This window comes from Gossypium hirsutum, chromosome A02, assembly GCF_007990345.1.
Source record: "Gossypium hirsutum isolate 1008001.06 chromosome A02, Gossypium_hirsutum_v2.1, whole genome shotgun sequence".
In the NCBI taxonomy this organism is placed as follows: domain Eukaryota; kingdom Viridiplantae; phylum Streptophyta; class Magnoliopsida; order Malvales; family Malvaceae; genus Gossypium; species Gossypium hirsutum.
In genome coordinates, this window is record NC_053425.1 from 10,342,295 (window position 1) to 10,406,608 (window position 64,314).

The 64,314-nt window shown below is 31.5% G+C and overlaps 6 protein-coding genes across 21 annotated transcripts in view; 1 reads left to right on the forward strand and 5 right to left on the reverse strand.

Moving 5' to 3' along the window:
• Positions 1–25,394: 25,394 nt before the first annotated feature.
• Positions 25,395–27,914, reverse strand: LOC121215882 (probable arabinosyltransferase ARAD1). Its single transcript, XM_041090673.1, has 3 exons — positions 27,038–27,914; positions 26,399–26,652; positions 25,395–26,191 (listed from the first exon to the last, which is right to left on the reverse strand). Exons 1-3 carry the CDS (start codon positions 27,666–27,668, stop codon positions 25,640–25,642), a joined length of 1,437 nt encoding a protein of 478 aa, XP_040946607.1. The 5' UTR covers positions 27,669–27,914; the 3' UTR covers positions 25,395–25,639.
• A 5,464-nt stretch (positions 27,915–33,378) lies between these two features.
• On the reverse strand, positions 33,379–34,449 carry LOC107944163 (protein DMP2). Its single transcript, XM_016877991.2, has one exon. The coding sequence runs from the start codon at positions 34,208–34,210 to the stop codon at positions 33,563–33,565; it is 648 nt and encodes a 215-aa protein (XP_016733480.2). The 5' UTR covers positions 34,211–34,449; the 3' UTR covers positions 33,379–33,562.
• A 1,234-nt stretch (positions 34,450–35,683) lies between these two features.
• On the reverse strand, positions 35,684–36,667 carry LOC107944164 (protein EPIDERMAL PATTERNING FACTOR 2). The gene is made up of 3 exons (XM_016877992.2): positions 36,295–36,667; positions 36,156–36,214; positions 35,684–36,078 (listed from the first exon to the last, which is right to left on the reverse strand). The coding sequence occupies exons 1-3, from the start codon at positions 36,398–36,400 to the stop codon at positions 35,896–35,898; spliced, it is 348 nt and encodes a 115-aa protein (XP_016733481.1). The 5' UTR covers positions 36,401–36,667; the 3' UTR covers positions 35,684–35,895.
• A 1,410-nt stretch (positions 36,668–38,077) lies between these two features.
• LOC107944165 (NAC domain-containing protein 17) lies at positions 38,078–41,376 on the reverse strand. Of its 4 annotated transcripts, XM_016877996.2 has the most exons (6): positions 40,941–41,374; positions 40,102–40,379; positions 39,310–40,008; positions 39,136–39,219; positions 38,934–39,063; positions 38,078–38,578 (listed from the first exon to the last, which is right to left on the reverse strand). In XM_016877996.2, the coding sequence occupies exons 1-6, from the start codon at positions 41,137–41,139 to the stop codon at positions 38,235–38,237; spliced, it is 1,734 nt and encodes a 577-aa protein (XP_016733485.1). In that variant the 5' UTR covers positions 41,140–41,374; the 3' UTR covers positions 38,078–38,234. The 4 variants fall into 4 exon arrangements, with proteins under 4 accessions (XP_016733485.1, XP_016733484.1, XP_016733483.1 ...); XM_016877995.2 differs by having other exon boundaries at positions 38,934–39,219; positions 40,941–41,376; XM_041090688.1 differs by having other exon boundaries at positions 38,530–38,847; positions 38,934–39,219.
• Positions 41,377–49,378: 8,002 nt separating this feature from the next.
• On the reverse strand, positions 49,379–56,762 carry LOC107944162 (tRNA pseudouridine(38/39) synthase). 2 transcript variants are annotated; one of them, XM_041090693.1, is made up of 15 exons: positions 56,581–56,762; positions 56,416–56,475; positions 55,782–55,899; positions 54,570–54,642; positions 53,850–53,895; positions 53,524–53,634; positions 53,330–53,417; positions 52,291–52,387; positions 52,019–52,079; positions 51,781–51,911; positions 51,522–51,639; positions 51,121–51,244; positions 50,816–50,923; positions 50,641–50,715; positions 49,379–49,835 (listed from the first exon to the last, which is right to left on the reverse strand). In XM_041090693.1, exons 1-13 carry the CDS (start codon positions 56,662–56,664, stop codon positions 50,847–50,849), a joined length of 1,188 nt encoding a protein of 395 aa, XP_040946627.1. In that variant the 5' UTR covers positions 56,665–56,762; the 3' UTR covers positions 49,379–49,835; positions 50,641–50,715; positions 50,816–50,846. The 2 variants fall into 2 exon arrangements, with proteins under 2 accessions (XP_040946627.1, XP_040946633.1); XM_041090699.1 differs by having other exon boundaries at positions 55,824–55,899; positions 56,581–56,751.
• Positions 56,763–61,348: 4,586 nt separating this feature from the next.
• Positions 61,349–64,314, forward strand: part of LOC107910478 (MA3 DOMAIN-CONTAINING TRANSLATION REGULATORY FACTOR 2) — a 4,480-nt gene continuing 1,514 nt past the window's right edge. For 4 of the 12 annotated variants that reach the window (XR_005911862.1, XR_005911864.1, XM_016838331.2 and 1 more), the window contains exons 1-5: positions 61,356–61,504; positions 62,013–62,070; positions 62,271–62,673; positions 63,002–63,096; positions 63,253–64,314. The exon at positions 63,253–64,314 is cut by the window's right edge and continues 777 nt beyond it. Coding sequence is in view for 10 of the 12 variants with exons in the window: in XM_016838331.2 (XP_016693820.2) it covers positions 62,484–62,673; positions 63,002–63,096; positions 63,253–64,314 (1,347 nt within the window). In the remaining 2 variants the exon portion in view is untranslated. Of the gene's footprint in view, positions 61,505–62,008; positions 62,071–62,262; positions 62,674–63,001; positions 63,097–63,252 lie in introns of all 12 variants that reach the window. The other 8 variants (XM_041090734.1, XM_041090732.1, XM_041090727.1 and 5 more) reach the window with 8 other exon arrangements.

Consider the following 64,314-nt stretch of genomic DNA (forward strand, 5'->3'; position numbering starts at 1 on the left):
TAGATGTATAGTATTGTATTTATTCTTGTTTTACATGTAAATGTACTGTAATAACCAGTAATATTCCGTAATCCTATTCCAGCGACGGGATGGGGTTAGGGGTGCTACAAGTTATTTGGCTAAGTGGCAAAGCCTGAGAGCTAGAGTTTTGTGGAAATATAAGAGAAAGTGATGAAGAATTTATAGGCAAAGACCACAACATCCACAGGTGCTAAATTTTTATTATTTTTTTAACATTAATTTTATTATGGGTTCTTATAATATCTACTCTTTTTTATATAATGCCTAAAATTACCCGTAGTCCCTCCCTAACCTTTAAATAGGAGGATAATGCGCTTCAGCGTACTCAAACCCACGAGTTCCTATAAATAGGAGGATAATGCGCTTTCAATGATTTAATGAAAGATAATATATGAAGTTGTATATTTGTAAACAGAAAATTATTCCACTTGAGGATAAGCATTTTACAAGCTTTGTAATGCACTATGAATAGGAGTGTTTTGGCTTTTGGATATAAATTTATCCAAATACTTCTCATTTGTTCCTTCTCCACAATTATTTTTTTAAGGAAATTAATAACATAATTTTATTTCATATTAATAAGTTTCAAGCAGAATTTTAGGGGCATGTAAAAAATTTAATTGATTCTCATATAATATTTATTTTACAATTAAATAAATTTGTACTAATCAAATGATTTTTTAAAGTTTTTATTTATTACTTAACCTTGAGCCTACAAATTAATAAATTTATTCTTATTATTTAATATGGTTTGTATGTTTAATTTTAATTTTATAAATAGTTTATATTGGTTATGTAAATTATATATTGATATTAAATTATTTAAATATAAGTTAAACTTACTCCTTTACTTTTTAACACCTACTCCAAAAACAGACATTTTAATTTATTATAACACTAATTTATTATAACACTTTTTTATAGTAATGTCGTACGCTTAAATTAATAAGGGTGAATACATAGATCTTATATACCATCAGCTAATAATAAAATAACACATTGTCATTGGTGTAAAAAAAATATAGAATGATTTAAAAATAAATATAAATAACTTTATTTTTTAAAAAAATATTAATTATAATTATTAAACATAAATAAATATAAAAATATCAATATGAAACTCAAACCCTAAACTTCAAATCTGAATCTCAAAAACTGAAACCAAAAAATCTAAAGAGAAATAAAATAATTACAATTAATAATTAATTTCAATTTCTTTAATAATTTTTTATTTTACATTGTATCATGAAAATTATACACCAATTATACATTAAATATTAATCTAATTAATAAAAATCACATTTTTTCATGACCCATTAACCTAAAAAGGCCCATTTCCAAATAAAATTACGGAAATGGGTCAATTAAAAAATTATTTACGGAAAAGGGCCAGTTCTGGCAAAACGCACCTACGTGGCCGCGTTTTAGGGGGAAAATTTTAGCAAAGCGCTCCCCCCAGGGGCGCGCTTTGTTGGCAGCAACTGCAATTTTTTTTAAAATTTTTTTGACCGTTGGGGGGTCCAACGGTAAAAAAAAACTATAAAAACCCCCTTCTTATATTTCACACTTAATTTCTTCAAAATTTAGCCGAAAATCTCTAAAAATTCTCCCTAAAACTCTCAAATTTCTAATTAAATTTCTCAAAGATCTTTATAATTAGTTATTTACTTCATTTTTAAAATTAATATTATTTTTTTATAATTTCAAAAATATCTGATCGTGTTAGCAATGGCCGGAGAATTAATCCATCTCGATCATAAACATATCTCCGTCGAACAAATGAAAATGGTAACGATTTATTTTAAATATTTAATATTATTTAATATTTTTTCATTTATGTAATTTTAATTAATTTTAATTTTTGAATATTATTTAATATTTTTTTCATTTATGTATTTTTAATTAATTTTTATTTTATAATTTTTTATAACAGTCTGTAGATCGGGTATTACAATGTTATATTCGTAATATGTCTGGTCCACCATCACCGTTGATAGAAAATTACTTAAGGGAAGTGGGTTTTTGGCACGCAGCCACTATAGGCCGGGGGTGCAAGTTGGACCTGAAACTCATCAGCGCGTTGTGTACTATCACTTTGGAGGACATCCAATTACAATTAAAATTGTCGGTGGATGGGTTCGCACTCATCGGGTCCGTTCAATTTGCTGATTGGGGAGCCATATGTTACGATCTTTTGGGTGCAATTCTGGATAATATTTACGGAGGTCGAATTGAGATAGGCTGGTTACAAGACACATTTCTGGAGCTAGGTAATGATCCAACTGAAATTGACAGAATACGATATGCTCGGGCATACATCCTTGAGATGATTGGAGGTTATCTGATGCCGAATTTGTCAAGAAACCTCGTACATCTGAGGTGGCTGCTGAAACTCGTTGATTTTAGAGCAACTAGCGAACTTAGTTGGGAGTCTGCCGTGTTGGCAATATTGTACCGGGAGATGTAGGGGGCGACGCGACCAAATAAAGCCAACATCAGAGGTTGCCTATCACTACTACAATTATGGGCTCGGTTTCGCTTTCCATTTTTATGTTCTCGAGTGAACCACCCATACGTTGCCACTCATAACGAGGTAAAATTTTTATTTGATTTTACAATTATTCCATAGATTTAAAACAAAATTATATGCTGAAAATTTATTTAATTAGGTGGAACCTGTAACGGCCTAATTTTCAGTGGTGTCGGAAACGATGATTTGAGATCACTAAATCTGACAAGTAAGATTGAACAAGATAGTAATTTAATATTTATGAGTCAAGTAATAATTTAGAAGAATTTGTGAATTGGTGAATTTTGTGAATTAAAAGAATTTATTAGGTCAAACGGGTCAAAAACGAGGTTTTGAGACCTCAAATTTGGAAACTGAGATATTTATGGAGTGTTATTAAGTTAGTATTAAAGTTTGGTTGAGAAATTTTAACGTTTGGGGTAGTCAATTAAATAAAAAAGACTAAATTGTAACAAATGCAAAACTTGCTAGAATGATTAAATAGCTCAAGTGTTAAAAGAAATAGGATTTAAAGGGCAATTAAGACTAAAAGTGAATAGGCTGGACGGCGAGGGCAAGAAAATCAGTAGAAAAATAAGGGAAATAAGGGAAAAATTGGAAATTTTATAATTTTAACATATAAAATAAGGACAAAATTGAAAAATCTAGAGATCTCTTCATATTTTCTCAGCCAAAACGCCATAGGAAGTCTGGAGAAAGCTGGTTTTTCATATTTTTACATCATATCAAGAATCCAAAGAAGAACGAAGAAAAGAAAAACTTGCAAAATAGTCCCTAAATTTCAATATCTTCTACAAATTAGCCAGGTAAGTTCATATTATTGAATTTACATGTTTATTTGTGAATGATTGAAAGATATAATGTGTTATATGAATTTGTTGTGGGATTGTGAAAATTATGTTAAAATAAAATAATAAAGGTTGAAATTCAAATTAGAAAAAATTCAGGACTGAGTACGTTCGTATCGTGACATGTGATGAATTGACAGATAAGACCATGGTTGATCCATGGCAAAGTGTGAAACGTAAGGTATAGTATTAACCATACTGGGTTGTGAAACGTAGGTATGATATCATCCATACTGAGTTGTGAAATGTAGGTATGGTATTAACCATATTGAGTTGTGAAACGTAGGTATGATATTATCCATACTGAGTTAAGAAACGTAGGTATGGCATTTCCCATACCGAATTGTGAAATGTAGGTATGGTATTTCAATGAGGAAACCATACTGAGTTGTGAATTGTGGCACTGAGCAACAACGTACTCAATTTCGTAAGATGTTTCCTAATTTGATAATAAGTAATATATGAGGTGTGAACTAAAATAAAAAGGGACCGTGTAGTTGCTAATGTTGAGCTCAACTATGTGAAGTATTATAACAATGGTTGTGGATGGCAAGGAATTTTAGTAAATTTTTTGTTGCTGTTTGGAAATATTATGTTTGGTAAGCATCACTTTCAACTCTATGAATTTACTAAGCTTCTATAAGCTTACTTATGTGTGTTTGATGTCTTTATGTAGATTGAATTGAAGTGAAGTTGGTAGATCGGATCATCACAACAAGGCACACTATCCTAATCAATTGCGGTAGCTTTTGTTTTATGTTTAAAGATTTATATGGCATGTATAGAGTTTAAATGAAATGAAGTAAAGATGTTATAAACTAGTTAACAATATTTTGCACTAAAATAGTTTTTGGTTAGTAGCAGTAGTTCGATTTTGAAAATTCACCATAAATTTGGAAATTGAATTAGAGATTGAATAAGATATGAAATTAAAGCGTATTGAATCTAGTTTCACATAGAAGAAACAGGGTAAGCAAAAGACTTTCATATTATGAGATACTTCAATTTTTGAAAGACAAGGATAGAGTGATTTCGAACTCCCTGTTTTGAATTTGGAAAAATCATTAAAAATTGTAAAAAAAATAATTATAGGTTATAATTTATATTCTTAAAATCCTTAATGAGTCTAGTTTCAAAAGAAGCAAATGGGAATATCACTCGAATTCCTTACTATGAGATAATTAATTTTTAGTAAAAAAAGGTCGAAACTATCAAACAGTAGAACAGCGGTAAATTTGAAGAATAAACTGTACTTTTTGGCTAATTCATAAATTATGAAAATTTTATGGTAGAAATATATATAAGTCTAGTTTCAAATTATTTTTACGGATCTTAATTTAGAATTGTTTAGCTTAAGATATAAATAATTTAGTGACTATGACTCGAGTGGACAGCTTTGATGTGAATATAAGTAAATAATAGATTTTATGTGTAACTATTCCGTAAACTTCGGTAACATCTTGTAACCATATTCCGGCGACGGATGTGGGTTAGGGGTGTTACAGAACCATCCGGCTAGTTATATTAGAATACCTACTGCTCTTGAAGATATATGGCTTCTATTAGACCAACGGTCGGAAGCACAAGTAAGTATTAAATAATATATATACATAAAATAGTCGTTTCATATTTAGTACTTAGTATTTAGTATTTAGTATTTAGTATTTAGTATTATGTATATAACTAATATTTTTATCTTGTTCATATAGTTTCAATGGACACTATACAAGGACTCGATAATATGGGCAGTAATTCCGGAAGAATTCTTTCAAGATCTGAACATTTGGCATGTTAAGGTCCCATTGGTAAACTATTCTATTGTCGAGATACACCAAACGGATAGAGTGTTGCGAAAATTTGAATTCCGACAACTGATTCCGAAGGAACCTGAGGTGCTCGATGAGCAGCACAAAATCGACTTACGGCTAACGAATACGAATTGGCCGTTATTATAGTCGGAATATATCGAAATTTGAGAAAATCTGTACAATCATATACCTGATCGCGAAACAATCATCATCCCAAAGTTAGCGTGCACCCCGGATTACATGCCATGGTTTAGGATCCATGGTAAGTCATATTTACTATTGGAAGAGCAAAGGCGTCGATAAATCCGTATGGAAAGGAAATAACGGGGCCCTTTAAATCCAAGGAAAAGGGATGATGGGATGAGCCCATCAACAGCGCCCACACAATCACCAAGCCTATCAATAGTGCCCACACAATCATTGGGCCCGGTCCATCAACAATACCCATACAATCACCGGGCCCAATACCTCAATCGACGACATCCACATCACGGCCCTTTCAGATTATGCCAGGTGCGTATCCTAGCCCTTATATGTATCATAACCCTTATATGTATCATAACCCTTATATGTTTCCTTTTCCCAGTCTTATGGTAGGTTAGAATGTATGGCCCAGTGCATCTCCTTTCTCGATGACTCTGACAACTCAACCGATGATATATAGGCCATCGTCGCCGGAGGGATCGCACAAGGCACCTTTGGTGAGCTTATCTCATTACTATTACCCATCATCTTATGGGATTCAAACACCTCCGTCGTGGTTGATGCAAACACCTCCACATCCTTTTTATCTACCAAAGTGGGTCATCCTCTCAACACCCACAACCTGAGCAACCCCAACCCCCGCTGAAGTAACCACAACCTCTATCAGAGCAACCAAGGAGGAATCCAGCACGTAATTGTCATCCACTCCTATGTAGCACTGATTTCGACTGGCATATACATTAATTTTTTAATATATTTTTAGATACAGTTTCTATATTGTGTCATTTAATAAAAAAAGTAGTTGTTTATAATATTTTGACAGTAAAATAATTTTCTATTTTTAATAAAATATAAGTTCTTTTGAATAAGGTGGCATAGAAATAATCCAACATCATTTCATTACAGCAATTATCAACTATTTCAGTTTGGACATGATCGAATTGTATGACCTGGGTTTCTACACTATCCACACAAATTCCATTGGTTCGTTCTTTCTCGGATATCCATATTATTACGTATTCTACTCGAGTAAGGTTGATTTTTCAATTTGCGACGTAATTCTCTATCCGGTAATAGCTTAACTGGAACAAGCGATACAGACAGCCACTAACGTTCATCTGCGACTGATGAGAATACGTGTCTCCACACATTGTACATGTTTTCTATTTTTTACACTTAGTCGACATATCTCATAAGATCTAAACGGAGATTCTGACAAACTGCAATTGCATGAGCGTATAGATACTGAAATGAGTCAAACGTCTCGCAGTCGTAAGTCTTATTTATCAGGTGTACACAGTATTATCCGCCTGTAATACATTGGCTCGGTCTGTTAAACTCCGTCAGACGAAACCATAGATTGTCGGGATCATGACACACTGTGTGTATGGTGTTGGCCCACACCTTCGCCTTGTTACTTTCTTGCAATACCTTCCGGGACCATACATGGCCTCCCTGCATTTTGCATTTATAACTCGCTGCTCGTTTTGGAAAAAGTTCCGCCAAACAAAAATATGTCTCTCGTACAACCGAGGTTATCGGCAAATGATACGTTCCTTTTAGAACAGAATTTATGTATTCAGCCAGGTTTGTGGTCATATGACCATATCGTAGGCCGCTGTCGTATGCTTGTGTCCACTATTTGAAAGGTATGTTACAGAGGTAGTCTACACCTTGATCGTTAACTGAACATAAATTCCCCAACATCTCATGAAAACGATCATTATTGATCTCGTACCCTGCCAATGTAAGTTGATAGCGAAGATTACATACCAATATTCCATTTAGAATAAATTGAATGTTACAACTGAAAGTATATTAATAGAGATTAAATACCCATGTTGGTTACTTGCTTTCGTTCAGCCGTAGATTGATATTGTCGTAGTAGTTGGACGCAATGTGCCTTAGACAATACCGACAGTGTGTACGATCCCATAGGCTTCCATGTCACTCAATTGCAGCTAGTATTCTAGTGCCCCTATTCGATATAACGTAGATATCAAGTTGGGGGCATACATGCCTCCTTAACTTAGAAAGAAAGAAATCTCAGTCATTAGCTGACTCCGCCTGGTGTTATTGCAGACGCAATTGGAAAGATTCTCCCGGCGTCATCCCATGCCACAGCTAGCAATAGCCGATGGATATATCTACCAACATAAATGTACCGTCAATTTGTATCAATGGCTTGCAATACACAAATGCATCTCGACATTGCTTAAAGCTCCAGAACAGACGTTTGAACACTTGGAATCCATGGAGCAATCGATTGTTGTAGCACGCAGGGACCATTTCAAGGTCTGTTATACAACTTGGAGCGTACCTCTCCAGCACCTGACACCATTGGCAAACCTCATTAGATGAAGCATCCCACCAACTATGCATCTTTTCTAGCGTCTTTTGTTTAGCTATCCTATCTTGCGGTAAGAGGGCGTGTACCTCAATGGGCTACAAATACTGGCAATTATGCATGACATAGAAGTCTTGGGATCCGCCTTCAACATCGGTAGTATTAAGGTAGTTATCATGCCTGAATCCATCTTGGGATGATCTTGTGAAACACTTATCAACAAAGTGCATTAAATAATGCAACATTAAGTAATAACATTATTATTCAAAACCCTAAACACCCAGTAATACTATACCGGCAACACAGGTATATGGACCTTTGTATTTTTTTCATCTCCACAAGCCTGTCTTTTTTCTAAGAGAAGCCATGATTTTCTATGAACATGTACCGTCTTACACTACACACTTAGCCTCGAACTTCTCAAATTTAGATTTAACCACATTGTAGTTAACCTCATGATTGATGCTATATTGTTTCAAAGCACCAAGAAAACTATCATTACTGGAAAACTCCTTACCAACTTCCAAATCACCTGAATCGAATGACGAACTTGTATGATCACGGGTTCTGTATAGTAGCTTTGGAAACTCTAATGCATCATCTGTCGATATGTAGACATTATGCATGTGGGTTGGAAGCGAGTACGCCCTGAATCGTGGATCTTCTTCTTCTTCATCTAAACCCCTTTCAACGTCTTCAGGTTCGAATGGAATAGGCTCTGGTTCAAAAAATAAAGCAACTTCTGTACCATCGGGGCTGGGCTCTCGAGGTGGATCCATATCGGACTCATCATCCAACCCACCATGATCTGCAACGTTTGAGGTCCCCTCGCCGATGGACGTCGTAGGGAGTACATCGTCCCTTCTTGTAGACGTTTCATAACTTCCCCAATCATATGTGAATTGCCAACCACTAAAAGTTGATGTCATTCTCCAATACGTATTTCCAGCATTGAACATCGACCCACCGATGTGCATGTCCCATCCACTAACCAAATGTCGTGTAAGAGTTGTGTTTTCCATACTGCCACCAAACAAGGGCACTTCCGTGTTCTGCCTCTCAATAACGGAGTGTCGGCTAAGGGTCATGTATTCCTCTCAAACAGAAATTGATGTTGAAGTCACAAATGTTTCATTTGGCGATGAAAATTGAACATATATCTCAAGATAGGGTGATCCACTAGCGAAATGCGTCTGCACTTGTAATAGCCTGATTTAGGCTTAGTCGGAACAGTGGTTTCGGGACCACAAATCCGACGAAAAAAAAAATGTAATGGCTTGAATTTTCAGAGGTGTCGGAACGGTGATTCGAGATCACTAAATTCGACAAATGGGTAGAAAATATTATTACTTTAGTAAGTATAAGTTAAATATGAAGTTAGGAAAATTTTTGAAATAGTGAATAGTGCACTAGAAATAAATATTAAAATAATTAGAATCGAAATGAGGTATCAAGACCTCGGGGATTTTAAACTGAGCCATAAATATTTTTATAAATATTTATGGAGTGTTAAAAAGTTAGTATTAAAGTTTCGTTAAGAAATTTTAAAGTTCCAATAATTAATTGAACTAAAAGGACTAAATTGTAACAAATGCAAAATTTTGGGAAATGATTAAATAGCTTAAATGATAAAAGGAAGAGGGCTTAAAAGGCAAATAGACCCAAGGTCTATTTGGGCTGGACGGCAGAGGCATGAAATCAGCAAGAAAGTAAGGAGAATTAAGGGCAAAATTGGAAAATTGCAAAATTTGCTTAATAAAGTTAGGACCCAAGTGGAATTATCTAGATTTCTCTTCATTTTTCTGAATTCTCATCAGCTAAAACACCATGGAAGGGCTTCTTCAAGCTGGTTCTTCATATTTTTATTACAAGTAAGTTCAATTCTTGACTATCTCTTGAAATTTTTGTATTTTTATGACTTTTACAACTAGGCCCACTTGTTAAATCCATTAGTTTTTGATTTTATGAAAGAAGTTAAAAGTTGATATGAATATGTGCTGGAAGTATATGATGATTTAGCATGAAATTAGAGCTTTAAATTGTTCATATGCTGATTTTATTGAAAGAATTGAATAGAAAGTGAATGTTTGGGACCTAATAGTAAAAGAGTTTGAAGATAGAGTTATATGTGGAAATTCTGAATTTCAATAGTTGTGTAACAACTTATAATGTCTAGTAAAGTACTAATTGAGAAAATTAGATTAATTGAGGGGTTAATTGAGAAAGGACCGAATTGTATAAACTGTGAAATTTGGGGCAAAATGGAAATCAACATTTTGCACTAAAGCAGTTTTGGACAGCAGCAGTAGTGTAACTTTGAAAAATCACCAAAATTTGTATAGATTGAATTAGAGGATGAATAAAATATGAAACTAAAGCTTATTGAGTCTAGTTTCTTATAAAAGAAATGATGTGAGCAATGGAATTGTAAATCATGAGATATAATAGATTTTGTGAGACAAGGTCAGAATGAATTCGGGTTCCCCTGTTCTGACTTTGGAAAATCATTAAAAATTGTACAAAAATGATTATGAGTTATAGTTTATATGGTTAGAATCCTTAATGAGTCTATTTTTAGAAGAAACAAGCTAAAACATCATCCGAATTCTGTACAATGAGATAATTAATTTTTAGTGAAGAGTGGTCGGAACTATCAGACAGCGAAACAGGGGAAACTTTAAAGAATAAACTGTACTATTTGGCTGAACCAAAAATTATGAAAATTTTATAGTATGAAGATATGTGAGTCTAGTTTCAGGGAAAATTAACGGATCTTAATTTGGAGCTCTGTAGCTCCAGATAAAAATAATTTAGTGACTCTGACTCGGATAAACAGCTTTGAATATACATGTTAGTGAATATTGAAATTATGGTTAATGTTGTTTAAGTGTGTTATACACATTAAGGATGTGGAATGGAGAGGAGGAGGAGGAAAATTGGGAAATATATGAATGATTCGTGTATAAATGGTCATATGTTTGATTATAACTCATAAACGATGAAATATGAATGATGCTTATTTTTGTGCATTATTGATCATGGTTTAAGCTCATGTGTGAAAATAAAGTTTCATAGTATGTGTGTATGGTATATTCAGTATATGACTTGGCATGAAATAATACCATGAATGGTTTATGAATTAACACATGTTGGTAAGCCTGATATATGAATAAATGATCAAATTGAGCGGAACGCCGGATTTGAGTACTTCTGATCAAGTGACAAAGTGATAAGTGGTAGCTTTAGCTACACTTATCTGATCAAGTGACAAGTGGAAAGTGATAAGTAATAGCTTCGGCTATACTTATCTGATCAAGTGACAAAGTGATAAGTGATAGCTTCGGCTACACTTACCTGATCAAGTGACAAGTGAAAAGTGATAAGTGATAGCTTCGGCTATACTTATCTGATCAAGAGACAAAGTGATAAGTGGCTACACTTATCTGATCAAGAAACAAAGTGATAAGTGGCTACACTTATCTGATCAAGAAACAAAGTGATAAGTGGCTACACTTATCTGATCAAGAAACAAAGTGATAAGTGGCTACACTTATCTGATCAAGAAACAAAGTGATAGGTGGCTACACTTATCTGATCAGGGACAAGTGATAAGTGATCATACGTAAGACCATAGTTATACTATGGCAAAGTGAAAGTGAAGTACTCAATTTTCCGTGACCGTTCCCTAATTTGATTAAGGATGGTAAGTGACAAATGGGCCCAAAAGAATTAAAGTAAATGGATAAGTGGTAGTGTATTTATATCAGGACGATGTTGTTATTCAAACTAAAGTGATATTTTCATTGCTAAATTGAGAATTTCATAAATGTGTTATTGAATGGTATAATCAATAAACATTGAGTTAAATGGTAAATACGTATTAGTTTTGAATTTGATGTCATTGAATTGTACGTGAATTAAATGGAAATTGCTAGTGATATGATTTAAATTATGAGCATGAGAAATTGCGAATTGAATGAAATGGAAATGAAGCATTAAATTGCATGAGTATGTATCGGGTCTCGCAGGCCCTAATTATTATGATTATAATATTTTGAGGATATATTGTGAAAAGTTATAGAAACATGTTAATTATTTTGAAAGTTTTAATTTTGATGAAATTTTATAACTCGGTTAAATACGTTTACAAGTGTATGTGTTTTGGTAATGCCTCGTACCCTATTCCGGTGTTGGATACGGGTAAGGGGTGTTACATTTAGTGGTATCAGAGCTACGGTTTAGTCGGTTCTCGGACCAAACGTAGCATATGTGAGCCTAGCTATACATGCCACGTTATTACTCTTGATGATGTGATATCTCCGGGCTCTAACGAAATTGCTTTGTTAAGACAGAGATGATTTTCAATCGAGCTATTTTTGATAATGCTAAAAATGATATTGAGATAAATGAAATATGCTCACGTTATGTTGGAATTTGGAAAGGTAAGTATAAAAATTTGTGATATGGATGTGTTCATGTATGAAAAGAGATGACTATAAGTTAAAAAAAAAAGTTTATGTTGTGACAAGCTCATCCAAGTATGTTGGTGATTATATAATGCTATGTGCTCAACATATTTGATTAAGTGAATATGATAAGCAAATTTACTTAAATAGATGGAACGTGTGTATGTACATCTGCTTGAATAAGTGAAATTAGTATGTTCATATGATAGAATCTTATGTTTAATTGTTAAATTAAAGATAATAAGATATTTTGTTTTATGTCTAAACCATGAATATTATAATAGTATGAAAAATTGAATTGGAAGTCAAATTGAGTAGAATGCAGGAATGAGTACTTTCGTTCAGTGATATGTGATGAATTGACGGAAAAGACCATGGTTTGACCATGGCAACATGTGAACATGTGATTATGTGATTTCGTGTAAGACCATAGTTGGGCTATGGCATCGGTATGTGATTTGTGATTACGTGTAAGACCATAGTTGGACTATGGCATCGAGAAAACGAAGTACACAATTCCGTAAGACGTTCTCTAATTTGGCAAATGTCGGTAAGTAAAATAGAAGCCAAGTATTGGAATTTAAATAGATATTAACGTTGAGCTTGAGTAAGTAAATTCGTTGTGTGAAATTGTGAGTGACAGAAAACATTTGTAATAAATAGATGTGTTAATTTGCTTGGAATGAATTACGTGGTTATGATGGTATTACATTGATGATGAATACAAAATCATATATATATATGTATCTATGAGAGCAAGTTGAAAGATTTATGACTTCACCATCACCCCCTTATCAGTATTGTTCTATGACGAAAATTATCTTGATGAGACAGATATATTTTTCAACTGAGTTAATTCTAATAGTATAGAAATAAATACTAAAATGTTTGAGTGAAAATGTATTGATTATGAGTTGAAACTCATAAAGGTATGGATCAAAGAATAAAACATTTTTTTATTGATGAATGTTATAATTATACAAGCATATGAGTTATGATATTTGGATTATGATGCTATATAGAAATTTTGATTGTGAATTAGTGATTTGAGTTAGAATTTTGTGTTGAGAATAAAAGTGATTAAAAGCAAATGTTTATTAAATGCTTTGAGAATGTGAACTTAGTAATGAATTGGCTATTTGTGATGGTATGTGTTATGCGCATTTATGTGTAAGATAAATTTGAGGCTTTACTACACTCACCCCCATATTAGTGAAATGTTACAATGAAATTTGTGAGATTTTTGTTGAATAAGCTTACGAGTGTAGTGTTACAGAAGTTCGTGTACGGGAGAATAATAATGTGGTCGGAAAAGTGAATGAATTAGAAAATGAGGACAATATAAAAAGAGAGAAATATTTGATAGTTCTGAAAACTACTCAGGTTATCAAAATGGATATCATTCTATATGGATTGTAATTTTTCGATACTTTGTGTAGCTTCAGATGCTGAAATATCGCTATCCTGATTTTCTTATAAATCTATGTGATTATCTGTAAAAGATATGAAAATCCAAAATCATGTGTGAATTTGAAATATACTGTGGAAGTAAATCATTAACCTACCATCTGGTAAGATTTTCGGGGACGAAAATCCCTAAAGGGGGGGAGAGTTGTAATAGCCCGATTTAGGCTTAGTCGGAACAGTGGTTTCGGGACCACAAATCCGACGAAAAAAAAATGTAATGGCTTGAATTTTCAGAGGTGTCGGAACGGTGATTCGAGATCACTAAATTCGACAAATGGGTAGAAAATATTATTACTTTAGTAAGTATAAGTTAAATATGAAGTTAGGAAAATTTTGAAATAGTGAATAGTGCACTAGAAATAAATATTAAAATAATTAGAATCGAAATGAGGTATCAAGACCTCGGGGATTTTAAACTGAGCCATAAATATTTTTATAAATATTTATGGAGTGTTAAAAAGTTAGTATTAAAGTTTCGTTAAGAAATTTTAAAGTTCCAATAATTAATTGAACTAAAAGGACTAAATTGTAACAAATGCAAAATTTTGGGAAATGATTAAATAGCTTAAATGATAAAAGGAAGAGGGCTTAAAAGGCAAATAGACCCAAGGTCTATTTGGGCTGGACGGCAGAGGCATGAAATCAGCAAGAAAGTAAGGAGAATTAAGGGCAAAATTGGAAAATTGCAAAATTTGCTTAATAAAGTTAGGACCCAAGTGGAATTATCTAGATTTCTCTTCATTTTTCTGAATTCTCATCAGCTAAAACACCATGGAAGGGCTTCTTCAAGCTGGTTCTTCATATTTTTATTACAAGTAAGTTCAATTCTTGACTATCTCTTGAAATTTTTGTATTTTTATGACTTTTACAACTAGGCCCACTTGTTAAATCCATTAGTTTTTGATTTTATGAAAGAAGTTAAAAGTTGATATGAATATGTGCTGGAAGTATATGATGATTTAGCATGAAATTAGAGCTTTAAATTGTTCATATGCTGATTTTATTGAAAGAATTGAATAGAAAGTGAATGTTTGGGACCTAATAGTAAAAGAGTTTGAAGATAGAGTTATATGTGGAAATTCTGAATTTCAATAGTTGTGTAACAACTTATAATGTCTAGTAAAGTACTAATTGAGAAAATTAGATTAATTGAGGGGTTAATTGAGAAAGGACCGAATTGTATAAACTGTGAAATTTGGGGCAAAATGGAAATCAACATTTTGCACTAAAGCAGTTTTGGACAGCAGCAGTAGTGTAACTTTGAAAAATCACCAAAATTTGTATAGATTGAATTAGAGGATGAATAAAATATGAAACTAAAGCTTATTGAGTCTAGTTTCTTATAAAAGAAATGATGTGAGCAATGGAATTGTAAATCATGAGATATAATAGATTTTGTGAGACAAGGTCAGAATGAATTCGGGTTCCCCTGTTCTGACTTTGGAAAATCATTAAAAATTGTACAAAAATGATTATGAGTTATAGTTTATATGGTTAGAATCCTTAATGAGTCTATTTTTAGAAGAAACAAGCTAAAACATCATCCGAATTCTGTACAATGAGATAATTAATTTTTAGTGAAGAGTGGTCGGAACTATCAGACAGCGAAACAGGGGAAACTTTAAAGAATAAACTGTACTATTTGGCTGAACCAAAAATTATGAAAATTTTATGGTATGAAGATATGTGAGTCTAGTTTCAGGGAAAATTAACGGATCTTAATTTGGAGCTCTGTAGCTCCAGATAAAAATAATTTAGTGACTCTGACTCGGATAAACAGCTTTGAATATACATGTTAGTGAATATTGAAATTATGGTTAATGTTGTTTAAGTGTGTTATACACATTAAGGATGTGGAATGGAGAGGAGGAGGAGGAAAATTGGGAAATATATGAATGATTCGTGTATAAATGGTCATATGTTTGATTATAACTCATAAACGATGAAATATGAATGATGCTTATTTTTGTGCATTATTGATCATGGTTTAAGCTCATGTGTGAAAATAAAGTTTCATAGTATGTGTGTATGGTATATTCAGTATATGACTTGGCATGAAATAATACCATGAATGGTTTATGAATTAACACATGTTGGTAAGCCTGATATATGAATAAATGATCAAATTGAGCGGAACGCCGGATTTGAGTACTTCTGATCAAGTGACAAAGTGATAAGTGGTAGCTTTAGCTACACTTATCTGATCAAGTGACAAGTGGAAAGTGATAAGTAATAGCTTCGGCTATACTTATCTGATCAAGTGACAAAGTGATAAGTGATAGCTTCGGCTACACTTACCTGATCAAGTGACAAGTGAAAAGTGATAAGTGATAGCTTCGGCTATACTTATCTGATCAAGAGACAAAGTGATAAGTGGCTACACTTATCTGATCAAGAAACAAAGTGATAAGTGGCTACACTTATCTGATCAAGAAACAAAGTGATAAGTGGCTACACTTATCTGATCAAGAAACAAAGTGATAAGTGGCTACACTTATCTGATCAAGAAACAAAGTGATAGGTGGCTACACTTATCTGATCAGGGACAAGTGATAAGTGATCATACGTAAGACCATAGTTATACTATGGCAAAGTGAAAGTGAAGTACTCAATTTTCCGTGACCGTTCCCTAATTTGATTAAGGATGGTAAGTGACAAATGGGCCCAAAAGAATTAAAGTAAATGGATAAGTGGTAGTGTATTTATATCAGGACGATGTTGTTATTCAAACTAAAGTGATATTTTCATTGCTAAATTGAGAATTTCATAAATGTGTTATTGAATGGTATAATCAATAAACATTGAGTTAAATGGTAAATACGTATTAGTTTTGAATTTGATGTCATTGAATTGTACGTGAATTAAATGGAAATTGCTAGTGATATGATTTAAATTATGAGCATGAGAAATTGCGAATTGAATGAAATGGAAATGAAGCATTAAATTGCATGAGTATGTATCGGGTCTCGCAGGCCCTAATTATTATGATTATAATATTTTGAGGATATATTGTGAAAAGTTATAGAAACATGTTAATTATTTTGAAAGTTTTAATTTTGATGAAATTTTATAACTCGGTTAAATACGTTTACAAGTGTATGTGTTTTGGTAATGCCTCGTACCCTATTCCGGTGTTGGATACGGGTAAGGGGTGTTACAGCACTATCGCCTCAAAGCTACGAACACCTTTGATATCAAATGCATCATATGTCACGGGATCAATCGAAGCACAAAATCGATACTTAATAGAAGAAACCCTACTTGGAGTCGTTCTGAAGATTTTGCGCCTAATTCTTTTACAAAATTTTATAAAATCCATATTCTAGTTAAAAACCATTCGCACTGTGTTCTCCGATAAAAAAATAACATCGTTCTCGGTATCACGAACTTCACCATCATAGTAAATAACAGCACTAATACATTTACTCATCTTTAATTTATATTCTGCTTAGCCTCTCTAATTTTTCTTGTTGTAACTTATGCAACCTGAGAATGATATTTGCCTCATTTATAGCCTAAGGTCAAGCATGAACTACTGCAGAAAAAGAGCGTCTAAATGAGAGGTTTTTTCAGAAATTTTGCTGACAGTGCATCCTACTTGAAGCAGGTTTTACACTATTTGTTCAGAAACATCTTCTCAAAATTATTTTTTTAGGAACTACTGTAGAAAAAGAGCGTCCACGTGGGAGATTTTTTTGTAATTTTGTTGACAGTGCATCCTTCTTGAAGTGTTTTTGACACTATTAGTTCAGAAACGTCTTCTCAAATTATTTTTTCAGGGTAAAAATTGTAACACCCTTAACCCCGTCCCGTTACCAGAATAGGATTATAGAGTATTATAAACAAGTATAAATGCAATATATCCATCTAAATATAATTTTAATGGGTTCACAGTACTTTTTACAAGTGTAATTAAAACAAACCGGGATTCGATCCTAAAGCTTAGTAATTTTTTTTGTGAAATTTTAAATTTTCTTCTTTTGAACAGTACCACACACCCGTGTGGCTAATTTAACATGCCCGTGTGGCATGGGACACGCCCGTGTCCTCAACCTGTGCAACACTGACTTTTAAACACAGCCATGACACACGTCCGTGTGGCCTGCCAGTGTACTAAACTGACTTTAAGACACAGCCGTGGCAACCAAGGTACACGTCCTTGTGACAAACTATGTGAACTCAAAATGAACCTTGTATTTTAAAAATTTACCAATCCTGTAAATTTCAATCTATAACCAATACAAATACCAATATTAAACCAATCCAAACGTATTTTATATATTATCTAATACTTAACTTTAAACACTTATCATGTATCATTATCAATTATCAATTTACTTATTTCACTATTACAATCACAATCCAATATAACACACTTAAGACATCCTAAGTACATGTCATTACCGATAATTAACATGCTTTACCTTTTTGAGTTCGGGATTGGCTTATGATGCTGATTCGACGACCTGTCTTTAACCTAACCTGCGCACGAAAACAAACCGTACGCTGAGTATGAACTCAGTGGTATTTCTATAAACCGATACTTAAGTCAATAATAAATCATATATCAATGAACCTTGAGAATTCAATCTATTACTCCTAATAGTTCAATCATTTGTTTTTGATATATAATGCTAAGATCTTGTTAATCACTTTCGATCAAATGTATACAGTTTCAATGTTTATTCATTATCCATTGATTTTTCATATTTATTCAGTAATAACCTGTGTTCAGTATCATTCAGACATTCAGTAGCAATCCATTATTCAGTAACAATTAGTTTTTCAGTACTTTTATTTACAATTCATTTGAGTAATAATATTATTCACCTTTCATTCAATATTCTGTACCATCTCAAATCAATAACAGTCAATATTCTTTGGTAACAACCAATTGATCTTTATCGTTCAGTACCAGTCAGTCAACAGTAATAATCGGTGTAATGGCCTAAATTCAAGGTTATCGGAACAATGGTTTCGTAACCATAGATCCGATTTAAAGAGAAATTTATTTCAATATTTTTTCTTGAAAATTGATATGATAGGAAAATCGTATGAAAATATTGATAGAAAAATTTTACCAATTTAGTGATTAGATAGAAAAAAGAAATTATTGAAGAAATTGGATAAAAACAAGGTATCGAGACCTCTATCTCGTAAAACCGAGTCAAAAATAATTTTATAAATATTTATGAAATGTTATTAATGTGGTATTAAAATTTCATTAGGAAATTTTAATGTTTGGGTAGTCAATTAAATGAAAAGGACTAAATTGTAATAGGTGTAAAAGTTGCTAGAGTGATTAAATAGCTTAAGAGTCTAATGAGAAAGGATTTAAAAGGCAATTAGACCCAAATTTTATTTGGGCTGGACAGCAAGGGTATGAAATCAGCAGAAAAATTGATAAATTAAGGGTAAAATTGGAATATTGCAAAATTAACTAAATAAATATAGGACTAAATAGGAAATATCTAGATTTCTCTTCATTTCTCTTCAATTCCAGCAGCTAAAAAAGCCATAGGAGGGTTCTCTAAGCTGATATTTCATAATTTTTGCACCAAGTGAGTTAATCCTTGTCTTTTTCTTGTAATTTTTGTGTTTCTAAGACTTTTACAACTAGGTCCGAATATTAAATTCATTAGTTTTTTATTTCATGGATGAAATTGAAAGTCACCATGGTTGAGTGCTATAATTTTATGATGAAATAGAATTAAATTAAAGCTTTAATTTGTTTATGAGATGATTTTATTAGGTAATTTCAATAGAAATTGATTTTTAGGACCTAATTGTGAAAATGCTTGGAATTATAGTCTATTGCTGAAATTATGATTCCTAAAGGTTGTAAACTAGTTTAAGGTGATAGAATAAAATGTTAATTGAGAAAAATCAGCTCAATTGAGAGGCTAATTGAGTAGGGACGAAATTATCATTTATTAAAAGCTTAGGGGAAAAATGGTAATAAACAGCTTGCACAAAAATAGTTTGGACAGCAGCAGTATACTAACTTTGAAAACTCACCATAAATTGTAGAAATCGAATTAGAAGATGAAAAAAATATGGAATTAAATCTTATTGAATCTAGTTTCTCATAGAAGAAATAGTGTAACCAATGGATTTGTAAATTTTGATATATAATGAATTTTGTGAGACAATGTCAGAATGAATTCGGGGAACTGACTTTGAAAAATCATAAAAAATTTAATAAAAACAATTATGGGCTTAAATTTATATGTCTAGAATCCTTAATGAGTCTATTTTTAAGAGAAACAAACGAGAACATTATTTGAATTCTTTATGAAGAGATAATTATTTTTTAGTGAAGAAGAGTCAGAACTGTCGACAGCAGAATAGGGGTGAATTTAAATAATAAACTGTACTCATTGGCTAAACTAAAAATTCTTAAAATTTTATGGTAAAAAGATATATGAGTCTAGTTTCAGGTAAAATTAACGGATCTTAATTTGGAGTTCCGTAGCTCAAGTTATAAATAATTTAGTGACTATGACTCAAGTAGACAGCTTTGAATGAACTATAAATAATAGTTGAATTATAGAGAATGTTGCAGATGAACATGAAATGTATTAAATTGATAATTAAATTTATTTATTTAGATCCGGAAGATTCAAATACGAAGCTAGATCGAGGAAAGGAAAAAGTTCGAGATTAGTAGATTTTTATTGTTTACAAACAAGTATCAAGGTAAGTTCATGTAACTTAAATTATATTCTTAAATGCTTGAGATTGTATGTTATTTATGTGAAAATGATTTGAATGTTCATTGTATGAAAATTTATGAAACATTGATATATTTGATAAAATGGGAAGAAATCCCGGTTGAATGAAAGGAAAATTCGATGGATCTCTGAAAAGGAATTGACGGTAAAAAGGATCTAGCCCGGACGGGTGATCCTATCTTGATATAGCCCTCCCGAAGAATATGTGTAAAATGGATTTAGCCCGGACGGGTAATCTGAATTAGGGTCTGAATTTAGCCTGGACTGGTAATTCAGATCCAAGCTCATTAGAGTAATTGTCGTTGCAGGGGATTTAGCCTGGACTGGTAATCCCGACAATACTCTATGAGTTTATATTGCAGGGGATTTAGCCTGGACTGGTAATCCCACTGCAAGGTTGAGGTTCGCGGGAGTGTGCTCTCTGAAATGGATATGTGCGCACATGAATATGAATTGACAGACCCGGAATTGTACAATAAATGTGTACCTCTGAAAATCCATCGAAATTTCGATAAATTCAACGGGATAAATATAGAAATATAACAAGGAAATGGAAATCATGGTATTGACGAGCTCATCAATCATGGTATATATATTATTGATACATGGAAATTATTGTACTAACTTGAATGTTGAGTTTGTGCATGTTAGGGTAATAATGCATTGAATGGATATATGAATGTTTATTATATTGTATTGAAAATATTAGGTAAGTATAATTCTTGTTACATGAGCTTACTAAGCACAAAGTGCTTACCCCGTTTCCTTTTTTCCTGTTTTGTAGTGTTAAGAGCTCGGAGGTCGGATTTGGTCAGAGACACATCACACTGTCAACCTCAGGATTTCGGTATATAAAGAAACTTTATTTTGGAAATCAATGGCATGTATAAGCTAACAAAGTAAATGTTAACGTGAAATGAATGTAAAGTTAGCCATTAGTATGGTTAACAAACCTGGTTTTAGATATGTGATGACGTTATCTTATAAATATGCATGAATTTATCTTGAAAATATGTTGAATTGATTTGGTTGATGTGGATTGGTCTCGATTTAATATTGCAGGGAAGGTTAGATATTTATAAAGGGCTATATTGAATATAAAAAAAATTAATTCGTAGACTCCGGTAATGCCTCGTACCCTATTCCGGAAATGAATACGGTTAGGGGTATTACAATCGGTTAATCAGTAATATTCATTTATTCAGTATCAGTCGTTTATTCTGTAACAGTCAATTATTCAGTAGCAGGCAGTCTTTAATACTTTTCATTACCCCTATTAACATGACTCGGACCTGGACGGATACACGGATCCAACACACACACCAGGAATAGTATACAGTGTTTCATCGGCCGAAGCCAAAATACACTGTAAGGGTAACAGTAACAGTAACAGTAGCGGTACACAAAGTACCTCATCGAAACAAATCCAGAACAGTAACAGTTACAGTCAGGTACGGAGTACCTCTTCGGAACGAATCCGGAACAGTCACAGTAGTCGACACATATAGTGTCTCATCGACACACAGCCGGAATATCCCTGAACACTTCCAATTCTATGGCATGCCAATAATATCCGACTAGCCCGACACTGTTAATAGGGTATTCAGTAAGCTTTCAAATTTTCAATTTCATTCGTAATTTAATTTCAATTCAATTTATTACATTTTTCCATATCAATTTACATGCAATTCAATTGCAATACAATATACATTTTGATTCATTTCAATAATCATAAAACACAAAAATACTTACCTTAATTACTTACCATAACATTCAATCAAAATATAATAATTAACAATTAAATTTCACTTTTCAATGCATCACCCTATACATTAAATAATAAATTCAACAATTAAATATTAAGTTCGGATTATAGAAACACAAATCGTAGTTTCCAAGCTAACTCCCGTTGTTTTTGTCTTGTCCTTGCTTAGCCGAGATGTCCCGAGACAACGTTAGCTATTAAACTTCCAAGCTTCAAAATCTCTATTTCCTCTTTTTCCTTTCTTTCCTTTCTTTTTCTCCTTCTTTCTCCCCTGTTTCGTTTCTTCTCTATTTCTTTCGATTCTTTTTCTTTTTCTTTTACTTTGTTTTGTTTTATATATACATAATAATAATAATAACTTAATAATAACTTATATAATAAGTAAATATACATGTATTTTACAAATGTACATATACTAATATTACAAATGTCCCTATACATACCATACATTTGTCAACTTTTTATTTATTTATCATATAATATCAATTTAATAATAATAAATACATTAATATTTACTTAAATAATAAGTAAATACATAAATATATTACAAATGTGTGTATTATATTTATTACACTTGTACTTTATTTTTTCCATACACTTGGCACTCTTTTTGGCTTATTTACTTATTTAGTCCCTTCAATTTTCTTTATTCTATAATTAAACTTTCACACTATATTCAATTTAATCCTTTTATCCAATTATCCTTAATTTAAGCTAATTCACTTAATTAAACTCTAATTAATCACTCAATTAACTTCGTAAATATTTTTAATAAATATTTACGAATTCATTTTTTAGAAACAAAGACCCGAAAATATAATTTTCCGGTAACGGTAAAATTCAGGTCATTACAAAAATAGTCAATTTTGTTAAAAAATAAACACAATATTATTTTAAAAAAACTAAACCCTAATTTAATTAATTTATTTAAACACCATAAACCCTAGTTTAATTTATTTAAAACCCTAACTTTATTTATTTAAAACTCTAGAACCCTAATTTACTTAATTCATTTAAAAATCATAAACCCTAATTTAAATAATTTTTATAAAATAACACTAAATACTGATTAATTTTAAAATTTTACTAAAAACCCTAGGGGCTAAACATGGAAATATCCCTAAATATAAAAATACAGAGCAAAGCGCGTCCCAGGGAGAGCACTTTGTGCCACATCAGCAAAACGGGTCCATGTAGGAGCGATTTGCTAACGTGGCACAAAGCGCTCCCCCAAAAGTGTGTTTTGCTAGAAATTTTCCCCTAAAACGCTGCCACATAATCGTGTTTTGCCAAAACTAGTCATATTCCATAAATAATGCTTTAGTTGGCCAATTTCTGTAATTTTATTTGGAAATGGGCCTTTTTGAGTAAATTGGTCTTTTTTTTCACTGTAATTTTGAACGAAACTTTTCAGAAAGAAATTTTGTAAAACAAACTTTTCAACCACCACAAACGCAGTACCAACAACTAAGGCGGTGATAAATTTCTACTTCAATATGCTTCCTTTACTTGGGAATATCATAAATAATAAACATAAATTACATAAATATATGCCTATGTTGTTGGTCTTCCTATAAAATTTAAATTTAGTAGTTATATTTTAAATTTTAAAAATTTCCCTTTTGTTTTTTTAATTTAAAAATTTTAATCTAATTATTATTAATTTCTGTCAAAATTTATAAACGTATTATATTTATTTTATATCAATCATATACTATGTTATATGAAAACAGTATAATCAAAACTCTAAATTGACAAATTTTAAAAAAAATACTTACAATTTTAATAATTGAACTGAAATTTTTATATAAAAAAAACTTAATCTTTGAACTTTTTAAATATAAAGACAAAATATCAAATTTTATCAAAACATAAGTACTATAGCATATTTTAACCCTCTTTTTCATCATTTTTGGCTGTGATTAACGGAGAAGCTTGTGGAGGCAAGCTAACATAAATTTTGAGTGTCATATTTATACCACGACCAAAACTATCTATTATTACAACATTTAAAATTATCTATAATTTTATCTTATCTCTTGGAGGATAAAAACATTTTAAAATGTTCCAACCCATATTCTCACGAATCGAAAATAATATTGATGCAAAAATAACATTAATAGTCTATTTGTTTACATGTAAAAAATTTTAGGAAAAATATTTTTTGTATTTTCTTGTGTTTGTATAACAACAAACAGTTTGATTAACGTAAAATAAGGCATTTTTCCTGTAAAATGAATTACCCTATTGAAAAGTGTAAGTCATTCTCCGAAAAAAAAGCTACTCTATAAGTAATTTTATTTTTATGTAAATATTAAATTAAATCATGCTTAATATTGTTATATTAATAATAATTTTTATTTTTATTTTTAAAAATATTTAAAATTATTAAAATATTAATATAAGATATTATATTTTTTAATATTATTTAACATACCTATCCAATTATTTATATTTAATCATATAATAAATTATTAATATAATTAATATGATTTATTATTTTAATAAATTGTTTAATATTTTATTTTTACTTTAATAATAAATTCTAAAAATAATAATTTTAATAACATTCTTAACATATTATTGAAAATGTTCAATATTAATATTTTAATAATAAATATTTATTACAATTATAAATATATTAATAATAAATATTTTGTAGTATAAAAGTTAAAATATATTATAAATATATGTACTCTTCACAATTTTACAATTTAGTCTTTGTATTATTATTTTCAAAAATTTAGTGCCTCTACTTTTCAGATTTAAAAATCAAGTTTAATTGTTGATATTATTTTTCTTTTTTGTTAATTTTGTTAATGTCACATTTTTAAATAAACAAAAAACTCACTTGATAGTCATGTAACTAAAAAATAACATTGTAATTAACATGAATTTAACAAAATATTTTTAATATATACAAAGTCAATGTAAAATATAAATTTATATATATAATAAACTCAATTAAACAATGAAAAGGTAAGAAAATCTCAAATGTATGTTTAATTGAAAATAGTTTTTATGAAATATTTTTAAGAAATATATCAAAACAACCGAAAATATTTTACACAGATTCATCCAAGCATCAGAAAATATTAACTTGTACAGGAAAGCAAATTATTTTCTGAAAGCTATTTTCAGTGAAATAAACATGCACTAACTAAAATATTGATTTTGTAGTTCTCTCTACGTGGAGGTTGAATGTAAAAATAAAAAATTTGAGATAGATGTATTAGAAAACAATTACATTGGAACCGTGTAGCTTTTAACTTTTCATTGTGTCAATAACTACATTAATATGCATACTCTTAATGACGACTAATGACAAAAACTAAAACTACATTGCATTTATCATTTATGCAAGCTGATAAAAGAATCAAGTGCATGTAAGCTGAACAAAAAATGAATCAAGTACACGTAAAAACATGAAAAGAGTCTTAATCTTACATTTAGGTGCAATGGCAACGTAAAGGAATTGATGTATTCGCCGGTTTTCTTTTCTCTCGAACAATGGCTTCCTTAATCGCTGGTAATTTTTGATGAACCTTTCTCCAAATGTGGTTTACGGCACCATCGGGAGGGATTGGTCCGATACCATCAGGATGGCCATTATCATACACAAACACAGGCTGAACCTTAGCCATGGTTTGACGGAATTCGTTCTTAAGTTTTTCAGAAATGCTTCTAAGATGAGAAACAAGCCAATTCGGTCTCAATGCATCACTCACTGCTACGAAAACTGAGAATGTAGAGTAATCCACCATCCCTTCAAAGGGAAGCTCAACATTGTCACTGATAATCACAGGTATACAAAGGCTTTGGATTGCATCGAAAAGTCGGCATGAAGTGGGAGTATCACCGGCTGGGTGCAAGCAGAACTCAGATGATCTCATCCCCTTAATTGACTGCTCTCTTCCAGTGGCATTTGGGAACCCTTCTTCCATGATTACTCCTGGTTCATTAACCAACAAGTCCCATAATTTTTCTCGAACCAAGCCACCCTGAAAATTTTAATAACATCACCAACACAGTAAGAGTTTGAGATAAAGCCCGACATGTACCCCTCAACAACTCAAAAAATGAAGCTCAAAGTTGAATTGCATCCATTCAAGAGAGAAAATAATGTCATCGATCCTTCATTTATAGGATGATATACTGGCAAACCACATAGTGCAGCTAGATTCAAAGTTGAGTTGTTTGATACTAACCCGGTGCCTATGTTTAGCTCCCTTAAAATAAAGGAGGGTGTGTCGTTTCTGGTTTTCCGATAGCTGCAACCTAGGAAGCAGATGGGTATATGGAACAATCACATCTTTAAGCAGTGAAACTTGGGTGTGACGTATCGTGTCTGATGAGGTTCCACCGGATGATTTTGTATCAAGCCTATACCACCCACCAAAATCCACAACCAGTAGAGCAGCAGGGGCTATCTCCTCTCTGAAATGCCACATTGCAACAGGGTCTGTCAAAGAATACTTCAAGGTTTAACATAACCTGACAACCCAGAAACTAAATCATAAGCTGTAAAGTATGCAAATTAAGTTCCCACTTCCTTTTTTCTTTTGGCACTGATGGTAAAATATCAATAAATGCAGTATATTCTTAAAAGAACAGCTGATACCAAGGGCTTGACATATTTAAGTATACATGATCCTAAGACAATAGTTTCAAGGTGAAGAGTTAACAGAAACACAGTAAGGAAGGATTCATTTAAAGGAATATATATGTAGTAAAAAAGCAACAACGAAACATCCTAAATAACTAGATCCCAATAACATTCCGAAAAAGCTAAATGGGGAAAGCAATAAGCAAATGAATTTCAATACACACAAAATTAGGCACATTACCAGTGAGAACAAAAACATGATCTCGTCCACCCGATCGTTTCCAAGCATCCGTATTCCTCACAAAATCCAGCACTTTCTTTTGCCTCAAGTAATCCCCATTCCCAGCTTTCTTCTTAAACGCGCCGCTTCCAGATCCCAACTCCATCTCAGCACTAAGGGTAGCAAAAAAGGGAACAAAAACAACATCAGCCTCGTTAACATCAAAAGCCCTTTTAGCAAAAGAAGCCGTCCTCATTCCTTGAGGGGTTTCCAAGTCACCCATGATCCAGTACTCCGCACTGTATTGCTTGATCAATGGATTCTCGGGATAAGGAGGGTATTTGGTGGGTTTGGAGAAATGGGCAGTTGAGATCTGATGATCAGGATCAGAAGGGATCCGAGAATCAGGGTGATCAGAATCCCAGTACTGTTGGAGTAAGCCATAGTTGAGGGATCTGGGAAGGTTGGCTACGTAGACCTTGATGGAGTTTTGGGAGGAAAGGAAGGAGGTTTGGGGAAGGGAATTTGTGGGTTCAGTAACAGGAGAAGTGAAGAAGAAAAAGAAGATGAAGAAAGAAAGGGAAAGAAGGACAGTGAATGTGAGAAACAGAGATTTTGCCGTTTTTGTTGCTGTGCTACCTTTGATTGCCATTTTTATTGGCCTTTCTTGCTTTGCTCTTTAGTTTCCTTCTAAGTTCTGCTTTTCATTCATTTTGAATGTGGAGCTTTGACTGTGAAGCCGATTAAAATTTGAAGTCGATACTTACAAGTTGGAATGGTGAGTGCACCAAAGGGTATTTCGGTCAGATTATGAGTAGTTGTTTGTTTGAAAGGAAAGTCTTAGGTAGAGAGACTGGAAACAAGTTTTCCCGGAAAAAATATATATACTAATACAAGCAATGATCTTCCCCCATGGGATATGCCTAATTAGGGTCAGCTGTACTCTCGAATAAATTATTGGGTAAATTTCACTAACAATCACTCAATTTTAGGTAGCTAACAAAATAGTCACATTAGTTTCATTTTAGTCACTCAACTTTAAGAAAATGACAAAATAATCCTTTTCTCCATTTCCTGTCACAAACGTCATGGCAAAGTGACATGGCAAATGATGGCGTGCTTAGTGTCAGAAAACCCTCCAGCTGGCTGATTACCACCAATTTAACAACCCTATCAATACTAATTTAGGGTTTAAAAAGAAGAAGAAGGAGGAGAGAAAAAAATGGAGATGCCTCCAGTTTTCAAATCAATCTCATACTGCATCTCTACAGTTACTCAGGCATGGATGTTGCAGATTCAAACCAAAATTGTAGTTGCTTTGGGGGTCACAATAACACAAGGGGAAGGCAATTTACCCAAGCTTTTCCTCACTTCTGATCATGGCAGGTAATGTTTAAATCTTCAAATTTTGAATAAATGACCCACTTTTTGTAAGATTTTCTTTTCTGGGTCATTTCCAAATTTATTCAACTCCCTTGCTTGTTCAATCAATGGGTCAATTTTTTTCTTTTTCACCAATTCGGATCTGAAGGAAATTTTATGCCTTTATTTTTGGGTGTTTTAGTGAAGCTGAGATTTATCTATTTGGTGATTGCATTACATCTTGGAAAGACATGGTGTTTCAATGGTGGAAGGTTACAGAGGAAGAGAGCCAAAAAGAAGAAGAAGAAGAGCAAAGACATGGTATTTCAATGGCAAAGAATCAAACCCCGCCAAATTAAGCAAAGAAGACTTTTTTTTATATAGTCTCTTCTTCTTCTTCTTCTTCTTCTTCTTCTTCTTCTTCTTCTTCTTCTTCTCCTCCTCCTCTGTTATAAAGGGTTTTAGTTTTTTAAATTTCTTCTTAAATTGGGTGAGTTTCCACTATGACAACCAACGTGGCAAGTTAACTGCCCACATCAATAGTTAACTTGACACATCAGCGGTTCCGTTAAAACACGGAAAACTGTTAATAAGCGATTGTTTTGTTCACTTTTTTATAACGTTAGTAACTGTTTTATTATTTTTTAAAAGTTGAGTGACTAAAATGAAACCTAGGTGACTGTTTTGTTAGCTATCCCAAAGTTGAGTGACTATTGGTGTAATTTACCCTAAAATATTTTGAGTTATTTAAACTAATAGTTTTATTTTGTTATTTTAATTTGAGTAACAGTACGAAGAAGTATTGTATTTAACGGTGGATTGTATTTTTGTCTTTTATTAAAAATTTGTAAATTAATTTTTATATAATTTAAATGTGTAAATTATTCTTTCTGTGTTTATGCGAGCATGTTGAAAATTATTTTTTATAGGTAAATTATAAAAATAGTTACTTAACTATGATTTTCATTCTATTTTGATTATACAACTATCAATTTTTCAAGTTAGTTACTAAACTTTTAGAAATTAAATATTTTTGTCACTCTAAGCTGATGTCGTTTTTTTTATTAGTCTAGTAACAAAATTAGCCCTCTAATATTTACACATTCTATTAATTTGATCTTAAATATAAAAAAATTAATAAATTTAGCCCTCAGTATTTACAAAATCTATCAATTTAGTCCTAACTCTAAAAATTAAATATATATATTTTAAAAAATCATTTGTAGCCCTATATAACTTATCGGCTAACCTATATAAAATATTAAAATAAAAAAAATAGTACCCTCTTTCTAGAGGTTCTCATGGCTTGGATTGGGCCAACTTTAGGCTAGACCCATGCAAGATATCTAGACTAAATTTTCAAGTTTGAGCCTGACCTGGCCTACTTTTTGTTCAAGCTTAGCCCAATTGAAGAAAGCTAAACTTGGACCCGGCCAAACCATATTTGATTTTTTTAGACTAGTTTTTATTTAAAAATATTTTCTAAAAAAATATAATACACTAAATGCACTAAAAAGAGTTGAAATAAAATTTTTTTAACATTAAAAATACATTCAAAAGTACTTATATTAAAAAACACTATCATAAATATAATAAATGTTTCATTATATTAATATATATAATAAATATTTTATTGTATTAAATACATTTTTTTAAAATTTTATATTTTGGGTTGGGTTATTTAGTTGGATAAGGTTTTTTTTAAGCTTTAGGTATGGGTTTAATTTTTATTGGGTTAGCGATTTAATATAAATATAAATATATATAATTAATAAAATATTTTTTATAACATAATATATTCGGTCTGTGTTAAGCTCAGGCCAAAAAAAATTTGCCCAAGACCCGGCCCATATAGAAAATAGGCACAAAATTTACCTAAGTTCATTTTTTTAGCCTTGTATTTTATCAAAACCCTCTCATTTTTCGGGTGGGCCTTTGGCCTTGTGTGGGTGGTCCGACCCATGAGTAAGTTTACCCCATTTAAGTCATTTGCAAAAGAACTCTAAAATGTTGGGATAAAACACAAAGAATTTTAAGATTCAAAACAAAATAAAGGCATTAAAAACATTATCTGTTTGGAAAGTAATGCAGCCAACTATTCCAGATAAGTTACAAATCAATTGGTTTGGTATGGTCTAGTATGAAGCTTAAATTATAGTAAAAGAAATTGCTGCAAGTGGCTTGAAAAATGGTATTCTTTTTTTTTATTTTAATATCTCAGATGGGTTAGCCGATGGGTTATAAAGGGCTAAAAATGAATTTTTTTTAAAATATTGTTTTAAATTTTTAGAGTTAGGATTAAATTGACAGATTTTGTAAAAATTGAAGGGCAAATGTATTGATTGTTTTTAGAATTAGAACTAAAATAAAAAAAATTGTAAACATTGAGCACTAAATTTATTACTAGACCAATAAAAAAGCTCACATCAACTAGAGTGACTAAAATATTTAATTTCGAAAAATTTAGTAGCTAAATTGAAAAAATTAATAGTTGGATGATCAAAATAGAACGAAATGCATAGTTGGGTGACTATTTTTATAATTTACCCATAAAAATAATTTTCAACAAATAAAATTTAACAAATGGGCTAACTTGTACTTTTCAAAATGTATAATGATTAATTTATCCATTTTTCGGTAGAGGGTCTGAAAGACAATCCACCCCCTAAGTAGAAGAACTTCCTAATACTTTTACCAATAAATTTGTTTGAACTAAATTAAAAAAAATTAATGAGATCAAATTAAAAACTTTGATGAATAACTAAATTTTAAGTTAAATAATATAATTTTGAGATTGTATATATTTGAAAAAAATTAAAACAAAATAAGAGAAAAATAGGATATATTAACATCATAAATTAGATTTTGTTATGAATATCTTATTAAGTGGATGTCCATCATGATCAAGATAAAGTTTTGATGTATTTTAAATTCTAATAGTTATTAGAATTAGATCTCTACTTCTTTTATACTTCTTATGCCTATAAATAGAGACTCTAATGAAACATTGTGATCAATAAAATACATTCTCTATTGCTTTCATATTTCTTTATTTTTTATTTTCTTTATCTCTTTTTATTTTATAACAGATTTAATAATTTACTTATTGGCCACAATTTTATCATTTTGAAAAAAGAAATTATTTTTTAATTTCACATTTCACATTTCATAATATTTTTATTTTTTATAATTTTTATAAAGTTTTGAAAAAATTAATTATTTTGATTTTTTTTAATTTTTTAGGATGAATTTGTTATTATTTTTTAAAATTGATAGATACGTGAGGATATTTACACCATTTATTTTCTTATCTATTTGGTTTTTTCAATTTTAAAAATTCCTCTCCACTTAAATTCAAAAAATCGAATAATTCATTTGAGTTAATTTAAATAACTCAATTCAATCAACTCAAATTCTTTTAATCTATTGAGTTTTGCTCACCTCATGGTTAACCTTGAAAATCGATTTTATTTCACCTAATTGGTTATTTGTATAGGCGTAGCCGGCGGCTGGCATGGGCCCCGCCCCCACTAAAATATAAAATTACATTTTAGGCTCATAATTTTTTTAAAAAATTTTAAATTAGTAAAGATAAAATTTCACTTTGGCCCCTCCAAAAATTATAAAAATTTGATTTAATCCTTTACAAATTATATAGATATAAACTATAAAAAATTAAAATTTCATCCGACCCCTCCTAAAAAAATTTTCTAACTTCGCCCCTGGTTATTTGGTTTTTAGTTCATATATTTATCAAATTTTGAAAGTTTAATCTTGACCTAAAGAGTGATTACTAAATTTGTTGAGTTAAATTTTACTATTTTTATAATCGTTTATAACAAATATATTGTCACATGTGTAATATAATGTCGGTTTGTTATTTTCATATACATACAATATGAGACTAATAATAAAATTTGATCTAACATATTTAACTGTTACTTTTTGGGTCAAGATTGAAATTTCAAAATTTGAAAAAAAAAACTTTAATTTGACCAAATTAAAATATAGAAATCAAATCTACTGACTATACATTAGAGGTGCTCATGGGCCGGGCTGGGCCCAAAAAATGGGCCTAAATTTTTGCCCAAGCCCGACCCAAATAAGAATACTAAAACTTGGGACCCGGCTCGGCTAGCCCGTATTTATTTTTATATAATTTTTAAATATATATAATACATTAAAAATACTAAAATAAATCAAAATAAATATTTCCCAACAAATTAAAAATAAATTTTAAAAAATATATAGACTTAAATAGCACTAAGATAGATGATACTTAACAAGCAAATACCTCTAAAATAATAACAAAATTAACAATGGCTTTAAAATAATAACAAAATTATAATAAAATAAGTTTTATACAATATCCAAACAATAACAACAAAATAGTAGTAACTAATAGTAATATGGTAGCAAAATAGAGAGAAAACAACAAGAAAATAATATTCAAAAAAAATAGCAAATTTTTTTGTCATTTAGTGAATTCAGGCCGGGCCGGGCTCAGGCCAAAAATATCTTACCCGAGGCCCGACCCATTTTTTAAACGGGCTTATTTTTTATCCAAGCCCATTTTTTGGGCCTATATTTTTGCCGAAACCCTCCCACATTTCGGGCGGGCCTTCGAGTCGGGCCGGGTAACCCGACTCATGAGCAAGTCTACTATACATAATATAAAAACTAATAGCAAAATTTAACCTTTCTAAAATCTAAATTTTCTTAAAATGTTAATGTCAATTATTAGTGGTAAATTCTTTGTAATATTGGCTTTTATCTAAACTTTAATATACACGAATCAACCAGATACCAATTCAATTGAAAATTTATTAAAATATTATTTTATATACAAAATAACAAATATTAATACAACGATATTTTTATCTTTTTTTTATAACCATTGATGAGATTTAAACTTGGGACACATTAATTTTAAACACAGTCACAATTCAATTGATTAATTATAAAAAAAATAAAATAAAAAAATAAGAAATGATCCTAAATAATGAACATATCTATTTTTTTTTTACATAATGTTTAGATTTATCCGTAATCTCTCCCAAACTCATAATAAGAGGATAATACTTTTTAGCACACTTATTTTTTCATTGGCAATAATACTTTTACCAATGTAGTGGAACAACTATGCATTCTTACATAAATACAAATATATGAAGTATATATGTTTCAAAATCTAGAGCTCCTACCTTCACCCTGCAACAAGAATGGATACCCAATTCCCCTTCTCCTCGAAGGAAATACCACAAACAAAACACTCACAACAAACCCAATCACAAGTGGAACAGTGTTGGTCACTTTTCTCGGAATCCCCGGATAATAGCACGCCACAACATCGCCATGTGACCCTGCAAACGCCAAAAACGCAACCAAAGACAGCCCTGCATGGAACAAATCACACCACCTCAGCCTATAATCCAATGGCACACAAGGTTTCTTCCTTCCAGCATTGAACGTCCAAATCCCACTCAACGTCGCTACCCCATAATACAACCTTCCTTTGGCTGTTCTAAAGCTGTCCGTGAACGTAAAGAACACACAAGACGCTGCTAAGAACATTAAAAAACAACCCAACAGCCATCTGTTGAGGGTGGTGCATTGGCCGTCATTGCTTAAGAGGGGAGCGAAAATGGTGAAACCGAGAATGGTTGCTGTGGGTAAAAGGACATTGAGCCTTGCGGTTCCACTGAGGATTGCGTTGATGATGTAAATGAAATTGGTTTCGTCTGCATCGTCTTCTTTAGGGTACTGATAATATCCATTGTTGTTGGTCAGTTGTAAGGTTTCGGTTAGATCGTGGGTGATCGTGTCTGCCATTTACCAACAACAACAGTCGATAATGTTTGAAAATAATAATTAAGTTATATATATATAGTAGGGCAATGTTGGGAAGGAGAATTTGATTCTTTGTTGAAGTTAGGAGGAGAATCAAATTCGTTTCCTATGGTATCGTTTATACTTTTTATATTCTTTCCCATGCCTTAGGTTTTGTCATTCCTTTAGAGTTTGGCATTTTATAAGTTTTGAGGATTGGGAACGGTGGATGCTTTAACCTTATGGTTGATTATTTTCGATAAATATTGTTGAGAATTAACCCCTATAAACAACGAGATAGTAAAAATGGAGAGTAATAAATACAAATATTTTACATAAAAAACTCTAAAAGAGGAAAAAAATCACAGGTAAAAGATATATCGGCTCTTCACTAAATGAATAAACAAATAATAGTACAATCTAGAGAAATCAAACCCCGAAAATAAAATCATAACTCAAGACAAAATTCTCTCCATAATTATCACGAAAAATCTCACCGAACTTATATGTGACTACATCTTGTTCCCTACAAAGAAATGTCTTTGCTGATTGACATGTCAAAATAGGGATACAATGACCCCTTTAAATATCTCTAAAATAATCAGAGTTTAACGAGAAAAAACAATCCTGCTTGAAATCTAAAATGTGACCGTCAAATAAGAGAACATGTTATAATGTCGTGAGTTCTTCTTCAATTATTTATTAATTATTGTCTTAAGTGCTTACAAACTTTTCGATACATCCCACAAATATTAAAATTATATCCTTGACCAAAAAAAATTATCCTATATTTGAATTGTCATGGTAGTAATTAAACACATTCGGTTCACCCCAACTAACGGCTACATCACTAATTCTGTCCAAAAAAAAAAAAGCAATTCGATAAAAATTGGAACAATGAAGGGTAAAGTGCTTAAAAAAATAAGGGCCAAAATGAATAATCAGGCAAAATTTTAGGGGCTATTTTAGGATTATGGCTTTTGAAAATGATATACAAAATAATCTAAATATTGGATTGGGCAATCTGGTTGGACATTGATATTGAAGCCCAGATGGTTATTTACTAATTGAGTCAGTGAGTAATAAATGGAGGCTTTGCTAAAATTGAATTTTATTGGCACAGCAGAGCTGAAAAGACCTGAGAATACAAATCTCGCCAACTATGTTGCTTGCATTCAACAGAGGCGGTGGACCTTTTAAATCAACCTCAGCCTCCTATAATAGTACATCATTCACACCCTAAGTTTTAATTTTTTTAATGTCATATTCAATTTTTCTTATTAATATTTATTTATATAAATATGCATATTTATTTATCTATTTATACAAATATTAGGGATAATACGGTTGGAACTCGTATTAAGTAGACACCCAAAAATATCTTAAATTTATTTGTTGTTAGTGTCTTGTGCAGTGGATGCTAAGAAGATACTGTAAGGTAAAAAAAAAAAGGGGGGGGAAACAAAGAGGAGTGACTAGAAAAAAAAAGCAGATAAAATTCATTGCTAAAACATTTTGAAATTTCACATTCTACTAACTGAAAAAAAACACCAACTAAATTCTAATACGAGTACCAAAAATGCAAATAAATTCTACTATTTACAAGCATTCTCATAAACACTAATCTTTCAATCCAGTCTCTTCAATATTACTAACTAAATTGCAGGGATAAGAGGTGCAAATAAATATCATTTGGAAGGAACATGGTAGTATTTGCCTTTACACATGCACTTATAAACAATGGGACAAGACTCAGTCATGGAGCACTTGAAGCTCACCATCACCCTCTTACAAGGAAAACATGCCCCACAGGCGTGTGTACAGTCAGGCAAGCTCGACCCTGTTGTGTACATCTCCATCCCTCTCCCTTCCTGCATGCATGCATGCATTAACAAATCAACTCATACCCAACCCACGATTTAAATTACGAGTTAAATGAGAAACAAACCTCAGTGTTCACTTGTACTACTTCATCTCCCAATGTTGGAGCTTTCCCATGGTTGTTTGCTGCACACATGCATGTAGAGAACATAAGCAATGCATGAAATGGCATGGATGATTAGATTTTTAGCACCGAAGATGATTACCATGGTGAAGATGAAGGGGCACAAGGAGGGTTTCGGTGAATAAACAAAGCAGCATGAAAATGGAAACTAGCAGTAAACCACCAACTCCAAAAGAGAAGTTCTTCATGTTTGTTGCTCGTATGGGATAGACATGCAGAAGATGAAAGGAAGAGGCCAAGTTTGGTGATGGGGCGAGCAGTGTTTATATAAGTGAGAAACAAAGAGGGAGGGAATGGTGGTTTTAAATGGTGAAGGGAAGGTACAGCAGATTCAGATTCACATGATGCACGGCTATCTTTTCAAAGGCTTTCACATGATTCCTCAAGTTATATATATACCCTCTGTACTACAAATCTTAAGGCACAGGGGGAACCCAGGAAATTTGTATTGGAGGGATCAAAATAAAATTAAAAAATTTTGGAGGACTAAAGCTAAATTATTTGTATTAAAATGGTTAAAATTGAATTATTAATATCCAAAGTGCCAGAAAATGAAATTTTTACATATAATTAAAAAGTTAAACAGGATTATACTGAATAATTAAATTTCAAAGAGACTAAAAAAAGGAGATTATACACTTTAACCCGTACTAAGGTAGAACTTTGGTGCAGGGTAGGGAACAAAAATTATAAGATTTTGAAGGGGTTTAAGGTAACTAAATTTTAAAAGGGATTAAATTAAATAGTTGATTTTTATAATGGGCCATTCATTTATTCTATCTATTAAATTATTAATGAAAAATGGAATTTACCAGGTTAAGAAATTTGTCAATCTCTGAATTGGTTCCTGTTTTAGAATACAAAAAAAAAAAAGGGTTCAATTTTAGTTAGTGTGGTAAATGAAAACAAATTTAAATTACTTGGGGGAATAAAAAGAAGAAATTTTTTATTTTCAAGAATTGTCATTCAAAGAACATAGCTTTAATTTTATCATAGAAATTTACTCTAAAAAATTTTATTGAAACAAGCGTGCAAATCCATGATTCCTACAGAATTTGGTGGCAAAAATATCACTTATAGGAAATGCCATTAATCTTTAATATCAACTGGAATGCATTTATACAAAACCAACTTACACATTCTTTTTAAAAAATAAATTTGCAGATGTTTTTAACCATCCTGACAAAGAATAGAATACATTTTTTTTTGTTCTTTTAGTAACCCTTTTTTTTTATATACTTTTTTTACCTAAATTCTGAAGGAATTGAAGAATAAATTTTTACATAAATCCTAAACTAGTCATAAATCTCTCAAAAATATTAAATTAAAAAATAATACATAAAGGCATTCAAACACATGACCTTCAAATTGCAACAATGACAGTGAAGTAATTCTATTAGTGACAAAGATCACAAGAAATACCAGTCCAGTAAGACAGAAAGCAAAAAATACTACTCCAGTGTGCAAAAACATTGAAATGGGGTAGTAGGCTAGTAGGACACATCAGAAATGAGCGAGTTCACGAGTATGTGTGTGTGTGTAGCCCTGCCATAAGAGTGAAGTGCAGACCCTTGACTTAAATGAACTATTATTTCCTTCGCTTCTTCCCTCTACACACAACCATGTTTCCCGTTGGCCCTACAACAAGGTTTCTTTCCTTATTCTTCCTATACATAATTTTCAAGCAAAACTTACATATTTTGATAGATATATAATAAACACTGATCTCCCTATATATAGACAATGAATGAAGATACCATCCCCTTCCGTTCACATTATCAGCGTTGAAATACAGAGGCTTAGACTCGTAAAAATGGAACATTGGACACATAAACAGATTAAATATTTAGTTAAGAAAAAGGATCTCTACAAAACGAAAAAGGGGTTCAACATTCATTTCCTTACTTCAGCTATCACTTTCTTCCTTTACATTCAAAATTAGTTAGATATTAAAACTATGCATATATGTTGTCCATGCAATAATTTCACTTCACTTCACTTCCAACTTATACATATATATATTCAGGAGGAGATAGATCTCCCTAGGACCCTAACTGTTCCTATCAAGAACCATAAGACAGCACACAATGCACCTAAAATAGAAATGAAAAAGAATCCCCTATTCCTGCTTCTCCTCCTAGCACTAGCAGAACCATTCACTGCAGTATTCATTGCATGTATTCTCAATTTACTAAAGCTAGACATACGCTCCAATGCCCGATTTACTAATGGATTCTCAGCTGCAGAAGCAGGAGCTGTAGGTATTGAATCCACAAACGACCACAAAGAAGATGAAAACCAGCTTCCACCACCTCTGCCATCATTTTTGTTACCTTGGTCTTGCTTAGGGCCATTGTTTACAAAACCTAAACACGATAAAACAAAAATAACCATGTATAAGCAAAAGTTTACAGTTTAGCTGTATTTCAGAGTAGTTTTTCCCATGAAAAAAATACAAGTTGAATATTTGCATTCTAATCACTTATAGTGACTTAAATGAAATACTTGTATCAGAAGAGCTCTTGAAGCAGGGTCAAATTCCCCTTTTTTACAGAGACTTTTTGCCATGTCGACTTTGGCATGTCTACCCAACCATCAGTCTCATCAAGAGCTCTGCCAGGATGGGCTAAGACAGCTTGTGCAAAACAAAAGCATGGCTCAGTGGAACGTAAGATAATAAGTTCGCAAATAAATCCATATTGGTTTCCACACTTGTTCTACCTGAAGTTGGAGAAGCATTCCCAAGATTTGATCCTGATGGAATGAAAGCATCACCACTTTGATCATGTGTCCAAAGTGCGCCATTAATCTGATCCATTTGCAGCTGTTGATTCTGCCCATGGTAATCCACCTGGTCCACACTTGAATGAAGCACCGATTGCTGATCCATTGAGTTTATATTTGGACCAGATTGATAACTCACCTGGTTCAACATATTACCCCCTGAAGCATTCAGTTGAGGCTGCAAATGCTGTTCCATCATATTTGCATTTGCTTGGTTTTGCCACTGCTTATCAATCAGGTTTAGATTAGAATGGGGCAGATACTGCTGATTCATCAGGCTTATATTAGATCGGGATTCCAACTGGTAACTTACCTGATTTATCATATTATCATACAAGAATGGAACTGTTCCTTGATCAAGAGAACCCATGTCCTGTAGAAACATGGCTGCATCATGGTACAGGTCAAATTCACTCAGCCCATCCAACTCATTGAACTGCTTGTTCTCCACAGGTTTCTCGATATTGGAGATCAAAGGTTCAGGACCAAGGAGATCATCAATCTCCAAGAAATCCTCCTCACATAATTGAGGTACCTGACCAAGGTGGTCGGCGACAGTTGTGACCTCAGGTGCCTCCTGCAACAGCAATTGAGAAATAGGCGACTCTGAAAATTCAAATCTTGCTTGACCATGGAGAACTGTAAGTTGCTCGGGAAAGAGAACACCCCTTGGAGATGGATCCAGCAAAGTACTTTGTGTCTCTTCTGCACTGACAACCTGATGCAATACATGGCTATGATAAGCTTGCGGCTGTGGAGGCACAGGCTCATCAGCAAACTGTCTCATAAACTCCTCAATATCATTCAATGGAGACTCAGATTGAACATTAGCTTTTACATTATCAACAGGAATGACCTCATTAGGTGGCTTCACAGGAGTAATTGTATCTAAAGGGTTACTAGAATATTCCTCATCATCCCACGCTTCTTCTTTAAATGGAGCTCCATACTGCTCACCATTTTTAGGGCCAGGTCCACTTTTTTTATACAACTTATAGAGAGCATAATAATCCTGAAATACAAAAGAGAAACACTGAATTAATAAACAGCTCATATACAAAATGAAAACAAGAAGCTCGTTAACAAAATTAACTCACTTACATACCTTTACGTTCTGGCACCTCTTTAGTTCCTCTTCATCAAGGGTGTATTCATGCATCACCCAGTCAGTTCGCTCGCCATTAGGTGCTCGCCCTCTGTAGAAAACTAAAGTTTTCTTGATTCCAACAGCTCGAGAATTGCAAATAATAGAACGATCCTTTCCCGTTGCCTTCCAATACCCATGTATGGTAGCCCTGTTTGACCTTGCTCCATTAGGGTATTTCCTGTCTCTTGGACAGAAAAAGAACCACTGTCGATCCCCATTCTTCAGTACCGATTGCCCTGAATAACATTCGTTTAGTTTATTAGAAGACTGATAATACGAACAAACAAAGCGAAACCTAAATCTACTAACGAGCAAACATTATCTACTGATTAACTTTTTTTCAGACAACCAATCCATCCATTAAATAAACAGCAAAAAAATAGGAGCAAAAACAAACCATATCGAAAACTTCATCACCATTGCACAATTATAGTCATCTAATCAATTAATAGCGAAAAAAACTATAACCAAAGGAACAGTCAAATTAGAGTGCAACCAAAGTCAACGGAACCCAAATATATCTTAGAATGAATGGATGAAAACTAACAATTAGTATATGAAAGAATCAATAGCCATATATTCCTCAAAAAAAAACGCTTCCATAAAGAAAACACAAATCAAATAAGAGATCAAATCAATACGATTCCCTTAAAAGGTAATTTAATCAAAACTTACATGAAGTCAAAGCACCAAAACAAACCCTCATATACCCTAAAATAAACTCGTATCAAGAATCAGATAATCAACCAACCCCCCTAGAAAAAAATTCAGGGTTTAAAAGGAAAAGGAAAAATTACCAGGTAATTCCTCAGGATCCCACTTGTAAACATCAGTTTCCCTAATGATATCAAGCTTAAGCCTTTTTTTACAGATCTTCCTCTTTAGATAATAAAGAACCAGCTCTTCATCAGTTGGGTGAAACCGAAACCCCGGTGGCCACACTTGGTCGTCCCCAAAACCGGAATCAACCGTCACAGCCGTCGCAGTCACCTTCATCTCTCTTGATAGTAAAAAAAAAAGATTCTTTTTATGTTTTTTTGTCTACACAAAGAAATAACAGAAAACTCCCCAATCGAGAGAGCTAATAACTGATCAAAACCCAAACTTCAAAACAAGAAATTTAATCTCACATTATACAAAAAGGTTTTGTTTTTTTTTTTTTTTTTTTGGGAAAAGAAGAGAAAAAATCGCAGTCAAAGAAAACAAAAATTGGTGGAAAAGTAAAGCGGAAGTGAGTGGGTGGATTAGGGAGTTTTATAATAGATTTATTTTAAAAACCGAACCGTTTTGGACCGGGTTTTTTTCTCTCTTTCTTTCGTCAATAAAATATTTTAAAATCTTAAATTGTTTTGCCTGGAAATTTCCTTCCTTCCTTTTGAAAATAAGTGTGAACTACCTTAGTCAAATGAAATGGTAGCCTCTATATTATTATTAATTAGTTAAAGTAAATATTCAATATTATCATTCTTAATGTTTCTAAAACAATAAATTTATTTTTTTAAACAAAATTATAAATTTATTTTAAAAAAAATTATATTGATAAATTGAATTAAATTATATTATAGATTGGAATTTGAACCAATCAATAGATAAGTGTAAAAAAAGAAAAATTGCAGATTAGTCCTTCAAGTCGTGTTTGTGGCTGTTTTGGTTAGGTAAGTTCATATGATACTTATTTTATTAATTCATAATATGCTTGTATTATATTGTTTTACTTATAGTTTGAATTGTTATGTAATTATTGTCATTTGGCATCAAATTGAATGAATCGTAAAATATAAATTAAATGGAAAATATGAATAAATATATGATATCGAATGGATGTGACATTTTTATATGACTGGATAGTATATTTATGATGACGTTACAAGGTTAAAATTGTAAATGGATTGCTATTTGAAAAGTGAACACTGTATATATGGTCGTTGGGATTTTAATGAACTGTATATGATAAAAATGTCCGAGTGAATGTATTAAAGAATAGGATATGATTGACACGCCAATAGGGTTATTTGCGCATTGTACGGGATGTATGTGTTGGTACGGAGATATTATTGATTATAACAGAATCCAACATTTGTTGCGTATTACCAAATTATACTGATGTGGTGGAGGAATGTATTGATACTGATTATGTGATGCCTACGGGCTTTTTTCGGTAGAAAAAGATAGCGTTAAGCGATTATATTTAAAAGCACATTATAATAGGCCAATTTTGGCCTGACACTATTTATAAAATAAAAACCAAACAAAAATCCAAATATTTTTATAGTCCATTAAATGTTCACTTGCGAAACCAAATCAACCTAAATTTTAAAACCCAACTACCTACCTAAAACCTAAACCCAATCACAAACCCTAAACCCAAACTTAAATCATCAACCCAATTAAACCAAACTAAACCCAACCCCAATTAAACCAATTAAGCCCAACCTACCCTAACCCAAACAAAATAGACCCACACATAGGCCCAAGAGACTAAACCAACTCAGAAACCCTAAGATTTCTGAGCCTTCCTAGCGCCGCACCCCCCACGTGTCTCGTCGGCATGTCCAACGCCTGAGGCTTGACTCCCCTTGTCTTGTTGCACCAAAACGAAATCCCCCCTTTGTTGACCTTCCCCAACCTGCAAGCATACCTAAAAAAAGAAATAAAAAAACACAGCACGCAAGGGCAACAGAGGCAGAAAATTTGTATTCGGCTATATAGCCACAAACACGAAAAATGTAATTGGAGACACGATTAAGCAATCAAAAACAGAAGTAAAAATTTGCAAAAGGTGATTTTTTCATTTGTTTCATTTTTCTTCCTTTATTTTTAGGTTAAAAAGAAAATAAAAATAAAAAAGAGAAGGGTTTCCCTGAGTCGATCGGCTTTCCTCCGACGACCATCGCCGGCGCATGAACACCTTTGACCCATGTGGATTCGAGTGAGGGTTCGAAGGGCATGGAGAACCCCCTTTTGTTTATTTATTTTATTTTCTAAAAATAAATATAGGATATGTAAGTTTTTAAAAAAAATACAAAAAAGGAGATGAGAGGGACCGAAGAGGCTGTTTTTACTCGACTCCGACCACCAATTACGGAGGAGCGGTGACGGTGCTGCGACGGAGGCCCGTCAACTTCTTGGCCGGAATCTGGGTTAACTTAAAGAAAAAAGGGACCTCTTCATTTTTTTTTCTTTGGGTTGTGATAAAAATGAATTTTTTAAAAAAATATTTGAACTTTTATATTAGCCTGAAACAGCGTCGTTTTAGGCCGGGCGTTTAGGCACTGAAACGGCGTCTTTTCCCCCTGGTCTGACCCGATGACCCGACCCGCGAGACTAGGATCCACGTGTTTCCTAGCGCATGGGTTATTTGTGCTTACAGTCCCTCTGCTTTTGCGATGTGCTTCAATTTAGTCCTATCTTTTTTTTTATTTTTTATTCACCATAAACTTTTAACTTTGTTTCATTCTGGTCCTTGGATCGTTTAAAAGGGTTAAATGCTTGAAACGAGGCCGTTTTGAGGACAAGGGATAATTTCCCTGTTGGTCCTCGCTTGTTTTCGTGCGTCACATTATAACCCTTATGTTATTTGTTTCATTTAATTTATCCCTTTAACTTTATTTTAGCATCAAATTAACCCATTGTTTTGATTCTTTTATTTATTCGTCCATTTGCTATCATTTAAGATTTTAAATTTTATTTTAATTTCAATTTACCCATTTTAATTTTGTTTAAGTTTCAATTAAGCTATTTCTATTTTAATCCATTTATTTATTTATTTATTTATCTATTTACTTGTTTACATGTTCATTATTCCTTTAATCTTTTTATTTTTTTTTGTTCATTTTTTTTATATGCATAGTTCACTTTAAATGGTTTTATATTTCATTTGTTAAATTCTTGCATATCATTAAACTGTTTTGGTGTTCATTTTAGATTGTTTTATTGTTATTCATTTTAAGTGTTTCCACATATTATGTATTTTAAACTATTGCCCATTTTAAATTTTATATATATTATTTTTTTTAAGTTATTATATATATATATTACTTATTTTGGTTTTTGTACATATATATCTTTTGTTTTAAACTATTTTATATGTATTATCTATTTTAAAGTTTTTATATACTATTTAGTTATACTATTTTATATGTTAATCATTTAAAATTCATTTTTATTATTATTTACTTTAAACCTTCCATATATTTACCTCAAAATATTTTTTTATATATTCTTTATTTTAGATTATTTCATATATTATCTATTCAAATTGTCATGTATAGTATTTAATTCACATTGTTTATACGATATATATTTTAAAATTTATGTATATTATTTATTTTAAGTTTTTATGCGTTGCCCATTTGAAACCCCCTTTTTATATTCTTCATTTATAATTGTTTCATTTGTTATTTATTTTAAACTGTTTTATTCACTTCAAAATTTTTCATATATTAGTTCGTTTCGTTCTTTTGTGATTATTAATGTTGATCTCTTAAATTAGCATATTATGTGAACATGTCCATTACGTACTCTAGAAATTATTTGTTAATATATCCATATTGTTGACATTCATTCATGTATTATTTTGTGCTCTATATTCCTTTTTGTTTCATTTCGTTTAAGTCATATCGCAGATTAACCTCAAATGTATTTATCCGAACATGGACCGTTTTATACCAAACAAAATAAATGCACATTGCTAAATGTCGCATTCGTTTTATTTAAAGTAAGGCAATATTTCGCGTTTCGGGAATTCAAGAAATCGTATCCTAATTTACTGGGTTTCGATTTTCTTGTTAAACCTGAAAAGCCAAATATCCTTTTAGATTTCAAAATACACAAACTTTCGACAAAAATTAAAGGCAAACTTGCTCCCGAAGATTTAAACGTCGCGTCCTAACTTACTGGATGTAACACCTTATTATCTAGGGACGAGTAAGTCTTTGAAGTTCGTTTCGACGTAATTCAGGCGTTTTAAAATTTGCATTCATGGAAAGGGATCGTATTTTAAAATTATTTTAAAATCTTTTCAACTTTCGACATTAAGACACTAACTAATCAATTCGGTACCAATTTTGGGTATGACGAGGGTGCTAATCTTTCCTCGCATATAACCGACTCCCGAACCCGTTCTCTCGAGTTTCGTAGACCAAAACATTATTTTAATAAACTAAAACGTTTTATTAAAGCAAATGTGATCCGATCACACCTAATATAGATTGGTAGCGACTCCCGATATAATTTTCGTTTTCAAACAAGTCGACCCCCGTTTTCAAACAAATGGTTTCAACACACATAATTAACTCATGTAAGATTAATTTTATCCACCAACAATAAATTACACAAAGACTGAAATTGATTGTTCTTCAAAGGAAGTCAACTCACGCTACCATTAAACGCACATTTTATTATTTGATCTGCAACTTCGAAAAAAAAAATGACTAAAGTATATAGAAATAGTAACATAGAATTTGAGAAATAATTATATTATATTAAATTAATTAATATTATTTATTAAATTTAATGGATTTATAAATGATATAAATAAAAATTAAAATAAAGTATTTAACAAATAATACATTCAATGTATGATATTAAAATAAATTTTAAACAGTATCAAAATAATTTTAAATATATATATTTTGTATTTAATCTTATTTTTTAATTTTAATATTTATTTAATTACACATTAATTTCATATTTGTTTTTTATATTGTTTATATTTCATTTTTAAAGCTATTCATCAGTATAGGTTTTTTATTATGTTGTAAACTAAATAAAGCTTTAAAAAATATTATTTTAAAAAAATTGATTAAATTTATATATAAAACGAATTTAATATAAAAACAAAAATAAAAACGATTTCTTTAAATGTTGTAAATTTTTATAGGTGATTTATTATTTTTAACAATTTATTTTTATTAATTGAAATAGAGAAATTTTTATTAGTATTGAAAATATTTATTTGAAACAAATTTTTTTGTTATTGTTATTGAAAACAATTATTAGTATTTTTAAGTAGTTTTAATGTTATTTAATTATTTTTTAAATTCTATTAACTATGTTTTTAAACATCTTTTATTATTTTTTAAAAAATTAATAATTTGTTGGTAGTAAATTGTATATGGAAACAAAATTTAACAATTTTGCTTAAAAAATTTAATATTTATAAATTAATTTTACAAATGTTTTTAAAAATTTGTTTAAAAATATGTATGGACTAATTTTTTAAAAAAATAATTTAATTATGACTAAAAATTATTAATTTTTAAATAGTTTTTAAATTTATTTTATTTGTTAAAATATATATTTAAATGAAATTAATATTTTACTTTTAAACAGATTTTTTTAAAATAGTTTTGAAGTAAATTATTTTTTAATAAGTGGATCCACATCTTTTATTAATAATAAAATTATGATGTGTGAATCAGATAAGAAAATAAGATATTTCTTAGTATTGTTAGTGTAGCTTACTTTATATAGTATATATTATATTACAAGGTTATAGTTAAATAAGAAAATTAATATCATGTTCACATTATAAATTTTTTTATTTGTGTTAATCTCCACTTTAAGCATTTATAGGAAAAAGTATTATGGAGTACCGTATATTAAGAATTTGATTACATTTTGTTCTCTTTATTTAAAAATTGGGAAAATTAGTCCATGCATGTTAAATAAAAGAGCAAACTGATCATTTCTATTAAAACTTTCATCCAATTCTACTATTAAAAATTAGTACGGCTGACGGAATAACCGAATAATAATACATGGAGTGCCACATGTACCTCCTACTGACGTATATGGATCAATTTTTAACAGTAAAAATAACAAAATGATCAGTTTGCTCTTTGAGCTAACGTGTAATGACTAATTTACCCATTTTTTGAGTAAAGGAAGTAAAAAGTAATCTAACTCGCAATGCAAGGGCCTCTATGATATTTTTAACAGCACATATACTATAAATTCACATTGGCTTGAGAACACTCTCACAACTTATACTTACACTATAAACAAGTGTCAATTTCTTCATTATTTACATAAATTGTTTGGAATTTCTTCGTTTGAAGCAATTCATAAGAGATGATGTTTTATATTACAATGTTTGGCTAAATAGGAAAATAAAAATTATTATTCACATTATAATTTTCTGACACATGTTAGTCTCTATTTCAAGTCCTTATACTATTCTTTTCATATTGACTAGAGAACAATATCATATCTCAAAATTTTCATTTATTTATATATTATATCATATATATTTTATTATATAGTTCCGACTAAATAAAGGAATAAACTTTATGTTCACATTGCAAGTTTTTAACATATGTCAATCTCCATTTCAAGCATTTATACTATAAATCTTATATTGATTAGAGAATACTTATACAACTCACACTTACATTATAAATAAATGTCAATTTCTTCATTATTCACATAGCTTCTTTAAAATTTCTTCATTTGAAGAAATTCATGAGACAAACATTATAGATTAAAATTATGTATACTATTTTACACTATTATTAATTAAAAGCACATTAATTATTTTATATTTATACTCAAGATTACCATTTGCACACATTAAATTATTTAAATTACATATTATTACTAATTGCATATTATTACTAATTGATACACACGGTATGCCTATGTCTGTACAATGTATGGGTGAGATATAGCTCAGATTTACAAATTAGATAATTAATGTTAATTTTAATTGGTTAAAATGTAATTACTCTTCACAAATTTAGAATTTAATTTATGTATTTATGTTTTCAAGAATTTAGCTCATCTACTTTTCAAGTTTTAAAATTTAGACTTAATTGTTAACATAATTTAGAATTTAAAAATTAGATGACCAAAATAAAATTATTAACATGATGTAGCTTGTATAATCAACTGTAATTAAAAACTTAACATTTGTATAACTAAAATAAAAACATGGACAAAATTGCAATGACTTACAGTTTATTTTCAAGGATCTTGGAAACATTAATATTTATTTAAGTTCACTTTCCATAGTTTTGTAATCACACCAAGTTTTTAGTTCTCAGTTCAATCTTCAATTTAGTTTCAATCAAATAAATATGAAAAAATTATAAAAATAGCCAATTAAATTTTTTTTATTCCGATTTAATGAGATCAAAGTGATTCACTCATAAATCAAATTAACTCTTTTATTCAAATAATATATAAATTAATTTTTTCTTCAATCTGTTCAACCCAGTTCCAACAACTATCTTATTTTAATACATGCATTATAAGATTGCGTGTTGCATTTGTGGTTGCTATGTATCCAATTTGACGCACGTCCAAAAGTCAGTGTCCTTCATGATGTTGACATCATTTACATGTATTCTTTTTATTGATAGTCAAATGTTAAAAATATTAATTGGAAAAAGACTTTATAAACAATGATTAAAAATAAAAAAGTGTTGGGTTAAAAATAATCTTTACATCATTTATTGTTGAATAAAATGTTATTATATAAAATATGCACACATTCAAGCTATATAAAGTAGACTGAGGGAATGAATTTTACGTTTATAAACAATTATTTAATACATTGAAGGTAGAAAGGTATCTTAAGTTATATTTAAAAAATTAAAAAATACATATATATATAAATAAGATATGTGGCAAAATCTCAGTCCGCTTGTGGAATAGAAAAACTTCCCACATGTACCAAATAATTAGCTTATTTCATGTGAATATCATTGAAATTGTATACATGATAAACATCAACATTTTCCCCATCAATAGCATGCATGACCATTAGGACTTTGACTTTTCAGCCTGAATGTAACGTATTATTATTCATGGGGGATAAGCTGAAGCTATACTAATGTATGCTCACCGACATTGTCTATCTCAACATCATGTGCCTTCACTGAGCATACGTTAGTATAGCTTCAGAAAATTAGAATTTCTGAATATTTCTTTCGACTATTAAATATTTTAACTTAAAAGAAACAGACCATAAGATAACCTGACCTTGTTGACTTTTGAGCCTGAATGTAACGTATTATTATTCGTGGAAGGGATAAGCTGAAGCTATACTAATGTATGCTCAGTAAAGGCACGTGATGTTGAGATAGACAACTCGGTGAGCATGCACGTACCACATGTATGCATGCACAGGCGTGTGGGTGTGTGAGGCAAAATACCTGTTGGGGTGGCTTATAATTTGCACAAAAAAGGGTCGAGAAGAAACCTAGATTTGAAATGCTGCAGAAAATTAGAATTTCTGAATATTTCTTTCGACTATTAAATATTTTAACTTAAAAGGAACAGACCAAAAGATCACCTGACCTTGTTGACTATTTCAATGGTTATGGAGCCAAGGTAACGCATCTACTAAGATAATGATCAATTGAAGACGTTGAGTACACACATGCATCTAAACACGAGCGTGTATATGCATACGTGCACGCTTATTCGATAAAATAACTCAATAGGAAAAGCTATATAACGACCAAAATTCACTCATCTGTAAAATAAGATATCCCCTGACACAAGTACAGACAACTCAAACTATAAAGTCTCCACTCATTTCATTAATACAAATACAAAACTTCCACGTGAACTGGGAAGGGTACCTGAGTTGACAATGTAGGGCTTCAACTCCACATGATTAGTCAAAATGCTTTTCCATTTTCATCTTCTTGAATTCAGTTTGGCACGTCGCTCTTCGTATGATGCTGGAAACAATTAGTTAGGTTTAGGTCAAAATTAACTAGCAAAAGTTGAAGAAAAACATACAGAATGCAAGTTGCATTCTATAAAGCGTAAAGAAGGCAACTACAAATACAGACTACCACAATCTCTTGAAAATGCATGGGAGTTATTGGTCGCTAATTGCTGAAAGCTTAAATCAATTTTACTATTCGCCACCCCAAAATTTGGTTCAGTTAATACTTTGGAGTCGGTCACAACACATCTACCATAAAAAACCTCAAATAATTAAGCCATCAAATTTCTATATTCTATTCCTCATTACAAAACTGACTCTCAAGCATTTATTTTCAAATGTAAGGAAAGACCAAAGGCAGATAAAAAGAATAGGAGGGCCACCCAAAGCTATCAAAGAAGAGATTGTATTTAAGATTATAGGGACTCCTACAGTAGAAGCCATTCATTTCTTCCAAAACAGACATTTCTTTAATGACTAACATGTCTGTTACAGGGATAATTGCTTTTCTAATAAAACAGTTTTCAACATGAAAAGTGTCTCAGCATGCCTATGGGTGCGAACCCTCGGGCATTGGTCGAACTTTTCGTAATGAGCATCATGCACATCTCGAATTTCTAGATGAGGCACAATTTGAACTGTCATCATCTACAAGCAAACTTTTGAATATTCCTACAAAAGTTTCTCTTTGTTGGTAATAAATGCATCAAATGACATCTTTCTAAACATCCTGATGGATATGAACAATGACAGGGTAACTTCATTTTCTAGTGATGGCCATTTTTAATGAAAGCTCAAAGTGTAGCAGCACTTACGCTCAGTTGGCCGAGACAAGAGAGGAATATGGGAAGTGACCTTCTTGATTGTTCCATCATTCAATAAGCTCTGGTCTGAAAAAAGTCAAAGCTCTTTCAGCAAGATATATCAACACAGACAAATAGAAAAGTAAGACCTAGATAGAAATGATATGGTAGAACTTGGTTTCTGCACCTTTTGCTAAAGGCAAGCAACTCAGAGCAGCTTATTGAAAAATTGCAGACTGAAGCTGGTATGCTCGACCCTCATTTTCCAAGTGTATACGAAGTGCTTGCCCAGAATCTACAAATATAACCGCAGGATAGTTCAAATATTTCAAACATAAATGGTTGCCTAGCAAATGTGTAAGTGATGTATGGATGCAAATTGCAAACATTCTTCTTTTCTTCTAGGTCACAGAAAATTGTAGCATAGAAATAAACATCCTATATTCAGCGCGAGTCAAAGAAATGATGTGCTTTGTTTTGTATGTCATGTACCTGAGGAGCAAATAAACTTGACATCTTCAAATTCACAGGATTGAAGGATCAATGGTGTCTCTGGAGCCATAGCATACTGAGGTTTTCTCAGTGTCTTCTCAATGTCCAGTAATATATCTATCACCTACACAAAATTGATTGATAGGTCACTTGATGTGAATATAACTCAAGCCAAAAGGTTAAGATGCATGCATAACACTCTAGAAAGATGTAAAAAATAAACAAATAAGCATATCTATTTGGGTTCGGCATCAGGTATCATGCTGGTCAATTTCAGGCAAAAGGACCGGCTTGATGGAAGGCTATTTAGTTCTAGTGTCTGTTTAATTCCACCTCTGACCTAGCAAAGCATTTTATCAAAGACTGAAAACAAAGAGTTGAAGAGAATAACTGTCACGCACATCAACTGATTCAAGACCTTGGCCTATCATAAATAGCACGGCAACCATGCACCGCACCTGATGCCACAGGAAGGCACTACCTTTAACTTTAATAGCACAAAGCTGACCACCTTCAAAGCTGCAAGTAGTAACAGAAGATTATCCACTTCTTCATACATATTCATGGCACTTTAAAATTGACACTTAGAATCTACCATTCTACCTAATAAATAAGTATATATAATCTCACTTGAATCAACCAGAACAAATAGATAGTCACCTCATATTAGAAGAAGAAATTTCAAACTGAGTTATTCGACGCCTGTAGTTGTGTACATTTGCTGCATCCATCTTACAAAAGTTTCTGAAGTCATGTTCTCCAAGAAATTTCTTTCCTGCATTCTCCATAGCCTGGAGATACATAAAAAAATATTGCATTACTGTCTCATATTTCTGGTGAGAACCCATAAAGTCAACAGATGGTCAGAACTCAGGATCCATGTAAAAAAGTTACTTACGGAGAGATTCAAATTTCCTCTCCAAAAGAAGTACTTATATTCTCTAGCCAAACAACTAAACCTGCAGTGACAGACAATATTGCATCATCTTAACCCATAAGTAGATAACTAATATAACGAGTTCCAAAAGAAAATTTTAATGATAACACTGAGCCAATAGTTCTGGATACTATAAATCCATCAAGGATGACTTAGATTTTAAATATCCTCTGTAAACTAAATCATCTTCAAAATGTAAAAAAGTAATGTACTTTATAAAATTTTAGAAAGACCTTGCACTGAAATCAATTGAAACAGGACTCCATCCTAAAGTTCGAATATCACTTGGAAGGACTCGGTTCAGTACTCTCACATAATCAATTTCTCCTTCTGACAAAAATTCAAAAAGTAACAGCATAAGTTACAATCAAAGATGCATTTTGTTCCTTTAAACTTCACTGTCAATGTGTTCATAATTTTTTAAACGAAGCTGAAGCTAATAAATTGCTAAAACCATTTAGAAAATGCATTGTGCCGTACTTCATGTCTGCTTGGTTTTTCTTGAAGAGACCAAGCTCACATACCTTCTAACTTTGAAGTTTGAAATAAGTTCCAGTAAGATGGGGAAAGACCTTATTAATCATCAGATGATGTGCTATCCAGATTAGGCAATCACTCACCAACATATAATACCGATCTGATTATCAGGCAAGTAGAAACTAAAGAAATATTCAAACTTAGTTTCTAATCTCGATCAGAAATTTTATTTCCTGAAGCTTGTGAGTTTTCTACCAGCTTGCCCTTATTATGCATGTGCATCATACCCTACATTACTGGAATTACTCGGGAGTATTTGACAGCACAAGTGACAATATGTGAATGATTATAGTATCAGAACTTTATTACTCCATAATTTAGCCCTCTCATTGACCTGAAGTATTTTACATACAAGGATTTTATTCCATCTCAGCACTACTTTGTCCCACATTTTTCCTTCTAGTTTCCCCAAATGTTTAACCAGTTCTCTCTATGAACAAGAGAGACTGGTTTAGACATTTGGTGACAAATTAAAAACTCAAAGCTCTTTAAACAGTTTGATTTATCCTCAAACCAAAATTGTTCATCCTAAAATTCTATATGTTGCTAGCCTTTTTAGTTAAAATAAAATCTTTTCACGTTCAGTTGCAAATTTGTAATAGGACCCAGAAAATAAAAGAATTCAGGGATATGGAACAAGAAAAATCCATGAATCACCAATATAAATGATAATTACAGATAAAGCTTTTCCTAGAACTTAGAGTCTCCAGGATAGATACAGAATAAGTGGCTAACCAATTCGTGCCTCAGGAAATAATTCTCCTGTAATTTTGTGGTTTTGATCAGTTTCTTTGAGGTTTGACCTTAAAAACAATGCAATCACCTGCACCAAGCATTTTCCATGTTCTTAGCATTCAAATGGTTAAATGGTAAACCATGGTTCAAAATCACAGTTACATTAAAAGAAGTTCTTCTAGTGATCAACTTACTTGGCCAACAGAGGACACCCCCTTATCTGTTCTGCCACACCTTGAGTACTGTGATTCCTTCTTGTCACCAACTAAAAGCCTTGTTTTCTCAAGTGCATTGAAAATTTCAGACTGTATGAACACTAGAATTATGAAAGTACGTCCAAGAAAGAAACTAACAGAATCATTCAACAAAAGCAATTGTATAAGGCACATCTGATACAAGGTCAAGTATACTATGAGTTAATTTCTGTTTTTCTCAAGAATAATTTTTTTAAAGATTCAAATAAATCTAGCACTTGTCATTCATCATCTGTAAATTTCAAAAAGATATTTAAGAACCATACCTCAACAGTGGGATCCATTTGTGCTTCTGAAGCAAAACCATAAAACCTGTCATATAGCACCTGGAACTATAAGGCTTTTTTGCTTTCTATAGTCTTTACAATTTATAAATTTTAATTTCTTTTTAAAATATCATGGGTTATAGAATCAAATGATAAAATGGAGAAGACTTTTAAGGAAAAGAAAAGAGTCCCCAGTGATCCAAAAATTAAATCTCACTTAGCCTACAGAGGCTATGTATCAGAAGGGCCTAGTTTTCATACTATCTTAAATTAACTTTTGGTAGGTATTTAATAAAATTCTTACATAATGAAACTGAGGCCATGCTGATCCTAGAAGATACTCGGTCCAAGATTCAAAGTCTCAATCTTGTCAAAATGCCAGCAGGTGATAAACCTAAGTAGCAATATTTACTAAAGGAAATACATACCATGTAGGGGACCTAAGTCTAGATGTTTTTACAGTTCTTGAAGGAATGCTGCCCTAGTAAGAAGGTAAAGCATAAAATCATCACTGTGGGTGACCATGTCTGGTTGGTATGAAGGCTGAACTAAGTTACATGAAATAACTGCACAGCTAATAAAACTAGTTCTTCTACCATAAATACACAATTGCTATTTTCTATTATCCTTTTCCTCTCCTTTTACAATAAACTTGTAACAGGAGGAAATATGCTATTGACAGAAAGCAACATTACAAGGGATTATGGTTAAATTGCATACCTCTGACCAAAATACATGACTTTTAGAGCAACATATCTCTTGGAATGGTGAGTCATAATTTTCAAATCATAACCTGTTAAGAAAGAGAGATGATAGAATTTGATACATGAGAAGATTTCTAATGAAAATGTCATACTTCTTAAGAAATTATGCAAGGTTAAGCAAAAGACAATTACATAATCAAGGAAACTTTTTTAATAGGATAGTGGCGTAATATACTGCATAGTTAAAATGGTGCAATTGAAGAGGAGGTGAGTAACTATTGCTCTATAGCAGACTAGCTATGCAGCATTTTCATGAAATATGGCATGCTAATGCAGCATGTCTCCAATTTCATATCTCAGGAATCAAACTGATGATGATTGGCAAGCAAAAGTAAAGGAACTATGGCACATATATTTGCAATAATCACATATGGATCTGTGAATATAAGATCTCGGACATGTACAGTTTTATTCTTTTCAAATCCAATGCATACATCAAATCTGCAACTGCTATTTATTTTCAGATAGCTGCAAAGGAAACTTCAAACTGGAAGTAACTATAGAACAATCATAGGAACCAAACGAATACAACGAAGAAGTAAACACCAAGAAGATTAATTCAAAATAGCTAAATTGCATTAAAATCCTTGTCAGAAATAACATGAATAATGACCAGATCCTCATGGCATAACAAAGTGATGTGCCCTGTCTGAATCTGCAAGTTACATGACGTATAGGGGATTATTTATTTTCTGTGGTCTTTGGTAAGTCCCTCATTTTTTTCTTTCATATCCTTTATTAACAACACATCAACCCATAGGTGGGAATGTAGATATGTACTCCAGCCTTTTATGCTATATCATTTCATTTATCAGCATACTAAACTTGACCACTGAAACAGCACCACTTATGGAGTATCTTCTCTGATAAACTAGTTAGATGGTTTAATTATGAATCTCACATTTAACATGAACACAAGCATGTATGGTGGAGGACATCTATTGGACCACAAAGAAATTTTTTCATAAATTGAAAAGCCACAATTTTCTTGTTGAGGTTTTATACAAATTGGAAGCTTGTTTGTTAAACGAAATAAGTGAAATTTGAGATAAAGTAGAAACTTTTGACACAAAGACATTGCACATTTACTCAAATCGCAATGAGCAATCCATTGGGAATTTTCCCTCTCAACAAACTCGAATGATATTTAAGATCAGTCAATAAAAACCTGGATTCCTTTCTATTGTTTTCTTTTTTCTGGTCTTATCACCTCCAGTGTTTTTTCTCTGACTTTCCACACCCTGTTTAAAGCTTTCAACATCAGAACCATTTTGCATCTCCTCTGTCTGCATCATACCAACCAATACTTATAGTCTCATAGGTAACCAATCAAAAGTATTAGAACAAAAACCTCTCCCCCCCCCCTTTCTTTTGATCAGCTAAAAATTACGAAATGTGCGCAGCAAGGTGTAGGGAATCATAAAGCAAATATGGCATATATATCTCATGCCACACTCCCAATTGCCAGGAAGCTTTTACAAGCATATCAAAGGTAGCTTAATAGTAAATTACCGCTCGATTACTTCTAATACTTGTTTTTATTCCTCCCCCACCCCCCCCCCCAAAAAAAAAGCTCCACTTAAAAAAGTAATAAAAGTTTAACTTTCCTGGACAAGACTATGCAGGCATTACCCTTAGTATAGCACAGAATTGATCATTTTACTAATAAAATAAATTTTGCTAAAAAAAATAGCAAATATGTAAATTCTTCAATATACAGAATGGCAGAAGAAGCACAAATTACAGATAATAATTATAATAAAACAAAATAGAAAGAAAGAATTTCAAAGTTCGTAACGGACCTTATGGCAACAACATTTGGAGATTTGAGATGATAGCTTTGAATTCTCAGCCTCTAATTCCTGATTAATAAATTAATTATTTAAAAAATTTGATGATAATAAAATTGATGATAATAAAATTGACGAGCAAAGGAAAAAAAAATTAAAAGGAAACGCAAGAAGAACCTTCACTCTATTTTGGAGAGCCTGTAGTTGGGATATGAAGCTACCCACGACATCACTGCCGGACTCGCTTATTCCGTTTAACATTTTCAAAATACCCGCCGCTGATGGATCGTTGCTGTTTTGCTCCGTTTATTTCTCCTTCAATGGATATTTTGTTCTAAGTGAATAACAGCAGCCCTAAAACTACGACGTATTGAACTTCAGTTCTTTTTAAATATGTCATAAGGGTTTTTATTTAGGTCAAATTCTGCCATTAGACCATTTACTTTGCATAAGTTGTAGACTTAGTACTTGTGCTTTAATTTGATCAATTATTGTCCCTTTATTTCTCAAATTTTGAAAATATAGTAGTCATGAAAAAGTAGCAGTTAAATCTGTTTGGTTAAATTCTGCTATTAGCTCTATATTATGGGTAAAGTTAGAGACTTAGCCCTTGTTTTTTGACTAGATCATTCTTAGTCATTATATGTTTATAATTTCGAAATTTTAGTCTTAATATAAATTATCGTGATTAAATCTATTAATTGGTTTTTTTTTGTGAGTATGTGAAAATGGCAAGCTGACAAGGCATTACATATGAGATAATATGTTTGATGCATCAAATTTTAAAAATAATGGTTCCTTAAAACATTTTCGTAATTTTTTAATGTTTGGTTCTGTAAAATGAAATGGGTCAAAGAAAAATGTTTTCTTAGTTAATTGAAAAAGGCTTGTTTTTTCTATAAAATTACTTATTTTTTTTTTCGATAAGTCATGTTACGCATAAAACTCCTTCCCTTTCTCCAATCTTCCTGTTATACCTCTCCGCTACTTGGAAATATATTAGCAAGGTAGAAGGCATTGACTTCCCCTTTGACTCCATTTGACACAATACCCTAGTTGACCACTCGTTTAGGCCACAGGAGCAACATCCTTCCATTATCAAGCTTGGATATTAGGTGGGAACATTTCTCAAGTGTGAGCACATTCAATGTAGTTGGGAGTCTATTTAGGCATAACTATCTTATACTAATTGGAGGCATAATAGATTAGATCCCAAGATACAATCCTTTATGCTCATGAATATCCTTTATGCTCATGTCAGTGGACAAGAGGATCCCTTTTATAAATAGTTTTCTAACGATCAAGAAGGGATCAACTCTTGAGACCCTGAGTTACTTTAAGCAATTACTCTCTCAAATAATTAGTTTGTCCTCTTGTTCATGTTTTATCTTTTCGTCTCTTTAGATGAACCGGCCTCAAGATAGCCACCACTCCCTCATCCCTTGTTGAACTTTGCATCAACACTTCCCTTTTCTAAAATCTTCCCTTTCTCACTGTTACCACCTCCTCTATTCTAACCAACGCTACACTTTGGTCGTCGTTGTCATGACTCCACCACAGGCAAGTTTCTCGCCTTCTCCAAGATTAGATTTTGTTTTCTTTTAAAAATGGGTGTGCTTTGACTATATATCTGAAGGTTTCATTGCTCTTTGCACTGATGAATAAGGCATTGGTCCTAACACCGGGACTCCTCTCCACTTTAAGGTGCGTTTCCCTCTTTCTCTTTCTTTTTTTTTTTTTTTTTACCTTATTGTACGAGTTTGCTTTTTGGGTTTTTGTTAGTTTTGCTTATGATTGTAGGAATTGACTGTTGTGTTAGTTGTTTGCAATGTCAGCAATCACACACTGCTAACATATAAAAAGTATAAAGAATTTAAATATTGAATTCATTATAACTTGAATAATTGAGATGAGTGCCTAAGTGAGCTAACTAATTAGACTTTAGCCCAAAAGATGGTGTAAATAAATGTTGTATATAATTATTATTTTCATTTGAATCTAAATAAATTTATTCGAATAAATATAATTTCCAAAAAAGACTTATAATAAATAAACATATCTTTTTTGAAAAATTGTAATGTTGTGGAAAAATGTAACTTGTATATAACTTGGGACAAGTTACGTACCAAGTGATATATTCATTAATTCTATAAAATAACTAAATGTTTTTAACCCTAAAAATCTAACAAAATTTTTGGGTTTTCTTCATATTTTTTCTTGTGAGAAAAAAGAACTAGATTCTCCAATATTTTTGTTCACAGTCATCTAAACAAAAACAAACCCAAAATTATTTACATTTTCCTTTAATTAAAATTTTGTTATTTACATTTACTTTAATTAATTTAAAATATTTAAAATTCAAATCATCCTTCTTTTAAAGTTTTAAACCAAAACTCAAGCTAAATCTAAAAATTTCAAATTTCCAACATCGATGGCTATTATCGGTTACCATGCTCCACTGTCAACTACCGCTCACTGGTAGTCATATGAGTCCAAATTTAATCATTCTCTTGTTTTCAACCCCTCTTTTCATTTTAAACATTTTTTTTTCAAAAGAACACTAGATTTTTATAGATCTATAAATAAATCTCGAATTTCAACGCCAAATCTAGGTGTTTTTCATCTTCAAATTATCTTAAAATTTTAGTATATTCTTCCTTTTTTTATAAGATTCTCTTTGCGTGTTTAAATTGACAATGCCTAAAAAAATCCATTCTTACTTTATGCTTCTTCTTTTTTTTTTATGTATAGTGATGGTAGTTATGATATGAATATGTGTACGTAGTTTTTAGCTGTGGTTATTTGCATTGGGAAGAAAGATGGAATGAATAAAAATACAAATGAAAGAGAGAAAGAGAGGAAAAGAGAACGTGAGAAACCAATTAATCGAAAAAATAAAATGTTATTAATTCAAGTTAATTTTAATAAATATATTTTTAAACAAAAAATAATTTAAATAACATTTTTTATGAAAACATAAAGCCCATTACGTGGCATCCTCTAATTGGTTAAATTTTTTTAATGTTAGATCACTTTTTGGACTAGAAACCATGATAGACGGACACTTTAGGTACCAAATTGAGTAAAAAAAGTTTAAGTACAAAAATGATAAAATGAGTATACTGAGCCCAAATCGTTAATTGAACTTTTTTTAAACAATAAATGTCAACTCTATTATGATTTGACTTTATTTAATATTTTTTTAATAATATAAGGACTAAACTGATCCATCTAATACTAGAAGAATTAATTTGATCAAGAAATCGTAGGTAATGGGCTTTCTTTAGTTTGTACGACTTAACTAAATATCAACTTGGTTGAAAAAAATACTAAATTATCTTTATACATTTGAAATAAGTTATATTTTTACAAAGACCCATTTGTCTTTTTACATTTTAAATAAAATCAATAAAAAAAATCACAAATGATGAGATTTAAACCCATGCTATCAACATACATAAAACCTACCACAAAAGCTCATTTTGATTATTTTGTACATTTTAATATTATGACACTAAAGTTTTCACCCACATTGTTAGTATATTGATAATGCATTTGATTAAGTTTGTGTCATAAGATAATGACATATCATGTTTTTTATAATTAATTTTTTATACTGAATTTTCCTTTCACCAAATGATAATATTTTATCGTGTTATAAGAAAATAATAATATCATTATAAATAATTAAAGTTCATTTACTATTCTTAATATGATATATTATTTAATTTTTTTACTCATGATTTAAACTACATTTTTATTTTAATTTCATACATATTGCATATATGTTGTTATTATTATTGGTTACAAATTATACGAATTTTATTTATTATATGTTATTTTAAGTATTTGCGTTTTAAATGGTTAGTTTCACATACATACGCGTGTAATAAAATTTCAAGTATGTAATAAATCTCTAAATAAACTAACATTTTATTTGAAATAAAGAATTTAAATAGATACAAATAATAATTTATTTTGATATAGTAAAAATATAAGAAATTAATTTAGCTAGAATAAAAAAAAACTAATATTAAAAAATTATAACATCATTATTAATTAGATTTACATGTTGAATCTAGAGTTGTTCATGGGTCAGGTCGGACTGGGTTTGGGTCCTAACAAAATTATACGTCTGATTGATAGGCTTGGGCTTGGCTCAACTTGAAAAATAAGTTTAAATTTTTACTCAAGCCCAACTTGATAAAAATGCTAAAATTCGAGCCCGACCCGCTCATATTAAAATTTTTTATTTTATTTTTTATATAATTTTTTTAAATATAATTCATCAAAAAAACTAAAAATATTAAAATAAATATTTCCTAACAAATTGAAGATAAACTAAAAAAAGTGTATATATTTAAATAACACTAAGATAAGTGCAAGTTAATAAGCAAATATCTCTAAAATAGTTGCAAAATTAATAATAAGACAAGAGTTATACAATATCCAAATAATATCAATAAAATAGTAGCAACATAATAGTGAAATAATAGCAAAATAGTGAAAAACAATAGGAAAACAGTGAAAAAGTATCAATTTTTTTTTTTAAATTCAAGTTAGGCAAAAAAACTTTATCTGAGGCTCAACCTATTTTTTAAATGAGTCTTATTTTTTTACCCAAACTCATCTTTGGAGCTTATATTTTTACTCAAATCTTTCTATTTTTTTGAACAGGCCTTTAGATCGGGCCATGGACAAGTCTAGTTGAATTCGGAGAGGGATTAAATTCATAAATGTACTCAAGTACTAGGGTTGATTCTAGAACTAGACCTTTTACTATTTGACGAGGCATGGCAACCGCATTGGGTAAAAATAAAAAGTAAAAACCAAGAAATTTGAGCAAATAGAGCGGCGAGTTAACCGCTGTAATTCATCCCGTTTCAACAGGTTGAACCCCAAACACTTTTTAAGATCTCCGTACATCCATAACGGAACTTCAACGTCTTTTTTGCAACCGATTCTCTTCTTTTTGAACTAAAACCTGAAAAATCACTTAAAAAAAAAGCACACACACGAGAAATAAAATAACTTTACAAAAAAAATTCTTTAAAAAAAAGGAGAAGCGGACCGCCGGTGTGATACGTCGCTCCGGCGAAAGGTACTTTTTCAGTGCCTTTGATTTGCTTTTCCTTTCGAATTCTGCTTTCTAGTAATGATTCTTTACTTTTATCTAAATTCTTGATCGATTTACGTAATCGAATCCAAATTTTGGATATTTTAAAGGCTAGATTGTTTGTTACAATGATTTCAAAATTCCTGCTTATTGAAATTGATGTTAATCGTTACTAAATATATATTTCAAGATTAGATTGTTTGTGTGATGTTGTTCGAACTGACTAAGTAATGTTTTTAAGAATCAATTTAGTGGTTTTGATGAAGATTACTTGTGGATTTTTCTCTACTATTGTTTATTTTTCATACGATTTCAATATTACGTGCATGCTATAGTGTCATTTTTCCGTCTTTGTAAGACTGTATGGTTGAATAAAACATATTTTCAGTAATAAATATACCTTCGTTTCGATCTATGTTATCCAATACTTATGTTTGACATATATTCTATGATGCTTATTGGATATGATCTCTCAAATATCTATATTAGACAGGTAGTCATATTCGATACTCATCTCAAATCCGGATAATATAAGAGATACTCCATTCCAGGTGCATAAATTTCATTGTACTTTCTCTGCGAATTTACGCTTCTCATTTTTATAAAGTAATTAGTCCAAGACTCTTGCCTTAAACAAATATCGACTCTTTTTTGCAACTTAAATGAATAATTACTCTTCTTGAAAGAATATTGAGAATTGCTCAAATTGTGTACTGCTAACTTCTACAATTCTCTTCACTAAGCTCTGCAGAACTTGATGAAGTGGATCGAGATATTAAAAGATGCATGTGAGATAATGAAACATCGATATTGCTGTAGGATGTGGTTGGTACCTATGAAGGTGTGATAGGCAGTGATCCTAGCACTCTGATTTCCAATCTCTTCTAGTCTATGCAGTTTAATGGTGGGGTATGCTCTTAAACTTGAAGGAATAAGTGGAAAGTGGTGAGTAAAATCGGATAAAATGAACGTCACTGGTGGTTTTATATCAGATGAATGCCGGGAGATTGTCCAATCTGCTTCAGGGAGTGAAGATCCAATGCAAATCCCCATTTCTTCAAAATCTCCAAGGTCAACACAGGTCCATGGCAAAGGAAGTCCCGTTAACCATGATAGGCAGTCACGTTCCCCAATAGATGGTCGTCCTAAGAAAGGTAACCAATATCATCCCAAAACAGTTATTAGGCAATAGTGTAATGAGCAGTAAGGAATATCGATCAAGTTAATGTTAAAGCTTATGCCATTTAGCATACATGATGCCAAATCTTTACTGCTGTTTATATGATGGAGACGCTCCTTGTAGATCATAATTCTATTCCAATTCTGAAAATGATAATAGCATGTTCTTTTCTTCCAAAGTCAATAACATGTTTGAAACATAATCCTGTAAACATTTGTGATAACAGAAAATGATTATGGCTTGTTATCTTATAACATTTGTTTAGTTTGTTATTGATCTTGTTCAACAATTTCATTGTGCAGGTGGTTGTGGTGGTAAAGGAACTTGGGGAGGGTTACTCGATACTGATTCCAGTTATGCTCTTGACCCAAATGACCCAAACTACGATAGCAGTGAGGTTGTTAGTCCACATATGTTCCTTCTACTTTCTCTGGATTTTTGTTCTTGTTCGATCTTTCTGTTATTTCAAATTACTAGAGAATGATTAAGACCTATTTCAGGATTCGAATTTCAGTTTGATTGGAAAAAATGAAGAAAAATATGCTTGATGCAGGAATATGGACATCCAAATGCAAGAAAATCTGCACCTGATTTTGATGCGTTTAAAAAGAAGGCGACAATAATAGTGGAGGAATACTTTGCTACTGATGATGTTGACTCAGCTACCAATGAATTAAAAGAACTTGCAATGCCCAGTTACAACTATTACTTTGTAAAAAAGCTGGTCTCTATGGCTATGGATAGGCATGACCATGAAAAAGAAATGGCTGCTGTTCTATTATCTGCACTCTATGCTGATGTAATTGATGCCCCACAGGTTTACAGAGGCTTTAGTAAACTGGTGGAATCTGCAGATGATCTGATTGTAGATATACCGGATACAGTTGATATTCTTGCATTGTTTATAGCTCGAGCTGTGGTTGATGACATACTCCCTCCTGCATTCCTTAAAAAACAAATAGCACTCTTACCTAATGATTCAAAGGGGGTGGAAGTCTTGGAAAGAGCTGAGAAAGGGTATCTAGCAGCTCCTATGCATGCAGAAATTATTGAGCGTCGCTGGAGGGTTAGCAAGAAAACAGTTGAGGATGTAAAGGCAAGGATAAACAACTTGTTGATAGAATATGTAACGAGTGGTGACAAGAAAGAGGCTTATAGATGCATCAAGGATTTGAAAGTTCCTTTCTTCCACCATGAAATAGTTAAAAAAGCACTTGTTATGGCAATGGAAAGGCGACAAGCTGAAGATAGACTACTGGATCTACTCAAGGAAGCAGCTGAAGAAGGTCTGATAAACTCAAGTCAAATTACAAAGGGATTTGATAGGATGATTGACACAATTGAGGATTTGTCCCTTGACATACCAAATGCACAGAGGATACTGAAGTCTTTGATTTCTAAGGCTACATCTGATGGATGGTTGTGTGCTTCATCTTTAAGGTCTTTTTCATTGGAGCCCAGAAAAAAATTATTGGAAGACAATTTTACTAGAACTTTCAAGTTGAAGTCTCAATCAATTGTTCAAGAATATTTTTTGACCGGTGATATCTCTGAGGTTTTTAGCTGTATAGAAGCAGAGAATAAAACTTCCTCAGGTGAACTGAATGCTATCTTT

Bases quoted from the DNA above. Each gene is read 5' to 3' on its own strand.
- LOC121215882 (XM_041090673.1), bottom strand. From the start codon at position 27,668: ATGGCAATCAAAGGTAGCACAGCAACAAAAACGGCAAAATCTCTGTTT. The intron at 26,653-27,037 runs GTAATGTGCCTA...ATTCTTTGACAG, and splicing joins TCATGTTTTTGTTCTCACTG to ACCCTGTTGCAATGTGGCAT. The intron at 26,192-26,398 runs GTTAGTATCAAA...TAAAATTTTCAG, and splicing joins GAGCTAAACATAGGCACCGG to GGTGGCTTGGTTCGAGAAAA.
- LOC107944163 (XM_016877991.2), bottom strand. From the start codon at position 34,210: ATGGCAGACACGATCACCCACGATCTAACCGAAACCTTACAACTGACC.
- LOC107944164 (XM_016877992.2), bottom strand. From the start codon at position 36,400: ATGAAGAACTTCTCTTTTGGAGTTGGTGGTTTACTGCTAGTTTCCATT. The intron at 36,215-36,294 runs GTAATCATCTTC...GCATGTGTGCAG, and splicing joins GCCCCTTCATCTTCACCATG to CAAACAACCATGGGAAAGCT. The intron at 36,079-36,155 runs GTTTGTTTCTCA...GCATGCATGCAG, and splicing joins TAGTACAAGTGAACACTGAG to GAAGGGAGAGGGATGGAGAT.
- LOC107944165 (XM_016877994.2), bottom strand. From the start codon at position 41,139: ATGAAGGTGACTGCGACGGCTGTGACGGTTGATTCCGGTTTTGGGGAC. The intron at 40,380-40,940 runs GTAATTTTTCCT...AATGTTATTCAG, and splicing joins GGATCCTGAGGAATTACCTG to GGCAATCGGTACTGAAGAAT. The intron at 38,579-38,933 runs GTAGAACAAGTG...TATCGTGTTTAG, and splicing joins GAATGCTTCTCCAACTTCAG to GTTTTGTAAACAATGGCCCT.
- LOC107944162 (XM_041090693.1), bottom strand. From the start codon at position 56,664: ATGTTAAACGGAATAAGCGAGTCCGGCAGTGATGTCGTGGGTAGCTTC. The intron at 53,635-53,849 runs GTATGGTTCTTA...GTGTTCATACAG, and splicing joins AAATGGATCCCACTGTTGAG to TCTGAAATTTTCAATGCACT. The intron at 53,418-53,523 runs GTAAGTTGATCA...TGCTTGGTGCAG, and splicing joins GGGTGTCCTCTGTTGGCCAA to GTGATTGCATTGTTTTTAAG.